The sequence below is a fragment of the Primulina tabacum genome, chromosome 9 (assembly GCF_025594145.1).
Source record: "Primulina tabacum isolate GXHZ01 chromosome 9, ASM2559414v2, whole genome shotgun sequence".
Lineage (NCBI taxonomy): Eukaryota > Viridiplantae > Streptophyta > Magnoliopsida > Lamiales > Gesneriaceae > Primulina > Primulina tabacum.
Window position 1 is genome coordinate 4,282,177 of NC_134558.1, and position 72,089 is coordinate 4,354,265.

Sequence of the window (72,089 nt, forward strand, 5' to 3'; positions counted from 1 at the left end):
CTCGGGTAGGTACCACTAGAAGATTTTGATTTATACAACTACTTGTACAAACCCACCCAACTTAGGACTTACCCACTGCCTAACTGAACTCCTAGACTAAACTGAAGGCAGCACCTTCCAGCCAACACTTGTTTAACGTCTGTGTGTCAAAGACTACATACACAAGTTTAATGTCTTTGTGCAAGACCGTATCTGAGTGGTGGTGTGTGTGTGTGTGATAACTGATCAATGAAAACTACCCGAAATTGTTCTCACACACTGAGGGAAATATGCCTCTAATCTAAGCTGATAACACAATGAAGTGTTCCCCCTGGGCTGGTTGCTCTTTGTAAGCTGATATGCAATATGCGTGCCCTTTTGTGTGTCTTCACACACTTGTTGTTTTTCTCATTCACTCTCTCTATTGCTGATATTCTTCGTCTGTATATATAGTATCACAATGACCGTACACCAAGACTCATCATGTCACACCCTTACTCTATACTTAGCATAATTACCATAATTAAAATAAGGTTTGAATGATATAACTATATTATGAAGCAAATCAAACAAGAGGCATCACTTTGATGGTTTATAAAAATTTTGGCATGATGTCCCTATATTTTGTATACACCAAAACTCAAGCAATACTATTCATACACATTTATAAACATATTCTCATATACCAACATACTTTGTATCATCATACATAACATGGAAATTGTTTCAAACCCTCATATAAAATTTACTACAATACATATGCGGAAGCTATACAATAAGAAGTCCCGGTTCTTGTCGAGGTAGGGCACGTCACAAGCATCCATTGGCGAACCGGCATCCTATGTCTCTTCACTACCTGATCCTGTAACACATGAGCTACGTGAGTTTATAAAACTCAATAAGTTGGCACTTATATGTATCAATATGCATCGAAGGAACATACATATCAAGTCGTGACAACAATGAATCTTAAAAACATGTCATACCGTAGCATATATTCAATGTTCATTTTTGTACTTGAGCCTCATTAGTTGACCTGTACTACTGTGCTTGCTTTATTATATAGCTACTACTGTGTTGGACGTCAGGGAGCAACCTTTGGCAACCCCACACCCCATAAACATATATTGGCCAATAGCTTTGGTGGACTTAAAACCACCCATGATGTCAACAAGCTCTATATCATGTAAAAATCAGTCCTTTTCCTTTCATGTCCATGTTCATGTTCATGACATAGCACCCATCTTCAATATTCATGAGTTCCTTACATATTTAATACATAACAATGGAATATGGTGCTATGTTTTCATCAATAAACATACTAACAATGTACATATAGCAATAGAAAATGAGAAGCATTTGAAATTCATAATATTACTCATGTATTACTTCAAGAACATGCCAACTTACTGTCCAAGCTTAAGAAAACTGGTTTGAGACGGTGTTTCTTGCTCCTATACTGTCAAATATACCAATAATTCAGTCACTATTGCATTAACTAGATTAAAATCATTCCTTTATTGTCACCTACATGTACCATAACTAAAAGAGAAGAAAACTTACACCCTTATGAAGTTCTTGTGATGGAGAACTAAAATCTAACTTCAAAACATTGAAAGGAATGAAGAAAGAAGCTTTGGAGGATGTTTTCTAGATTTTTCTCTCGAGATTTTGCTGTTAAGGAATGGAAAATACTGAAGAAATGGTTTAGAAACTCGATGCTTATCTTCTTATATATTAGGCGGCGCTCGGGCGGTAGTTTTCTACCGCTCGAGCGCGGAATGTTCTATCCAAAAGGTAAAATTTTCGTGCACTGGCGCTCGGGCGGTCATTTTCTACCGCTCGGGCGCCACATGTTCTGTAAAATTTGTGGAATGATAATGCACGGGCGCTCGGACGGTAAAATCTTACCGCTCGGGCGCCACCTGTTCTGCCTCTGCGCACTACTTCGTCAAAGATCTCTCCGGAAACTTATCTTCCGTTCATAATCTGAAAAAATGGTAAACTACAAAGTTGTAGCCCTATGTCTTGGCTTGAATCTCCAACTAGTTTCAGGTCATTTGGAGGTCAGAGTAAAAAGGTATGCCCATTCTCCTAACATGTGTCAGTGAGGGAATGACGGTATACACGACACACTTCGAGGCACTTTTGGCTTGTCTTCCACAATGATTTGGACAAAACCCAAAACGTGAAAGTTGTAGCATTATATCTTAGCTTTCTAATGGTTAAGGCCTCACACAATTTGGATCAATATTCAAATCATTATGCTAAAACCCGTACGAACTACCATATATTCATTCTCAATACACCATGAACAATATAAAAGTCATGTTCAATCTCAATATTGATACCTCAATCATCACGTGAAATCTAATGAGCTAAATAACTACATAATAAATGACGTAAACGCATTATTATCATTTGTACGAGTAACCGGGCATTACAATTCTCCCCTCCTTCAAAGAATTTCGTCCTCGAAATTTGACGTACCATATAGTTCAAGATAGCTCTGTTGGATCTCGTCTTCTCGCTCCCAAGTTGCTTCTTCAATCGCATGATTGTGCCATAATAATTTCACCAAGGGTATTTCCTTGCCTCGTAACACTTTTGATTTCCTATCGAGGATTTGGACCGGTCGTTCTTCATATGAGAGATTCGATGCAAGCTCCAATGGTTCATAATGAAGAACGTGAGAAGGATTGGCCAAATACTTTCATAGCAAGGAAACGTGAAAAACATTGTGCACATTTGACAAGTTCGGAGGTAAAGCAACTCGGTAGGCTCTGTCTCCTATTCTTTCCAAGATTTCAAATGGACCGATATATCTTGGACTCAATTTTCCCTTCTTACCAAAACGCAAAATGCCCTTCAATGGTGATATCTTTACAAATACATGGTCACCAACCTGAAATTCCAATCGACGACGTCGCACATCAGCATAGCTTTTCTGTCGACTCTGGGCATTGTGCATTCTTTCTCTGATCTTGGTTACCAATTCAGCTGTCTGTTGTACCAATTCAGGGCCTAATAATTTCCTTTCTCCTATTTCATCCCAATGTACTGGAGATCGACATTTTCTACCATATAATGCAGTATATGGTGCCATTCCAATGCTTGACTGATAGCTATTGTTATATGTAAACTCAGCCAACGGTAGTTTACTGTCCCAACTACCTGGGAACTCAATAGTACATGCCCTCAACATATCTTCTAAGATCTGATTCACTCTTTCTGATTGTCCATCAGTTTGAGGGTGGAATGCTGTGCTGAATGACAATCGAGTTCCCATAGCATGATGCAAGCTTTTCCAAAATGCAGATGTAAATTTGGGATCTCTATCTGATACAATGGACACTGGGATGCCATGAAGCCTCACTACCTCTTTGATGTATTCTTCAGCATATTGATTCATCATGTATGTGGTCTTCACCGGAAGAAAGTGAGCTGATTTTGTAAGTCGATCCACAATAACCCATATAGCATTGAAGCCTCTTTGAGTTCTTGGCAAACCAAGAATGAAATCCATCGTGATGTGTTCCCATTTCCATTCAGGAATGGGTAGTGGTTTCAGGAGTCCTGCTGGTCTTTGATGTTCAGTTTTGACCTATTGACAAGTTAGACATTGTGCAACAAATTGAGCAATGTCCTTTTTCATACCTGGCCACCAAAATAATGGTTTCAAATCCTTGTGGTCCGTATAAATTTCACATCGTTCGCCATACAAATAATGGCGCCATATTTTCAATGCAAATACCACTGCTGCGAGTTCTAAATCATGTGTTGGATAGTTCTTTTCATATTCTTTCCATTGCCTAGAGGCATAAGCAATCACCTTCCCGTGTTGCATCAAGACTGCTCCTAAACCTTGTTTCGAAGCATCACTGTACACTATAAAATCTCCTGATCCTTCTGGAATAGCAAGGACCGGTGCTGAAGTCAATTTTACCTTTAACTCTTGGAAACTGCGATCACATGCTTCGTCCCATACAAATTTCACATTCTTTCGAGTTAAAGCAGTCAAAGGCAATGCTATCTTAGAAAATCCCGCTATAAACCGACGGTAATAACCAGCTAGCCCAAGAAAACTACGTACCTCGGTAACAGTGGTAGGTCGTAGCCAGTTATTAACAGCTTCAATCTTACTTGGATCCACTGATATGCCTTCTTTTGAAATGATATGACCCAAGAATGATACTTGTTCAAGCCAAAATTCACATTTCTTCCATTTTCCATATAAATGTTTATCCTTCAAAGTCTGCAAAACTAATTGCAAATGTTCTCTATGCTCCTCTACAGTTCGTGAGTAGATGAGAATATCATCTATAAACACAATCGCGAATCTGTCTAGGAATGGCTTGAAAATTCTGTTCATTAGATCCATAAATGCAGCTGGTGCATTCGTTAGTCCAAATGGCATTACAAGAAATTCATAATGCCCGTACCTGGTTCTGAAGGCAGTCTTTGAAATATCATCTGACTTCACTTTTAATTGATGATAGCCTGATCGTAGATCAATTTTCGAAAAGATAGCAGCTCCTTGTAGTTGATCAAACAAATCATCAATTCTAGGGAGTGGATACTTATTTTTGATTGTCACTTTGTTCAACTCCCGATAATCAATGCATAGACGAAGAGTACCGTCTTTCTTTTTCACAAACAAAACAGGTGCACCCCACGGTGAAAAGCTCGGCCTAATAAACCCTTTATCAAGCAACTCCTGTAACTGTTCTTTCAGTTCTTTCATTTCTGTAGGAGCTAATCGATAAGGAGCTTTTGGGATCGGATGAGTTCCTGCACTTGCTACGGTGAATGGTTCAGCTCCTACTGGTGCAAACTTGATCATCTTTATGCCACAGTCAATAGTAACTCTGTACTTCGAGAGCCAATCCATTCCCAATATCACATCAAAATCGGTCATTTTCAAAACAATCAATTCAGCATAAATCTGATGGCTGTGGGCATATATTGGACATCCTCGCACAATCTGATCTGTCTGTAATTCTTGCCCGGAAGGTAAGGCTATGGCGAGTTGTGTCTCTGTTGTACTTGGTGTAATGCCCAGTCTCTTTACAAACGATTCCGAAATAAAAGAATGCGTGGCTCCTGAATCTAGTAAAACAATAGCAGTAATACCAGAAATCAAGAACATACCGGTGATCATCGATGTATCCGCATCCACTTCTTCTTTGGTCATGGAGAAAAGGCGTCCCTGTACTTTCTCAGAACTTCCTGGACAATTCTTGGCGAGATGTCCTGGCTTCTTGCAACGATAACATACATTAGAACCCTGCATACACTCCCCGCCATGGAGTTTGCCACATTTAGGACAAGGTGGCCTGTCCTATTCTTTACGTGGAGGGGGACCCTTGCTACGGGGTTCCTCTGGTCGAGCACCTTTGCTATCGGTCTTTTTGCCTTGTCCTGTTCCTTGGCTCTTTTGAAAGTATCGTTGCCTTCGTTGTTGCCTATCTATGTCAATGTCATGTTCATCTTGTTCTGCCATAAGTGCTCTTTCTACTATCTCCCCGTATGTAGCAACTTTCGACATCCTTACATCTCTTTTAATTTCAGAGCGAAGTCCCCGCATGAAATGTTCGCCCTTACTGGTGTCATCTTGTGCAATATATGGTACATATTGGACTCCGGCCTCAAATTGTTGAATATATTCAGTCATTGACATGGTTCCTTGCTTCAAATTCAGAAAATCACTGGCTTTCTTGGCTCGTACGTCTTTACTGAAATATTTGTTATAAAACACAGTTTTGAAAGTTCCCCATGTCAATGGTCCAACTGGTAATGCCACTTTTGCACTTTCCCACCATATTCTTGCATGTTTTGTTAAGAGAAAGATGGCACAAGTTACTTGGTCAGCATCATCCATATGAAGGTAGGAGAAGATGGACTCCAATGATTTAATCCACTCCTCTGCTACTGTCGGATCAGTGCTTCCCATGAACTCCGGAGGATTTAGACGTCGAAAACGATCATACACGTCGGTTTGAACAGGCCCATGTCGGTGTACTATTGCTTGTACTTGTGCCTGTTCTTGAGTAGTCCGTTGCATTTCCAGTAGCTGCTGTATTTGTTCACCATGGACCTTTGCTTGTTGTTGGAGTAATTGAGCGAAGTCATCTATCGGTCGTGGCGCACTGCCCTCACCTTCGACTGCTGGGGCCTTGCCCTTAGATGACTCTCCTTCATGTACTTTACGTTTCGGTGGCATCGTCGCTTATCTTAACCTACATGTAGGTCACGTAGAAACACATAACTTAGCATAAACTATGGAATACAAAGATACTTACTTGCCGAGTTCTCCATGTGGATGAAGTGCAGTGTCTTTCCTGTCGAAGAACCGTGGGCTCTGATACCATAAAAATGTCATACCCTTACTCTATACTTAGCATAATTACCATAATTAATATAAGGTTTGAATGATATAACTATATTATGAAGCAAATCAAACAAGAGGCATCACTTGGATGGTTTATAAAAATTTTGGCATGATGTCCCTATATTTTGTATACACCAAAATCAAGCAATACTATTCATACACATTTATAAACATATTCTCATATACCAACATACTTTGTATCATCATACATAACATGGAACTTGTTTCAAACCCTCATATAAAATTTACTACAATACATATGCGGAAGCTATACAATAAGAAGTCCCGGTTCTTGTCGAGGTAGGGCACGTCACAAGCATCCATTGGCGAACCGGCATCCTATGTCTCTTCACTACCTGATCCTGTAACACATGAGCTACGTGAGTTTATAAAACTCAATAACTTGGCACTTATATGTATCAATATGCATCGAAGGAACATACATATCAAGTCGTGACAACAATGAATCTTAAAAACATGTCATACCGTAGCATATATTCAATGTTCATTTTTGTACTTGAGCCTCATTAGTTGACCTGTACTACTGTGCTTGCTTTATTATATAGCTACTACTGTGTTGGACGTCAGGGAGCAACCTTTGGCAACCCCACGCCCCATGAACATATATTGGCCAATAGCTTTGGTGGACTTAAAACCACCCATGATGTCAACAAGCTCTATATCATGTAAAAATCAGTCCTTTTCCTTTCATGTCCATGTTCATGTTCATGACATAGCACCCATCTTCAATATTCATGAGTTCCTTACATATTTAATACATAACAATGGAATATGGTGCTATGTTTTCATCAATAAACATACTAACAATGTACATATAGCAATAGAAAATGAGAAGCATTTGAAATTCATAATATTACTCATGTATTACTTTAAGAACATGCCAACTTACTGTCCAAGCTTAAGAACACTGGTTTGAGACGGTGTTTCTTGCTCCTATACTGTCAAATATACCAATAATTCAGTCACTATTGCATTAACTAGATTAAAATCATTCCTTTATTGTCACCTACATGTACCATAACTAAAAGAGAAGAAAACTTACACCCTTATGAAGTTCTTGTGATGGAGAACTAAAATCTAACTTCAAAACATTGAAAGGAATGAAGAAAGAAGCTTTGTAGGATGTTTTCTAGATTTTTCTCTCGAGATTTTGCTGTTAAGGAATGGAAAATACTGAAGAAATGGTTTAGAAACTCGATGCTTATCTTCTTATATATTAGGCGGCGCTCGGGCGGTAGTTTTCTACCGCTCGAGCGCGGAATGTTCTGTCCAAAAGGTAAATTTTCGTGCACTGGCGCTCGGACGGTCATTTTCTACCGCTCGGACGCCACATGTTCTGTAAAATTTGTGGAATGATAATGCACGGGCGCTCGGGCGGTAAAATCTTACCGCTCGGGCGCCACCTGTTCTGCCTCTGCGCACTACTTCGTCAAAGATCTCTCCGGAAACTTATCTTCCGTTCATAATCTGAAAAAATGGTAAACTACGAAGTTGTAGCCCTATGTATTGGCTTGAATATCCAACTGGTTTCAGGTCATTTGGAGGTCAGAGTAAAAAGTTATGCCCATTCTCCTAACATGTGTCAGTGAGGGAATGACGGTATACACGACACACTTCGAGGCACTTTTGGCTTGTCTTCCACAATGATTTGGACAAAACCCAAAACGTGAAAGTTGTAGCATTATATCTTAGCTTTCTAATGGTTAAGGCCTCACACAATTTGGATCAATATTCAAATCATTATGCTAAAACCCGTACGAACTACCATGTTTACATCTCATTTCCCACAACTTCCATTACACTATCATCACCTACACATCTTTCTCTAACTATTTAGGCATATATTCATTCTCAATACACCATGAACAATATAAAAGTCATGTTCAATCTCAATATTGATACCTCAATCATCACGTGAAATCTAATGAGCTAAATAACTACATAATAAACGACGTAAACGCATTATTATCATTTGTACGAGTAACCGGGCATTACACATCATATGTGATCGTTGCAGCTTGAATGCGTTCTTTGACATATGTGTTTTTGAATTTTCTGACATGCCTTCAGGAATCTCTCGGCTTTAATCTTTGCTGCAACGTCTATTATTGTACCTTTAATCGTATAGATGCTTTTGTATCTTTGTGCGTAGCTGGAATCCACTTAGATAAAATTGTGTTGATTTGCAACTGATTGATTTCTAACTGAAATTCCTAACTGGTCATCTGAACTGATCTTTAGTTGGGCTGGTGAAATCAGCTGACTCGTCAGTTGAACTTGTCAGCTGAGTTCTTTATCAGTTGAACTCTTCATCAGCTGGCCGGGCTTCTGAAGATCTTCTACTAAATCGCTTATCAGCTGGACAATTAGTTGAACCGTCTTTTAAGATATCAGTTGAGCTGATTGGGTTTGGTCGATCAGTTGATGTATTCAGTTTGCATCTCGATAGCTTCAGTTTTGGCTCGTTTAACTTATCAGTTCGAAGCCTGATCATTTCCAGCTTCCTGTTCACTAAAGTAAACTGTTAGAAACAAAATAACAAGTTTTGTTAACATCAAAATCAATATTGCAAACATGAAATGTTCCAAAAATCTCCCCCTTTTTGATGATCACAAAACTTGAGCAGTTTTAATTAAAAGAAAAATTGATTCTACCCCTGTGAGAAAAAAAACTTTTAAAAGATTTTTTCAGTTCGAGGAGTAGCAGAAAGAAAAGCTCCGCCTCAACAACTGAATGAAATAATTTGAAAACAGTTTTTCAATTTGAAAAGTAGTTCTAAACAGAACTCCTCCTCAGAAAATGAATTAAAAAATCCCCTTAAAATAATAAAATATGTGATTAATGAAGTTTTAGTATCAATCAAGCACTTTAGTCAACTAATCTTAAAATAGCAGTTCAATTATGTGAAGATTAACTGGATGAACAAGATGTTTATTTAATCGAATATGCGTCTCTTGTATTGTACATTTACACCTATCAACAATTGTAAGGGTAAAAGCTACTCTCACACACAAACATTCTCAATCACTCAAATACAGTATTGCACAAAGACGTTAAACTCGTGTATGTAGTCTTTAACACATAGACGTTAAAAAAGTGTTGGCTGGAAGGTGCTGCCTTCAGTCGTAGCTAGGAGTTCAGTTTAGGCAGTAGTGTAAGTCCAAGCTGAGTTGGTTTGTACAAAGTATTTGTATAAATCAAAGTCTTCTAGTGGATCCTACCCGAGGCGGTAGAAGGAGTGACGTAGGAGTAGTTGAAGTCTCAGAACATCCATAAACATATCTTGTGTGTTTAACTGTTTAACTATTGTTTTCAAACTGATTTAACCAGTTAGAGCATACGTTAGTTCAATTCTCATCATAATTGAACTAATAAATGCAAAACCTAATCTAGTTTTTTGGTTATTCAGTTACACAGGATATACAAATATATCAGTGTTTCTTAACGAAGGATTATTTCGAGTGGTTTCCGCTTGGTTCTATACCAAACTCGATCTAATTCATTGATGTACACATTCTTAGAACACGAGCTATTGCAGCTCTTGAAAATATTTTGTTTGAAGCATCCGAAAGATGCTCAACAAACGATCCTTCAATTGGTATCAGAGCTAGTTATTCTAAGAAAGACATTTGAAAACTGATATTTTAAAATGTGTTTTAAAATATTATTTAAAATGGATTTCAAAATCCTCTTAAATATTTTATGCGTTTGTTATGAGGAGAGAGAAAGTTTCTGGCTCAGCAACTAACATTGTAGCCACTTCTCTCGATTCATTAACTTTGTTGTTTTAAGTAGCTTGCAGGGTTTAGAGTTCAGCTGACAGCAGTTCAACTAAATTGCTCAACGGACAAAATTTCAGTTGCAAGTCTACAAGTCCAACTGATCAACAGACGAAACCCAACTACCAGCTGAAACTGATGAGTTAAGTTGAACTTAATCATCAGAAGTGCCGCCGCCTCATTGCCATATCAGATCTATATAGATGATCAATGCGATTCAACACCAGTTGAGTCCAGTCTGAGTCAGCTCGACCAGTTAGCCAGCACAGATATCAAGTCCAAGGCAAATTAGCTGATCTTCTGGAAACTAAAAATCTTTGCAGCATTCAAAGCATTCAAGGCGACCAGTTGTTAGTATATTCAGTTATATTATGTGTAAACCAACTGATGTTTGATGTTGTTTAAAGTCTGCTAGTGGAGTAGCAATTTCCCTTAAATTTGTTGATGTGCACTAAAATATAATACAAAGGACGCTTATTTGATTAAATAAACATCTTGTTCATCCAGTTAGCCTTTACATAACTGAACTGTTATCTTAAAATTTGTTGCCTAAAGTGCTTGACTGATACTAAAACTTCATTAAATCGTGTAAATGATATGTTTTTAAGAGGGAGTTTTTGATTCAGTTCTTAAGGGGGAGCTATTCTTTAAAACTGATTTTAAATTTGCTATCCCTCGAACTGAAAAACTGTTCTCGAATTATTTCATTCAGTTGTTGAGGCGGAGCGTTTCTTTCTGTTATTCTTCGAACTGAAAAACTTTTCTTTAAAAGCTTTTCTTTATTTCTTTGATTCTCTCAAAAGGGAAAATTTCTTTTTAGCTTTAACTGTTTAAGTTTTGTGATCATCAAAAAGGAGGAGATTGTTGGAACATCTCATGTTCGCAATCTTTGCTTGATTTTTATGTTAAAAAAACTTGTTATTTTGTTTCTAATAATCTACCTCAATGCGCAGATAGCCGAAACTGAAATAATCAATGACGAGCCGAAACTGAAGCTGTCGAAGACGCCAACTGAAAGCATCAACTGATCAACCAAACTGAACCAGTTCAACTGATGTATCGTAAATGAGTTCAAATGAATGTTCAATTGATAGGTGGCTCAGCATGAGAACCTCAGAAGCCTGGCCAGTCAAAGGAGTGTTCAACTGATGAAGAGCCTAGCTGACCAGCTCAACTGAACAAGAGTGAAATCAGTTCAACTGACGAGTTAACTGATTTCACCATACCAATTGAAGACCAGTTCAACTGACCAGTTCAGAACATCAGTTAGGAGCAATCAATTACATATCAAGACAAGATGATTTAAGTGGAATCCAGCTGTGCGCAATGGTACAAAAGCAATTGTCCAATCAAAGGACAATAATGGACGTTGCATCAGAGCATTAAAGATAAAACGTTTCAGAAGGGCAGTCGAAAAATCGAGACACAAAGTCCAAGAAACAAATTCAAGATGCAACGGATACAATAAATGAGTCTCACTGTACGATCAGTTTTCTCGTCTATATAAAGAGAAGATCAGTGAAGATTCAAGGCAACAAGAAGAAGCTGAAGAAAAAGAACGAGATACAAAACAAAAAGTTTCTTCAAGAGAGAAAAGAAAAGACATGCACATTGCACATATGCTTTCAGAAGCATTCAGCCCAGATGGACACTTTAACGTGTTATCTGCTTATTTCAGAATCCACTTTCCCTCAGTGTGTGAGAACATCATTGTTCAGTTTTCACACACAAACACTCTCAGCCACTCAAATACAGTCTTGCAAAAAAACGTTAAACTTGTGTATGTAGTCTTTGACACATAGATGTTAAAGAAGTGTTGACTGGAAGGTGCTGCCTTCAGTCATAGCTAGGAGTTCAGTTTAGGCAGTAGTGTAAGTCCGAGCTGAATGTGTTTGTACAAAGTGTTTGTATAAATCAAAGTCTTCTAGTGGATCCTACCCGAGGCGGTAGAAGGAGTGACGTAGGAGTAGTTGAAGTCTCAGAACATCCATAAACATATCTTGTGTATTTAACTGTTTAACTATTGTTTTCAAACTGATTTAACCAGTTAGAGCATACGTTAGTTCAGTTCTCATCATAACTGAACTAATAAATGCAAAAACTAATCTTTTCAAACTGATTTAACCAGTTAGAGCATACGTTAGTTCAGTTCTCATCATAACTGAACTAATAAATGCAAAAACTAATCTAGTTTTTTGGTTATTCAGTTACACATGATATACAAATATATCAGTGTTTCTTACGAAGGATTATTTCGAGTGGTTTCCTCTTGGTTCTATACCAAACTCGATCTAATTCATTGATGTACACATTCTTAGAACACGAACTATTGCAGCTCTTGGAAAATATTTTGTTTGAAGCATCCGAAAGATGCTCAACAAACGATCCTTCAGTTAATTAACTAATGAATAATATACATAACATTTGAAAACTCAAAAATATAAATAGTCATGTAATATACAAACAATGTTTTCAAATAAAAAAATAAATAAAACAATTATTTGTACCTGAAAATAAATAATAAGTATGCTAAAATCTTTAAGTTGAATCAAAGATTTTTTTTGATATTTTATTGTTGTACCTTATGATATAATTTTTGTACTTAATAGATTCTATGGAGACACTAAAAGTCTATTGGTATTTTGAATACCTATAGACTTTTGTAGAGTTTTTAAAATTCAAGTTTGTATAGCACACGACTTTTTAAAATTTTACAAAAATTTAAATTGAATATCACTAAACTTTTATAAATATATGAAAATCTAATTTGAATAACTCACCCTATTAGCGTTCAGTAAAAGCTTATAACCAAGAGGCTTCATGAATATGATAAAATTAAATTCATAATTAAATATTTTTGCAATTGAAATCTGAATTCGTGGAATTGAAACTTGTTTGTGATTTGGCCTTTGCTGTAAAAGCCCGAGGACATCGTGCCATCTTCATCACCTGAAATCAACCATATATCAATTTCAATTCACCATTTTTTCTCATCCTTTTTTCCTTCGACCCCAAATACTGAACAAATTACTCCATCGGATTTCCAATTCCCTAAATCGACGCCCAATTACACTCCGTTCATGTAAATTACCGCCAGTTTTTTTTTTTTTTGGTTACAGATTAGTTTAATTTCCGTTCTGATTACACTTGACATGGACGCGGTGTCGATCCGAGTGCCATACAAGAACCTGGAGCAGGAGGTGGAGCTAGCAGGCTTCGACGGTGGGGAGCAGCGACGCCGTTCACAGATCCACGCCTCATCCTTGTCTGATGGTGGAGATTCGCCGCCGGATTCTGATCAGCGTCATCCCCCGCAGAAGCACTGCAGCTTACTGACGCTGATCCTCAGTTGTACGGTCGCCGCTGGGGTACAATTTGGCTGGGCTCTTCAGCTATCTCTCCTCACTCCTTATATTCAGGTATTCACTCAATCTGAATCTGAAGTATGTTTAATATATTGCTCAATCGCTAAGCATTTGGATCAATGGTTGTCATAGAGATGGCTGTAGCTAACGTTCAGTGGCAATATCATAGAACGGTTGCAAATGATTTTTGTCTTACAAATTTGAAGAACACTGGAAATGCGTCGAAACTTGTATAGACTACAATTAATCCCAAATTGCCTATTAGTCCAGCTTAAATGTCATACATTATTACAGAATACTAGCACCACTGCTTAAAATTAGCTTTTCACGGCTCTTAATAGAAGATCTGTGGATGGTAAATTTAAATGAAATATTTTATTTTGTCGTGAATTGCATAGTAAATAAGTAAACCGCGTGTAATTACAAAGAGCATGCATGACTAATATGGATTGATGGGTAGGAACTTATCGAGAAGCATGTGAAGGCAAGTGATCTTCAATAAGTGGATAAAAAATACATTAAAACCAAATTGTCGATATAGATATTGAATTTATCATATCATCTATAAACTTTAATTGAATGGATGGACTGTATATGGACTTAACGGTAGTTCATTTCCTAGACTATATATTATCAGAATTCTTGATGCCAACTTACCAATATTGCCACAGTTACTACCAGAAGATCCATATTACACCCACGCCACAACATCTTTGAAATGGACTGAATGTGTATGTAACAGTTCATTGCCACAATGGTAATATTGAACCCCTCAATACCCAGCAGTACTATCAATACCACCGGTAATGATGTCCATTACTTGTATTGGAAGATAGATCATTACAATTTCTACTTCGTGAGGGTCTGTAATCCTTTTTGTTTTTTGTGCTAATTATTTGATCTCTACTCCTGACATTTTATCTTTCTTAATTTTTGCTCTTATATTTTTGTGTTGCTTCTCTCCTTAACCAAATTTATTTTACTCCCATGCTACTACTCAATTCAACATTATTCCGTTTGTTCTGCCCTTTTTCTCCCTATGCGTTGCAGTCACACTCCAACCTATATGAGAAAAGAACTGTGGAAAAGAATCATGATCGACACAGTTATGATATACATGCTTGCACAAAGCTTTCTGTGATATGTTGGGAATTGTGATGTTGAAGGAATGCCAATTAATGCAATCCTTTGTTATATGCACGCATAAAACCTCATTAAATTTTAAACTTTTGATCCTTGTTCTTGTTTGTTTAACTTGTGTTTTCTTTTTGTGCAGACACTTGGTGTGGAACATGCCTTTTCTTCATTTATATGGTTATGTGGTCCCATAACTGGCCTTGTGGTATGTATTGACAAATTTTTGTTTCAAAATTTTGAACTTCTTGCTTTAGTTCTATATTTTGTTGTTTAAGATACTCAGTTCACTTCCAAGGTTTAGGAAATTTTTACTCTCACCAGGGTATCTTTTTCTTTACATTTTGAGTTTTGGTTTCATATCTTTGCTTATGTTTCTGTATATGTTACATGATGCTGAAAATGTTTTCTAGCTAGATTTTGAAGATTCTTTGTCATATATTTGTAAAAGAGGCTCACAGTATTTTGGGGTTGATTGTATTGATCTTATTTTGGATATTTTTGTGGTAGAATGCATGTACACATTTTTTGCTGTTACCTTCAGATTAAGTGGTTGAGCAAGGGTTATTTGGAGTAATTCAACATTTTTATGGTGTAATAACATTTAGGTCAGATGAAAGTAGGAGTTAAGGTTCTAAAACTAAGAAACTGAGGAACAATGAGTACAAACTTGATGATGATTGAATAAAATGTTAATTTATAGGCTTTAGCTGCATCTGTTGCCATCATTTGCTGGGATGGTGTATTTGTTCTGTTTCCAGGTACAACCTTGTGTTGGTGTATGGAGTGATAAATGCTCTTCGAAATATGGTAGAAGAAGACCTTTTATTTTGATAGGGGCTCTCATGATCTCAATCGCGGTAAGTATATAGCAGCTGCTGCTTCCCCTGTTCTGCTTTTGTGGTTGAGATCGATTTGTCATAGCAGCTAAGTTACTCTTGTAATATAGGTGATAATAATTGGATTTTCTGCAGACATTGGTTATCTTTTAGGTGATACAAAAGAGCATTGCAGGTTTTTTTCAACTTCTTAATTATTTCCTTTTTTATTTTCTCTCGAGTCTTGTCTAATTTGAAATGTGCTTAACCAACTCGTGCAAATGCAGCACATTTAAAGGTACTCGTACAAGAGCTGCTGTAGTCTTCATAATTGGGTTTTGGATGCTGGACCTTGCGAACAACACTGTGCAGGTGAGTTTTTAAAACATCATTTCATACTATACATGGTGCCAAGAGCTAAAGAATTTGTTAACATAGTGAACACTTATTTTTCTGATCATTTCAGGGTCCAGCTCGAGCTCTCTTGGCTGACTTATCAGGTATAATCATCCTGTTTACTCTGTCTCACCCCAAAAAAAAAGGCTGGTTTGTCATTGGGCATGAAGCTGTTGGCATTTATGAATTGAGAGCCTTTACAAGTTCAATCTTATACGTCGTGAAATCCAGCTCCTTTTATGATTAACCTCTAATGCTGCTGCAGGAAATGCCTCGTGTTTTGCATCTTTTTTGAATTAAAATAACCCTTCCCTAGCAATTCATCTCCTTGCTCCTGTGCACCTTCTTTTAAACATTTTTTTGAGTTTTCAAACGCCCAAACTCCAAAGAACCACTTTGAACATCCTTGCAAGAAGAACATAAATTTGCTTTATTCACTGAAAACTGGGAAATACACAACACCTCTTCAACTTTATTCCCTTTTCATTCTTCTCCATCCATTTTTCTGGATGGTAAATATGGCAATTGTATATATTAGCCCTCCTGTTTTTCTCCGTTTTTTTTTACCTTTTATCGAATTCTGATATGCTGCATCTTATTCTTTATTATCTCGTGCGTAATCATATGGTCCATGGGACAAGCATGTTTTTGTTATGGATAAATAAAAATAATCATCCATCATAGGTCCTCATCAAAGAAATTCAGCCAATGCTGTTTTTTGCTCTTGGATGGCTGTTGGAAATATTCTTGGATTTTCCTCTGGGGCTAGTGGAAGTTGGCACAGGTGATGTGTTTTAGAAGTACTCATGTTTCGTATCTTGTTTGTTGCTAATTTGATATTGTCTTTTCCCGTGGTGCATTGGTTCAGTCTGATTTAATGTTCAATGACGTAGCATTTCACGTTAATGATTCTCTTATAACTGTATGAACTGATTAATACATATTATGTGTTTCTTCGCAGGTGGTTTCCGTTTTTGACAAGTAGAGCTTGTTGTGAACCATGTGGGAATCTCAAAGCAGCTTTTTTAGTTGCAGTGGTGAGTTATTGTCATAGAAAGAGTCTATGCATGGTTGAGACTATACTCATAGAAACAGATTATTTTCTTGCTGTATATGAAATAGCTTTTTTAGTGAAGGGAACTAGTGGTGTGCAATCAGTCTATTCGGTGACCGACCGAACCGAATATACCAATAACCGATTTAACCGATTTTAATTTCCGAATAACCGAACCGACCAAATATCATAGAAACCGAATTAACCGAACCGATTTTTAAATCGGAAATAACCGATATTTTTTTTAAAAAAATGCAAATTATAACCAAAAAAAGAAAAGGAAAGCATGAGTGTATGACTATCTTGAACGATACAAACTCGAAGATATTACAATCAAACTTGAAGATATTACAACCAAACATAAACGATATAAACTTGAAGATATTACAATCACCAAAACGTAAGCATGAGTGCATGACTATCTTGAAGGAAATCAAGTCTCTCATCATAATATTATTGTGCAATAGTTGGAGAGCTTTTCTTCTTCAAGTTTGATTTAAGAAAAGGAAACTATTGCTCCATCATGGTTTGAATGGGTGCTGAACCATCAAAAATTCCTCCAAAACCATTACTTGGATTTTGTTTTTCTTAGCATTTCCCACATAATCTGCACGTCCTCGTATCCACAACTTTGAATGTCATTATGCAGTTTCAGAAGCTCGGCACCTCAAGAAACCAAAAGTCCAAAACACACGAAAAAGAACATAAGATAAGAGGCGATAAACAAAGTTTATCGTAGAAAAATGTGTTAGCATCAGCCATGGATGGACATAGAATAATGTCCGATAAGTAAGAATTCAGAAGATGAAACAAAGAGCATAAATTATGTTGTCAAACAAACAACATAAATGATATTCAAGAAAACAAAGCCAATCCCATGAACTTTAATAGATAATTATTTGACTTGCTATACACATAATTGTCTCATCTTAAGACAATACTGAATAAATCAAAGCAAACCTACGAAAAGAACACATACTTTAGTCTTATCAAAACTTAAAATACTAGGACATATTTATGCAAAATATGTAAATCACCCAGAAAAACAAAGTAAAATTTAAACTTGTTCTAGAATTCATGCTTGATTTACAATCTTCTCATCATAATAAAATACATGACAAAACGTATCATTTATCATTCTCACTTACGTATTTCATTTATGATTTATCCACGGGTATTGTGGAGGAAGATGAGTCCAACCCAAGTTTTGCTATCTCTGAAAAAGAAAATATGACATACAAGTAAAATAAATTAGAAGTTTATAGCAATAAAGAAATTATAACTATAACATTTTTATAAAAAAAACTTACGATCTTCTAGGTTTTCCATATTCTCCAAAGTCTCTTCAACATTAATTGGTATTGGGCATGAACGAAGCCAATCTTGTGCGCAAATAAGGCTTTCCACTATCTTAGGAGTCAGTGAACTCCTAAAACAATCAAGTACTCGACCACCAGTACTAAAAGCAGATTCTGAAGCAACAGTTGATATTTGAATAGCCAACATATCACGAGCAACTTCAGAAAGTATGGGAAATCTATGACAATTTTGCTTCCACCATCCCAAAATATCAAAATATTCAGAATACTCCTCAACCATCTCATTTAGATATCTATCCAATTCTGAAATATTACCATCACCAAAACTATGTGCCTTTTGTTTTTTGTACTTCTCAAGAATTGATTGTCTTTTTAAATCTGTTTGATTTGCACTTTTTTGCTAAACATCACTTACTTGTTGAAAAGATAACACTTTTGTTTTGCTTCCTTGAGACTCCATCTTCTCCTTGTAATTTTTATACAAAGAAAGCAAAGTTTCTTTTACTGTTTTTCCTGCTCTTGCACCCATTTCATCTCCATACAATTCTAACAACATGAATTCAACAAAATCCAATTTGTGTCTAGGATCGAGCACCACCGCAACATAGAGTAAATTATTCATTTTCTCGGGATCTCCACAGTACTTGTCAATTTTTTTTTTCATTTTAATTCCCATAGAATATACACCAAAATCGTCATTTTCTTTCCACTCTTTCAATATTGTGTGAATGAAACTAATCTCATGTGTAAAAGTATTGGATGTGACATACAATGAACCTGAAACTTTCAAAGTTAGTTCATAAAATATTTGCAATAAAGCAGCAAAAGTCCTAACATTTTCCCAATCGGCACTAGTAGGCCTCCTATCGAAAATTCTCATTTCTTTTTTAGGTTTACCATCTGCACCGAATACCACCTCTCCAGCATCATTCACAACATCAATCCATTTTGTGAGTTGAAGATCCAATTTATAACATGGATCTTGTTCATCAAATCTTTCGAAAGCCCTTTCAAACTTTTGAGCTACATTCAACATCAATAAAGTTGAGTTTCATCTTGTTGATACGTTAAGACATAAAGAATTCTTGCTTTCAATTTTTTCAATCTTCACACATTCTTTTTTTTTTGATAGGAAACTAACAATTTATTTAAACTCATAAAATTTTTGTTTACAAGGGAAGTGGATGAGTAATCCACCGAACTCGTACAACTAAAATAAACGTAGGATTCTCAATAGAAAATGAAACGCCAGTCCCTAACCAGATCAGATACAAGTAGATGATGAAACGATGGCACTGTAGTAGTCCATGTCGCCACTTTGAATCTAATCTTCTCCCATAAACCCTCCGTCGACTCTTCTTTGTCGCTGAAAATTCTGTTATTGCGCTCCGTCCATGTCGACCAAAAAATGCAGTGCACAATGATATACCAGAACAGCCGACCATCCCTGTTTTTGAGAATTCCGTTTTCCATGACCAACATCTCTCTCGAATATTTAGGGAAAACCCACTGGAATCCCATGTGTTGCATCACCCTGATCCAAATTTGTCTTGTAAAAGAACAATGTAGCAGAAGATGATCTTGATTCTCCTCATTTTTCTTGCACAAAATGCACCATTGTGGAAAAAGGACCTGATTTGGTTGCCTCTTCTGTAAATTGTCACAAGTTTGCAATTTTCCCAAAGCGACTATCCAAGAAAAAACCTTCACACATTCTTTAAACTTGTTTAATCTAGAAGGAGATTGTTTAACATATTTCACTGCATCTCTGACCCTTGTCACTGACTCACTCATATCTTTCAAGCCATCAACAACAATCAAATTGATTATATGAGCTACACACCTCATATGAATGCACTTTCCCTTTAAGATAGTAGAATCCCAATTTGACTTCTTTCTTTTCAAATTACTGATTGCGACATCATTTGAACTTGCATTGTGAACCGTAATCGTCAAAATTTTGTCAATTCCCCAATCCCTTAAGCACGTCTCAATTGCTAAACTAATGGACTCACCTTTATGACTTGTAACTGGACAAAAATTGATAATCTTTTTTTGTAAAGTCCAGTTTTTATTAATAAAGTGAGCTGTTAGACACATATAATTGATCTTTTGAATCGATGTCCTTGTATCTCTTGTCAAACAAACTCTTTGTGATGAATTTTTTAAGAAACTTTTTAACCTTTCTCTCTCAACTTCATATAATCAACAATATCACGTGCAACTGTCCATCTTGAAGGGATTCGAAACTTTGGACATGTTATAGCCATAAACTGTTTAAATCCATCCCCTTCTACAAATTTGAAAGGGAGTTCATCAACCACAAGCATTCTAGTCAAAGCTCTCCTACATATTTCTTGATCAAATTTCCAAGTAGTTAAACATGCCTCACTTGTCTTTTGCACTTTGTTGTAGACTTAATTGTGCTTGATTTGTCTCAATAACATGTGGGTTTTTTCTACACGAATTCATATGTGCCCTCAAACTCGCTGTTCCATTTTTATATGGATCACAATAAAATTCCTTCTCACAATACTTGCATTTAGCTTTAGTTTCATTTTCAGAGTTGGAAATTTTTGTGAAATGCTCCCATACCTCACTTCTTGGTTTCATTGCTTTTCGTTTGGTTGCCATACTTTAGAATTCACACATGTTTCTATTCCAGTTGAAGGTTGTGGAATGGAACAACTATCATCAATATCCATATTTGATATATCTTCTTGCCTTGACATCTACAATTAAATCATATAAATCAATTTTTTGCATAAAAAATAACGATTAATATATAGCTTTGTTTACTTAAAAATTTGAGTGAGCCATTCTTTATCAATGTTACTGTATGAATATAATATTCTTGCCGAAAATGAAAATTTTGATTAGCTCATAGGATGTTATTGGAAAACATGGCAGGATAACTTTCGAAGCCTTAAGATTTAATCCTAAATCTTAAGTTTTTAATTAATTTCCATCTCTTGATATAAATCAAAGTTTCGCTCTTCACAATTATTTTGCCCAGAAAAGCAAAATATTTTGTGGGTTAATCATAATTAGACTCTGTCATGGCGAAGCTTGATTCTTTCTTCAGCAAACGCTTTAATGCTGCCAAATGGTAATTCCTCATTTCTACTCATCTGAGCCATAATTTTGTGTTTTATTATTGGAAAACACCATGTGCAGTGTTTGTACTATAAATGAAAAACTTAAGATTTAATCCTAAAAAGACTATAAAAAAACCAACCCAACACAAGTACGCAACAATTACAGAAGAATCAATAAAACAAACATTGTCACCTCTGGCTCACCAGCTTGTTTTCGTTGTTGAACAGCCCGCTCAGCACTTGCCTCCCGCACTCATCTGTCAGCTTCTAAATACATCTTTGTGACATGTAGTAGAATAAGGGGTATTGTTCTGCGTGAAATTTCCTTCGCTTAAGATGCCTTCCAAAATGAAAAAAATTTCTTTCGCTTAAGATGCCTTCCAAAATGAAAAATTGAAGGCTATCTCAATTCTCACGCAATAAGCAAAATGGCAATGATGTAGATATTAGGTCAAATAAAACTTATAATGGGTTGACAAGTTTGGCCCATATATGAAAATTGAGTTTCTTTACAATGAATTTCTAATTACCCATGTACAAGTTAAATTAATATAAATGGTAAATCGGTTTTTTCGGTTTAACCGAATTTTTCAAATTAAAACCGAAACCTAACCGAATTTTAAAATTTCAAAACCGAACTTCCGAATTAACCGAACCGATTTTTCTAAATAATTCGGTTCGGTCGGTTAACTTGGTTTAACCGAAATTTTGCACACCCCTAAAGGGAACTGATATGAATCCTCAGTACGAAAGAAAGACAAACACGATTAATTGGAATCGCGACCTCAATTCAATAACGTTTAAAGGATCCGTGTTGTGTTGTTCCGACCTTTTGAATCAAGTATTGTGTGATTTTGACCCCTAAACTACGTGGTTTAGTAATAAACAATCACAAAGAAAACAACCGACACTCGAACGAACCTTCAAAGAACTCGCCTTTGACAATCCGCGTAAGAACGATCGACAAACTTCACAAAGCATAAACTTTGATAAGTTTGATTTTTGATACAAAGCAAGAAACTTTTTTGTTGTTTGAGAGAAAACTCAAGAACAAGGTAATTCAGTCTTCAATAATCTGAAAAAATGTCAAAAATTCGTCCAAATGCGCTTACAAAATCAAAAGATATCAAAAGATAAGTTCTCAAATTATCTAGGACTGAAAATAAGGTAAATCTCTATTTTTTCGCAAGCGGAACGCTGCGGCACTGATCCAGTAGCGCCTAGGCGCTGAAGCTATGTCTACAGCCTAGGCGCTGAAGCTATGTCTACAGCCTAGGCGCTGAAGCTATGTCTACAGCCTAGGCGCTACAGCTTCGGCTCTGGGAGCGCGTAGGCCTCCAGTCTAGGCGCTACAGCTTTGGCTCTGGGAGCGCCTAAGCGCTAGAAAGTGGCGCCTAGGCGCTAGGCCACTTCCTCGTAGCGCTGGTGCTTCTTCCTTGGCGCTGTGGCACTAGTCCATCCTCGTTACTCCAAACTTAATAACATTCATATGGCTTCCAAGGTCACTTGAATGCATCACGATTCCCTCGAGGCTTGGAACCTTGTTTGCAATCTCTTCTTGATTGCTCATGAGTCCATGCAATGCATCATTGAATCTCTTCATTCGCCCCCTCGTGATTGGTCTCTCCGGCAACTCTGAAGGGTCCCATGCTTTCCTTGGAGCTTGACCTACCATGATCGCATCATCCTCCCTTTCTTGAAAATGATTTGTCTTCAAATCTTTGCTACCTATACAAAAATGAAGCAAGTTAGTAATAACAAGGGTTATATGATCAACATGCTTACTTTTAAGCTCAAGTTTGTAGGTGCTATCGCCCCCGTGATCCATCAACGCTTTGAGCCCTAACTCCACGGTTGCCTTCACCATCAACTCATCAATTTCAACATACACCAAATAACAAATGACACCAAATGATAAAATATAATTAAATATCACATATATCAGATTCTCACCTTCTTAGACTTAGTTAACACAAAAATAAAATCAATACACGTGTACAACCATAGTCCACTAGGAATAAGAATTATCCCATGCAATATATAAGACTTTAGCCTAGAAGCTATTTTCCTATATGCAATGCATGTTTCATAACCCCACTCGACATATCGGTTCATATGCAACCAACACTGTATATTCATACAATATGTCAATTATCAAACCACTACAATAGTCCTCACTATCACGTAACTCATGCAATGAATATAGAATGAAAAGTTTATTCTCTTTAGGCATATATTCATCATGGATGAAGAAATTATCATATTCAATTATGCACCTTTCAAAACCATCACCAACCAAATATAAATCATGCAAATAAGACACACTAAATGTACTATCCATGTAATCATTTATTGCGTCACAAAAATTTAAGTCTAATGCATATAAATTTTTGTAGCCATCAATTCCCACCAATTTAGCAACTCGTGAGACATCAAATTCAACAATGTTTAAACTCAATGCATTAAACTTCTCATAATTCTCACACCCATAAAACTTAGAGACAAAAGTGAAGATACGATCACATCTCTTAAAATAATCCTTTTCAACATTTTCTCTAAATTCTTGAAAACAACACAACAATAAATTAAGGTAAGGAAGCAAATCATAACTCTTAGATGTTGCGTTGGCAACTAACCTTACCTCATAGCGATTGCACTTGTATTCATGCGGATCAACCCATCGGATTCTCCCTTCAACAAGATTCGTTTGCCAACTCGTCATGACAACTACAAAACCCTGCAAAGAAAGAATGACAATGCTCAGGATTGAACCGGCTATATCATCACAATATGGAACCAAGGTACTTGAAGGGGTTTGTGCAAAAAGAAACAAGTCTCGATCTCACTCTTTTGGGCCATCAAATTATTTTTCTTTTTTTTTCTTTAGCCTCCTTTTCTTTTACTTTTCTTTCCTTTCATCATTTTCTTCTCTTTTTCTTTCTATGGTCATCTCACTCTTTTGTTCATTCTTTCTTTCGACCATATCTTTTTTCTTTTTCAAGGCCATCTCATCTTTTTTCTTTTGATGGCCATCTCACTCTTTTGTTCTCTATTTCTTTCGGTCATTTTAAATTCTTTTTCACTCACTTCAAGGAAATTCAATTGATCCTTAAGAACAACATTTGGATTCAATTGAACAAATGAAATATTTTGTTCCTCGACAAATTTATATACAATAATTTCTTTTTGCTTACTCTCCTTCACCATAGTAGACAAATTAGACATTATTTCTCTACCTAATGATTCAGCTTCCACTGTACATCGTTTAACATCATTCGACCGATCAACTAGTGGAATACTATCACCAATAACTTTCTCAACCACTACCACTGATTCCACTACAACCTCAACTTCAAATTCAGGTTCAACTACAACCTAACTTCAATTTGAGATTCAAGCTCAACGGACGACTCTATTTCTGTCACCGTACGTGGACATTGGCTAGTATCATGCCCAACTTCTAAACACCAACAAAATATAATATCATAAATACTAGAATTTGAGTTGTTAAATGTACCTTGATATTCATATTTCGTAGTTTCATGTCTCGACTCCTTCATTGGCCTAGCAATGATTTTCTCTTCCAAGCTCGTTCTCCACGTGGATGCCAACGACTCCCCATGCACATCACGTTCACCTCTCCTGCCTACTCTTCTATTCTCCTCACATCGCTTATCATCATCACGATCTAAATGTAATACTCTATTCCCTCTAAATCTACTACCTCGTCTGTTCTCATACGCTTATTTATCATACGTCCCCTGTTCTTCGCACCCCCTATACCTCTCACGTACATGCTTGTACTCCTTCTCCCAAATTCTATCTAACCCTCTTTACATTGTTTGAAATTGACGATCATCAAACATTATACCTGCAAGAAAATGTTAGTATAAAACAATTAAAGATAAAGTTTCCTCACCACGAATCCTCACTAGTCACTCAAAAGAAAATTCACCCGACTCTTTTTTTTTTGTCCTCACTACAAATACTTCGCACTGTCACTACAAGAATTTAACGCTCGACCTCAAGTATTTCACTCGATTTTGAGAGTTCTCTCGTAGGGTACACTTTAGGCTCTGTAGCTTGCATGCATCAAACTCGCAAGTTCAAAATTCACGACACTTGAAGATCGACTTACACAGACTGCGTAAAACAAGAAATTTGAAAATATTTTTTTTTATTGTGAAAGACACTTGAATATGGTTCCCACAAGATAATTGAACAAAATTCCAAAACAAACAATGGCAAATTTTTGATTTTTTGGTATTTTTTTTTGGATTGCACAAGGATTCTTTGTGCACTTGAAAAAAAAAATACAACTCAAAAATTTCGAGAATCGCAAGATTCACGAAAGACGAAGACCGATGGAACAAATAGATCTGAAAACAGAAAGAAAGAAAAATCAGATATGATAATAACAATGATAACCTTACTTGAATTAAAAGAAACCCAAAGCTCTGATATCAAATGATGTGAATCCTCGTACGAAAGAAAGACAAACACGATTAATTGGAATCGCGTCCTCAATTCAATAACGTTTAAAGGATCCATGTTGTGTTGTCCCGACTTTTTGAATCAAGTATTGCGTGATTTTCACCCCTAAACTACGTGGTTTAGTAATAAACAATCACAAAGAAAACAACCGACACTCAAACGAATCTTCAAATAACTCGCCTTTGACAATCCGCGTAAGAACGATCGACAAACGTCACAAAGCATAAACTTTGATAAATTTGATTTTTGATACAAAGCAAGAAGCTTTTTTGTTGTTTATGAGAAAACTCGAAAACAAGATAATTCAATCTTCAACAATCTTAAAAAATGTCAAAAATTCGTCCAAATATGATTACACTAAAATTTGAGTGGTTAAATGTACCTTGATATTCATATTTGGTAGTTTCATGTCTCGACTCCTTCATTGGCCTAGCAATGATTTTCTCTTCCAAGCTCGTTCTCCACGTGGATGCCAACGACTCCCCATTCACATCACGTTCACCTCTCCTGCCTACCTTCTATTCTCCTCACATCGCTAATCGTCATCACGATCCAAATGCAGTACTCTATTCCCTCTAAATCTACTACCTCGTCTATTTTCATCAGCTTGTCTATCATACGTCCCCTCTTTTTGCACCCCCTATACCTCTCACGTACATGCTTAAACTCCTCTCACATTCTATCTAACCCTCTTTACATTGTTTGAAATTGACGATCGTCAAACATTATACCTGCAAGAAAATGTTAGTAGAAAACAATAAAAGATAAAGTTTCCTCACCACGAATCCTCACTAGTCACTCAAATGAAAATTCACCCCACTATTTTTTTTTGTACTCACTACAAATACCTCGCACGTCACTACAAGAATTAAACGCTCGCCCTCAAGTATTTTACTCGATTTGAGAGTTCTCTCGTAGGGTACACTTTAGGCTCTGTAGCTTGCATGCATCAAACTCGCAAGTTCAAAATTCACGACACTTGAAGATCGACTTACACAGACAGCGTAAAACAAGAAATTTGAAAATATTTTTTTTAATTGTGAAATACACTTAAATATGGCTCCCACAAGATAATAGAACAAAATTCCAAAACCAAACAATGGCAAATTTTCGAATTTTTGGTATTTTTTTTTGGATTGCACAAGGATTCTTTGTGCACTTGAAAAAAAAAATTCAGAACTCAAAAATTTCGAGAATCGCAAGATTCACGAAAGACGAAGAACGATGGATTAAATAGATCTGAAAACAGAAAGAAAGAATAATCAGATATGATAATAACAATGATAAACTTACTTGAATTAAAAGAAACCCAAAGTTCTGATACCAAATGATGTGAATTCCTCGTACAAAAGAAAGACAAACACGATTAATTGGAATCGCGTCCTCAATTCAATAACGTTTAAAGGATCCGTGTTGTGCTTTCCCGACCTTTTGAATCAAGTATTGCGTGATTTTCACCCCTAAACTACGTGGTTTAGTAATAAACAATCACAAAGAAAACAACCGACACTCAAACGAACCTTCAAATAACTCGCTTTTGACAATCCGCGTAAGAACGATCGACAAACGGCACAAAGCATAAACTTTGATAAATTTGATTTTTGATACAAAGCAAGAAGTTTTTTTGTTGTTTGACTCAAGAACCAGGTAATTCAATCTTCAATAATCTGAAAAAATGTCAAAAATTCGTCCAAATATGCTTACAAAATCAAAAGATATCAAAAGATAAGTTCCCAAATTATCTAGGACTGAAAATAAGGTAAATCTCTATTTTTCCGCAGCGCTCTGATCCAGTAGCGCTTACGTCTAGGCGCTACAGACAGGCGCCTAGGCGCTACAGCAGACGTAGCTTCAGCGCTAGGCGCTACAGCTTTCTAGCGCCTAGGCCACTCCCTCCTAGCGCTGTGGTGCTTCTTCCTTGACGCTGTGGCGCTAGTCCATACATATTGCTCCACACTTAATAACATTCATATGGCTTCCAAGGTCACTCCAATGCATCACGACTCCCTCGAGGCTTGGAACTTTGCTTGCAAGCTCTTCTTGATTGCTCAAGATTCCATGCAATGCATCCTTGAATCTCTTCATTCACCCCCTCATGATTGGTCCCTCCGGCATCTCTAAAGGGTCCAATGCCTTCATCTGAGCTTGACCTACCATGATCGCATCAGGAACTGCATTCAAATTCATTTCCATCTCTAATCACTTGCTTTATTTCTAAATGTTACCTGGAAAATCTGGTTGATAGTCCATAAAGTTTTCTGGTGACCTATCTTATCATAAAATCTTAATATAATTTTGTTTCCCATTAATCTTGTTGCCGATGAGAATCGTAGCAGAAGTAGGTCACTTTTGTATGTTTCGCCGAGGCCAATTTATGAGTAAACATGATTAAATTTGAGCAACAAACAAGATATTTTCTCCTTTATAAGCATGTAATATGATGCAAATTGTGGCAGTGTTTTGTTTTTGTTGTACTGAGGCATACTTTCCGCATTATTAGTATTTCATTTCCTTTAATGTGAAAAATACCTTTGCAAATTCGTTTGCTGTTATACTTTTAACTTCCAACTTTTAGATTGCATTTCTGATTTCTGAGTCATGCATAGGTCTTCCTTGCGGTTTGTACGCTTGTGACACTTTACTTTGCAAACGAAGTTCCATTGATGCCAAAACAATCTCACCGTCTATCAGATTCTGCTCCTCTCTTGGATGATCCTCTGCCAAATGGATCTGAATTTGCAAAGTCAAACATTGATACAGAAATGAAATATAATGTGGTGGAAATCAAGTCTGAGAGGAAGCAAGCAATAATTAATAACGATGGGATTGAACAAAAAAATCAGGAAAATGATGATGATAATTTCTTTGACAGCCCTGGAGCAGTACTGGTGAATATACTAACCAGCGTACGTCATTTACCTCCAGATATGAATTCAGTGCTGGTAGTCATGGCATTTACCTGGGTAAGGACTCTCTTGGATTTTTTTTCTAGCATTAGTTTCTGCATATTTATCAGAATTATGGCCATGTCTCGTTTTCAAATTTTCATGAATGTTTTGCTAAATTTAGTAATTTTTTCCTGTTACAATCAGTTGTCGTGGTTTCCCTTTTTTCTCTTCGACACCGATTGGATGGGGAGAGAAGTTTTTCATGGCGACCCAAAAGGAGATGTACCCGAAGTTCAAGCATATAATCAAGGTGTCAGAGAAGGTGCATTTGGTCTGCTATTGAACTCGGTAAGAATACAAAAAATTCCTGAAAATTTGCTCGTGATTGTGTTATCACTTGGATCCCTGTTCTCAGTTTCCTTTATTCTTTTCTTGTAGGTTGTTTTGGGCATTAGCTCTTTCTTCATTGAACCAATGTGCCAGTGGATGGGGGCAAAACTTGTTTGGGCTAGTAGCAATTTTATGGTGTTTCTCTGCATGGCAGGTACTGCCATCATCAGCTTGGTATCTATGAGACAGAATTCTGTAGGGATCCAACATGTCATTGGGGCAAGTGGAGCTTCCAAAATTGCATCTCTAATTGATTTTGCTCTTCTTGGTCTTCCTCTTGCTGTAAGTATTTATTTGCTCTATCACTTTTCTTGGTTCCCAATGTGATATGTTAAAAATTAATTTGTACAAGAAAGAATTGCAGTTCCACCGCCAATTTAATGACATTTAATGCTGAAGCCTTTAAATTTGTGTTGTAGATAACTTATAGCGTACCCTTCTCTGTCACCGCTGAATTGACTGCTGATTCAGGAGGTGGCCAAGGTACATACAGTTTCTTGCTCTGTTTTCGGTTCTCGTCTATTTGATAAGCTCTATCTTTGATGAAGATGTATATTTTTTTCAGGGTTGGCAATCGGGGTTCTAAATCTCGCTATCGTTATACCTCAGGTAGCTACTATTACACTTGTCTATGTTAATCCATGTTCCATGCCACCCTAATTATAAATCCTGAAAACGAGTATAGGTCGACAATTATCACATTTAATACTTCTGTTAATTCATTATCATATAATTTGGGGGTATGATGGACTCATAGAATTGTTTGTTTTTGTTAGATGATTATATCCCTTGGTGCGGGTCCATGGGATGCTTTATTTGGTGGTGGTAACCTTCCTGCATTTGTTTTGGCCTCAATAAGTGCTCTAGTAGCTGGTGTTATCGCACTTCGCAAGCTACCGACTCTTTCAAGCAGTTCTTATAAATCAACTGGATTCCATTTTGGTTGATCAATTTTGTGAATGCTTCTCCACTTTCCAAAAGTTATGTGATGAAATATTTGACGACTTAGACATGCAGATGTATCTAAGCATTCAGGTACTATTCCTACTTGCAGAGATGAGAGCAGTCACATTCTTTCATTATTTTTCCAGGGCATAGGACTTTACCACACGTAGTGTATAGTAATTACATGTAAACGTTACACACAATACGTAGTTTTGATACCTCAAATTCGAGCCAACATGGTACAGAAACAACTCTTAGATCTGATGTAGGCAACTTTTTATTGTATTAACGGCAATATTTTTTCATTGCAGCCTGTAGGTATGTAATAATGCTAGATTTTTAATACAGTGGTGAATGAGAAAAAAATATCGTGGATGCGCGAAAACTCTCGAAATGAAGTTTAGTTCTGCAGTTTGATATCAATGAAGTTTTAAACGTTTTTTGAATCATAAACATTGAACTTTGGGTGACTTTTTAATCCCTACCGTGTGTAGTAATTGGAATAAATTCATACGAAACTCTAATATAATGAAAAGATGAATGCAACAATCACACTTATATTGAACGATTATCTGTATTTATTTTTTCACTCGCTGTTTGAATAAAAGAATCGTTAAATCATTAGTGAAATCCTCGACACCAACATCCCTCCACTTAATTGTTGCTAGAACATGCTCAATTGGCCCTACGCTACTTATAATATAGTCAAAAGCACAAGAAAAACCAAAGATACTAAAAATTAATTGAATACAAAACTTAATGGTAGCTGATAATAGCGACCGATCCAAGAAATTTGGGATGTGGGCACGAGATTAGTGAAGGTAGGCGAATTGATATATATACATCTGAGGGGTAAATTATTAAAAAAACATATGTATGTAAATTTTGAATTTTCTTGAAAATTACACCGTTTCTTCGAGGGTTGTTGAAAAATCATTATCACAAGGAAGAAAGAGGGAAAAGGGTGACGTAAAGCATAAAAGGGCACATGGGCATCTGTTCTTCTTGAGCTGAAATGCTCCAGATAAGGCATGTGGAGGAGAATATTCAACTCTCTTTATTTCAATAAACCAAAAAAAAAAAACATAGCTCGTGTCTGGTTTTATTTTCTCCAAATATATTTGAATTGATAGATTTTTACATAGAAATTAACTCGCAAGTGTTGAAAATATTTTAAGATAAGTCACATACATAATCCATTGAACAGTACATCAACTTTCAGCTGATGATATATACTGTTAGTTGGTATCAAATGAAATACATAATTCACCTATCCCTCTCCCAAAATTAAAAAACTAAATACCAGATGAGTTCTCTTTACATTAACAAAAACTCTTATGATATCGTCTTACGGATTAATTTTGTGATAAAAATCTCCAATCCGACTCACCTTCATGAAAATCCATTATTTTTTATACCCAAATTCCAAATATTCGGAAACATTCAATCATCTAGTGTGGCCTCATCCTTATTCAAACCAATCGATTACCTGGGAAGAGATTCATTTTTATAGGTCTACACACACGATTCCCCCTCCCAAATCAAGTAGTTCATTTATTTATTTATTTCTCATAGTAATATTTTTTTTTAAAAAAAGCATCAATTCGAGTTGAGACAGAAAAATATTACCCCTTAAATGATCATCGAATACAAACGGCATCTTCCATAACACATGATCACAAAGTATATTATTTTTTTTTAAAAAAAAACATACCACAAAATATGTTTTGTTGTTTTTATGATAGATCATGACAATTCTACTCAATATCATACCCGAAAATTCATTTTTGTGGAGGCAACAAATTATTAATTATATGTATCTAAATTATGTATAAATCTTTTTAGATATATACATCTATATTCAAATTTGAGGTACACCAGACGATGGGAGAACATGCATGGATCCATAGCGTCAGCCTTGCAACTAGCTTCCAACTAATAAAGTCATTTGACACTCTTGTCTCGACCTCTATAAAATTAGTTAACAGGGCCCCACTTAACCATCATTACCCAACGGGTTTGTTTGGCCCTACTCACGTAAAAGGTAGTGGCTCGAAATCATCGAAGAATCGACATGTGTCAAATTTTGACAAGTGTCGACTTTTCATTACATGTAGTTGACAAGTGTCAATTTTTCAATAGTTTGGGACATTACTCACATAGGTAGGGTCGAACAAATCAAATTCAAGGTTTGGTAGATCCAATTCAATGTGTATATATGAATATTGAATGGTGCATATCTTCGGAAAAAAATATTTTGGATACTCAAAAGGCTAAAAGTTGCAAATAAATGCTCCTTCATGGAAAGGAACATTTTACATCTACCTAATAGCTAGCTTCCTCAACTAGGTTTTTCCCAAACTCCAATTGCATGAACACGCAAATATACATATGGGACGGGTGAAGTATATATATGTATGTATGTATATATATGTATATATGTATGTATATATATGTCTGGTTTCACATCCATTTGTTTAAAATTATGGTTATGATCATGCGTATATGTACATGTTTATGTTTACGAAAACACATGATTTATGTACCCGTGTTTATATGTTACACTGAGTATTTTTTTTTAAATTATTAGAACAGTCAATAGATATAATATGCACACGTATAATATATTGTATTTTTTTCAAAAAAGTAACATATTTGGAATTAATCCTAAAATACAGTATATCATACGATATGCATATTATATCTATGCATTGATGGCGCCGCTAGACCTGGAATTCCAGCTAAGCGGGGACTCCCTCCCAACCCCACCAGGCAGAGTTGGATCTGCAGAAGACTGATGACAATTAATTTGTGAATGAATGTCTTGTTGCTGATTAATGAACAACCAAAAAAGTGAAAATAATCTATACGATAAAAATTAAAAATCTCAAATTCACAAAATATATTAAAGTACACACTTTATAAAATTTTATCTACTCAATTATATATTTTCTTCACAAATTGAGAGGCTTATTTATATAATTTTTTGGAAATAATCCAAAAATAAATAAATCATTACATACATCATCACACTAATTTTTAATTTTTACAACTCTTATTTTCAACGTTCAATAATTTCAACTCTTATTTTCAACACCCCCCTTGTGATGATGATCGTGATACAATGATTGTCTTCATTACGTGTTTTTATACTGCCTCGTTAAAACTTTACTAAAAAAACCCACTCGGATAAAAAGCATAATAAGGAAAAAAGAGTGCAATCACGTAAATTCCCCCTCATATTAACACAAACGATTTTTCACAAACTTCGTAGATTGCGCATCCCAATATTGTATATATGCTTTCTGAATATTGTCGTAGGAAGTGCCTTTGTAAAGAGATCTGATGAGTTTTCACTTGATTGAATGTGGCAATATCAATATCTTTATTCTTCTCAAGCTTTTGGGTGAATGCGAAAAACTTAATTAGAATATGTTTAGTTCTGTCGCTTTTTATATATCATTCTTTCATTTGAGCAACATATGCAGCATTATCTTCATTAGTGTCACAGGCTTCTTGTCGAATGATAATCCGCATGAGATTTAGATATGTTCGGTCATTGATTTTATCCACACACATTCACGACTTGCTTCATGCAGTGCAATAATCTCGGCATGATTTGATGAAGTTGTTATTAGTATTCGTTTCTGTGAACGCCAAGAAACTGCAGTGCTTCCACGAGTAAATACATATTCGGTTTGGGAATGTGCCTTGTGTGGATCAGATAAGTACCCATCATCAGCATAATCAATTATACTTTCATTGGTACTTTTTGAATACAAAAGTCTAAAAATCTGTCGTTCCTCGTAGATAACGAAATATGTAATATCCAAGTCCGGTGAACAGTACGGTTTAAGATTTCATACGTTTATTGACTACTTGGTCAAGTTTAAGTATAGTTTAGATGTTAAGAGTTTCGATTTATGATTTATATTATCGTTGGTTATACTTGATATGTGGTTTTATTGTAGCGTCATTGCGATTTAATTCATGGTAATTCGTATGTTGAGCTGATTGGTATGAGGCCAATTGCAGTGGTTAGATAAGATATAGAGGTTCAACTTTCTTGTTGGGAGTGTTGCCAGATTTGAGGCGTAGCAGCGTTACGGTTCGATTTTAGTTGCAAAAGTATTTTGTTGGCTTCAGGTGGCAGTGCACCCGCGGTAAGTAAGGCACGGCACCCGCGGTGGATTGGCAGAGGCGGCACCGCACCCGCGGTCAGTTTTGTAGCGCACCTGCGGTCGACGTTTTCAGATTTTCGGATGTTGTACAGAATGCCTAGCGCACCCGCGGTGTATTTTGGAGCGCACCCGCGGTGCATGAACAGTAGAAGCGTGTTTTCGGTTTTAAGTGTTATAAATACAAGAGTTGGCTTCATTTTCCTCATTTCTTCTCCTACTTCTCGGTTCTTCTTCTCAAGGGGAGGTTAGGGTTTCATTTTCTTTCATTTCCTTCCTTTGATTCTAGCATCTTGTGGGATTATTGGAAAGAGAACAAGGTTATTTTGGGTTCAAGAAGTTAAGGTAAGCTTTTGGTTTAGTTATTCTTGGATTTTGGTGTTGGGGAGAAATCATGGGTTTGTTGATTGTGTTGGTTTTATGGATGTTATGGTTTGGTTGTTGGATTATTGAGTTGTTGATGGTGCAATACATGATTTATTGTTGTAGGAATTGAACCAAGAGAATTGAATCAAGTGCTCCAAGTGTAGTAAGTGGAATTCATTCTTTGTGCTCACATGATAATATATGTATTGTGTTTCAATGGTTTTACTATGTTATTCCCTTCCATTTGATTCATATTATGTATAGATATACCATGTTGTATATGAGAGGCTTTATATGTCTCAATTGTGTCAAAAGGGAATACAAAAGAAAAGAGTATTCAAAGTTTTTGGTTTAATGCCAAAGAGAGAGTTCAAATGATTTATTGGATTGATAAAGAGATAGTCAGAGATTGCATGCAATGAGTTGATCAACGACCATAGGCTTATATCCCAACAGAGTAATCGATTTATATCGATGAGATATAGGTACAGAGACAGAGATACTATTGAAATATCAATCCACCAGAGAAAAGAGAAATACCATCGTTATTGTTATTCATGCTATGATACTTATGTTTCAGAGTTGATGGTATTTAATGATTTCAAAGCCATGTTTTACAAAGTATGATATGTACAGATTGTTATGTAAGAGTTCCACTTGCTGAGTTTTATACTCATTCCAGTTATTCATGTGATGCAGATAAGAGGGACGGGCCAGGACGTTGATTGGAGCCGAGGTCATATGCATAGAAGATAGAAGGAAGCAGATATTTTGCTAGCATTTTGACATGATCAAATATAATATTTTGTATTTTGATAAAACACTTGATTGATCATGTATATGTTTTTGATTATAAATGTTGTATGTCAAGAGAATTTTAAATCCTCCTTCCCTCTAAATAAATTTTAGAAAAATTCCGTTGTTATTTACGAAATCGGTCAGAGGTGTTACATTTAGTGGTATCAGAGCAACGTTCTTCGGATTGCATCCATAATAAGAGAATAAGTTTCTTCATAATCAATTCCAGGTCTTTGAGAAAAACCTTGTACATCAAGTCGAGTTTTATATCTTATTATTTCATTTTTCTCATTTCACTTTCGAATAAAAACCCATTTGTACCCAACAGTTTGTCCAAAAACGTTACATTTATTTAGCGAATCCAATTCAACCTGGATGACGTCTTTCCATTTTATCCAGTCTTGTCTATTTTTACATTCACCTTCATTGTCATTTATGATGTCAAATCCTATATTGTAAGAAAATATCTCATCAATTTCTTTTATATCTTTTCGGTTCCATATTTTTCCAGTACTAATATAATTGATAGAGATTTCACGATTCTCATCAGTTTGTTGTTCTAATAGAACATTTTCATCATCATGTATTTTTGTCGGAATATAATTCTCTATTTTGTGATCATCGTGTTTCTCTATGCTTTTTCTTTTTCGAGGATTTTTATCCTTGGAACCGATTGACCTTCCACGCTTCAATTGTTTTATGACATCATGAGTATCTTCAATTTGTTTCTTTGGAATTTCAATTCGAGCAGGGGCATTTACAGCATATATATATGATTTAGTTACCCCTTTTGTGTCTGCAAATACATCTGATATTTGATTTGCTATTATTTGCAAGTGAACAATTTGTTGTACATCTTTTTTACATTGTTTAGTTCTTGGAGAAAAACGATGATATTGAAATACCAACTGAAGCAGTAACAACTGAAACTGAAAATAACATTCAGTTACCAACTGAACTAGTTGCTAAAATCGATCCAGCCAATGATGAATATAGATGGAAGAAATCACATCCACCAGAATTGATGATAGGTAATCAATCTGATCCAGTAAGAACTTGAAATCAAATGATTAATTTATTTATTCATTCAGCTTTCATTTACCAACTGGAACAAAAATAACCGATGAAGCTCTTGCTGATCATAACTGGATAAATGCTATGAAAGAAGAGCTAAATCAGTTTACCCATAACAATGTCCGGAATTTAGTTCCAAGACCAGTTTCTAAAATCATTATAGGTACAAAGTGGGTCTATAGAAACAAAATGAACGAAGATGATTCAGTTGTGCGCAATAAAGCGAGGCTTGTAGCTCAAGGATATAGGAAAGAAGAAGGAATTGATTACGACGAGACATATGCACCAGTTGCACAACTGGAAGAAATCAGAATATTCCTTTCTTATGCCTCATTCAAAGACTTCAAGGTCTACCAAATGGATGTGAAGAGTGTATTTCTGAATGGTCAATTGCAGGAAGAAGTGTATGTTGAACAACCACCAGGTTTTGTTATTCACTCTCTTCCAGATCATGTTTATCATTTGAACAAAGCTTTATATGGTCTTAAACAAGCTCCAAGAATTTGGTATGAGAGACTTTCAAAATTCCTAACTGATCACGATTTTACTGTTGGACCAGTTGATAAGACTTTGTTCAAATTTTCAAAAATGACATCTGGATCCAAGAACTAAACAATGTAAAAAAGATGTACAACAAAATTTTCACTTGCAAATAATAGCAAATCAAATATCAGATGTATTTGCAGACACAAAAGGGGTAACTAAATCATATATATATGCTGTAAATGCGCCTGCTCGAAATGAAATTCCAAAGAAACAAATTGAAGATACTCATGATGTCATAAAACGATTGAAGCGTGGAAGGCCAATCGATTCCAAGGATAAAAATCCTCGAAAAAGAAAAAGCATAGAGAAACACGATGATCACACAATAGAGAATTATATTCCGACAGAAATACATGATGATTAAATGTTCTATTAGAACCACAAACTGATGAGAATCATGAAATCTCTATCAATTATATTAATACTGGAAAAATATGGAACCGAAAAGATATAAAAGAAATTGATGAGATATTTTCTTACAATATGAGATTTGACATCATAAATGACAATGAAGGTGAATGTAAAAATAGACAAAATTGGATAAAATGGAAAGACGTCATCTAGGTTGAATTTGATTCGCTAAATAAATGTAACGTTTCTGGATTTATAGTCCTTACACCTGAAGGTGTAAAAACTTTTGGGTACAAATGGGTTTTTATTCGAAAGTGAAATGAGAAAAACGAAATAGTAAGATATAAAACTCGACTTGATGCACAAGGTTTTTCTCAAAGACATGGAATTGATTATGAAGAAACGTATTCTCCTGTTATGAGGGCAATTACGTTTCGGTATTTGATTAGTTTTGTTGTATCTGAAAAATTAAAAATGTGTCTTATGGATGTTGTCACAGCTTATTTATATGGATCACTCGATAGTAGTATATATATGAATATCCCCGAAGCATTTAAGATGCCTGAAGCACAAAGTTCAAAACCCAAAGAATGTTATTCTGTGAAATTGCAAAGATCATTAAATGGGTTAAATCAATCCGATCAAATGTAGTATAATCGGCTAAGTGAACACTAAATGAAAAATAGATATGTAAACAATTTAATATGCTCTTGTGTTTTTATTAAGAAAACAACATCCGAATGCGTAATTATTGTTGTATATGTGATTTAAACATCATTAGAGCAAATAAGGAAATTCAAGACATTGTGTCGTACTTGAAAGAATAATTTAAATGAAGGACCTTGGAAAAAAAAAGTATTGTCTGGGTTTGCAAATTGAACAAAAAGAATATGGAATATTTATTCACAAGTCAAATTATACTTAAACTTTTTAATATAGATAAATCAAATCTTTAAGTACTCTAATGGTTGTTAGATCATTAAACATAGAAAATGATCCATTCCGTCCATGTGAAGATGATGAAGTTATTCTTGGTCCAAAAGTACCATATCTAAGTGCTATTGGTGCCCTTATGTATCTTGCAAATTGTACAAGATCTGATATATCTTTTGATGTAAATTTATTGGCAAGATTTAGTTAATTTCCAACAAAGAGACACTGGAACAAAATTAAAACATATTTCGGTATCTACGAGGAACGACAAATTTGAGACTTTTGTATTCAAAAAGTACCAGTCAAAGTATAATTGATTATGCTGATGTTGGGTACTTATCTGATCCACACAAGGCACATTCCCAAACCGAATATGTATTTACACGTGGAGGCACTGCAATTTCTTGGCGTTCACAGAAACAAATACTCGTAACAACTTCATCAAATCATGCCGAGATTATTGCACTACATGAAGCAAGTCTGTGTGGATAAAATCAATGACCGAACATATCCAACTCTCATGCGGATTATAATTCGACAAGAAGCCTGCGACACTATATGAAGGTAATGCTGCATGTGTTTCTCAAATGAAAGAATGATACATAAAAAGCAGAACTAAACATATTCTCATTATTATTTTGAAGGTTTACACAGATTAATTGAAGGTGAGAAATATAATTGTATTTGGGGTAAAAGATATTTTTATTTTTTATTAATGAAAAATAAAAATGCATTAGGCGCCTAAAATCTGTAGGGGTAATTGGAGGGAAATAATTTTATACATGGCGCCTAAAATCTGTAGGCAATTATGAGAGAGATTTTTTTGTATTCACATAATGACATGATTAGTTATCTATAGCTACGAAATTGAGAATTCGTCACTAATAATTTAACTCTTTAATAATGGTTTTTTTACCCTCATAAAACTTCAAAAATTACGTTTTTAGTGACCCATTTTTCATACCCTCATTAAATTTTTGTCATTATAAATCAATTTTCTTGTAGTGCATTGTTCTAGCAACTTCTTTAAGAGTTCGTTTTCTTCTCTCAGCTATAACATTTTTCTGAGGTATTCTAGCTGCTGAGAGCTCACTCTTAATTCCATTACTTTTTAAAAATTGAGAAAGATTTTGATTGACAAATTCAGTCCCTCGTCAGACCTTATTCTGTCAATTCCAACTGATTTTTCATTTAATAATCTTTTGAAAGTCTTAATCAGTTGTGCAAAAGTTTGGCCTTTTAATTTAAGAAAGATAACCCAAGTAAATCTTGAAAAATAATCAACGATTACCAATGTTTATTTCATTCTCCCTTAACCCTTGAATGGTATTGGACCAAAAAGATCCATAAGCAGCATTTCTAAGCATCTGGAGGAAGATTTACTATCCTTGTTCTTAAATGAAGATCTTACTTGTTTACCAAACTGACATGCTGAACAAATTTTGTCTTTTTAAAAAATCTATTTTAGGCAGACCAGTTACAAGATCATGGTTACTCAGATGAGCAATAGACTTAAAGTTCAAGTGGTTCAACCTTTTATGTCACAACCAGTTTTTAGAAGATTTTGAAGCTACAAAACATACTGGTGCATTAGGTTGATTAGTCCAACTCACTTTATAAGTGTTACCACAACGATCACCCAGTTATGATTATTTCATCAGTTGATCTTTTAACTGTGCACGTGTGTTAATTGAGCTGAACTAAGAAATTATTGTCTCATAACTGACTGATGCTAATCAAGTTATCCTTCAAATTTTCAACCAGTAAGACATCTTTAATAATAAGGTTACCGTGGATAAGCTTACCCTTACCCACAGTTCTATCTTTAGAGTTGTCTCCAAACTGATGTTTGAACCATAATATTTGATAAGTTGGGATAGCAAATGTGCATCCCCTGTCATATGTCGCGAGCAACCGCTGTCCAAGTACCAAATTGATTCTTTTGTTGTACCTGTTGTGAGAACCCGAATTTCTAGCATTTCAGCAGCAATGCAAAATTTCCAGCAGAAGCTAATATTTTAGAAGTTGGTATTTTTCCAGCAGATTAGAATCCAGCAGCAGACAACATGTAAAATCCAGCAGCAGAAGAGCGAGATTCCATCAGACAGTTACTGATTCAGCTTATGACTTGTAACTGAAGCATTTAACATGGAATAAAGGCTGTTAATGTCAGATTATGGCCATTAATTGGGAGGCCAACAGTCAAAATTTTGCCTATAAATAACAACCTCTAACCTCTGAATTGGTGTTACACAAATCTTGAGATTATCACTCGAATTTTCGAGCTAAGAGAATGCTTATTTTCGAGCAGTAGAAACCAGTAGCAAGAACAAGCAGATTCCAGACTTCAACCGAAACTTTATAGCAAATTATAGTAAGTGGACTTATGTATAAATATCTTCAAATCGGTTTGATGATTCCTGTTTTGAAATAAAGTATATGTAATTTGATATCTGATTTTTGAAGCACTAAAACCTAGTGAACTAATGGTAGGAATATATATTATGAACATTTCTGAATTCTGATTTCTGATTCTGGCCTCACCCCTTAGAGGAGAGAACATATAGGGGACTGATATCAATTTAACCATGAAATTCACGAACGTGCTCAGTGCTTACTTACTTGCTAATTTCTGATTTCTCTTATGAATACTGATTCCTGTTATGAAAATAAGAGTTTCTGTATATTAGTTGTATTATTGTTTCTGTTGAAAATGATTTTGAAAACTGGGAGTTATTCCCGCCCCCTCTTACTGAGTGACGATCATATCACTCACCCACCAAACTCATCTCAGATAAGAACGAGGAAGCTTTGTTAAAGAAGAAAAGTATAATCAATTCTGGGCTGGTGAAGAAGATTGTTGTTCTCAGCCCTAGTTTATGTTTCCACTGTATCTGTTAAAATAATGTTATGTTTGGTTTTACGTTTCCGCTGTAAAACATTACTGATTCGAGTGTGTATCAGACAATGAATTAATTCATATTATGAATAAAAAGACTGGTTTCTGAATTTTGTACTTCTGAGTCTTGTTGTTTCGAATGTAAATTTGAAAGCAACGCCAGTGTCGACCAACCCCATCCTTGGGGCGCGACATTGAAGTGGTATCTGAGCAAACCAGGTTTCATAATCTAGGGAGGAGGAACTAGAAATAATAAGTTCTGATAGACTTCTAAAAATAAGTTCTAAAAGTTACTGTAATAGACTATAGAAAATAAACTACTGTAATAGACTAATGAAAATAAACTACTGTAATAGACTACTGAAATGATTAGGAAAAAAAAATCAGTAAGCCAAAATCAGTAGATCGGAACCAACAGATGACTGAAAAACAGTAACACCAAAACCAGTAGTCTGGAACCAGAACCAACAGATAGAAATCAGTAGATCGGAATGCAGCAGACTGATTTTAATAGTGCTAGAAAGCAGCAGACTTGATTGCAGTAGCATCAGAATTGCAGTAGGAAGTTAATTCCAGCAAGCGCATGCAGTAGGCCTTGGAAAATGGCATGGAAGTTGAGGTGTTTTTCACGCAAACTTCAAACGGCCAACTTTTGATCCAGGAGGAATTTTGACTATTAAAAGATACGGTTGGAAAGCTCTTGACTAGGAGAACCTAACATAAAATGAAATTTCGTTCTAACATCGCCGACGAACCTAAAATCCTTCGTTTAGATAGTGATATCATCATTTCCGTAAAATTTTCCAACTTTTTGAAACTTTGAAGAATTTTAATTTCCAAAAGGCTTTGTATTTTTGCACCAAATTTGGTACACTTCATGTTCTTGATGTGAAAGATTTTTAGTAAATTTTTCACGGAATTCTGAGACCGAAAAATTTTGAACTATTTTTTTCTATTGAATGTTATAGGCTGTACTTATTCTTTTCATTTCAGTATTTGTCTATAACTCGACTTGTACCCTTGAGATCATTTCTGAACCTTCACTCTCATGTTTTGGATGTAGGATATGGCTGATCAGGGTAACTACATTAAGAGCTTAGAGAAGAAGCTAGAGAAACTAAAGGAACATAACTACTGTCTAGAGCTGGACAAAGATGAATTAGAGCGTCGAGCAGAACACTTAAAAGATGATGTTCAACGTTATGCTCATTATCTGCATGAGGCATAAGAGAGGAATAGGAGAGCTCAAGAAGAGTTTGAAACCTCCCAAGAGACTGTTGCAGAGTTAATCGAGTTACGTGATACCTTGGTTGAGAAGATCCAAGTGCTTAAGGATCAAAATCACCAACTTGTGCATCAGCATAATCACTATTATGAACAGATCGATGCTCAGATTCATGAGTTGCAGAGCTCTGTTGAAGTTCTTAGTGACCAGAATGCAGTTCTGTATGGTCATATTGAACATCTAGAAACAGTAATAGCCAACCATGAAGATGAACCTGAAGAGGATCCCGAAGAAGAAGAAGAAGTCGAAGAGGATTCTATGGATTTGGGAATTGGAGAAGTGATAGATTAGACCATCAGTAGTAATTCTTTTGTAATAACACTTGTTCCATTTGCATTTCTGATTAGTATTTTCAAAGTTTAGTTGTAATTGCACTTTCGTGGAAATCAATAAAATTTATTTATATCCATTGGTTTCATATTTAATTCTTGAGCAATTACACAATCATTTTGATTCCTTTGTTTAGTCTCTATTCTGCCAACAACCTTAGAAATTTCATATTTGTAGGAAATGGACGGAAGACCTGTGAGAAACAATCGCAACCCTCGTTATGGAAACCGCAACAACAACCGCAACGATGAGGCTGTACAACAACCACCACCAGCAGTTGGCCTCAGTCAGGCGGATCTGATGGCTATAGCCACGATTGTGGCAACCACGCTACAAGGGTTTGTCAACCCTAATGCTACTCAGCCGCCACCACCACCACCACCTCCTGCTCAGAATGGGACTAAGAAACACTATGAGGCTCTCCGACGAGCAAGAGTCCCAAATTTCAACGGAAGCTCCGATCCTGAGGTCGGACAGAATTGGATGAAGGAGGTGGAGAACCATCTTCGACTACTTGAGGTTCCACAAGGGATCTAAGGTAGATGTAATTACACATTTTCTTGTGGATAAAGCAGCCAAATGGTGCTAATGAGTCTCACCAGCTATGGTAAGGGCAAGACCTATCACTTGGAAAAGGTTTCGAGAGGCATTTCTGAAGCAGTACTTCCCGACAGCAATTCGAGTGCAGAAGCTGTCAGAATTTGAAAGCTTGGTTCAAGAACCAAACATGACAGTGGTGGAGTATTCATCTAAGTTCCACTCATTGGGAACTTACTCCCCAACCATCATGAGAGACGAGGCCTTGAAGATGCATCGCTTCAAGAAGGGATTAAACAGCCGTATACAATCTGCCCTTGCCATTATCGAGCCCAATAGTTTTGATGAATTGATGGGAGCCGCCATCAGAGCTGAGAATGACATCAAGAGGCGTGAAGGTGAGAACAAACTCAAACGTCTTCAGTCAAGCCAGTACCAATCGGGCCAACAATTCAAGAAGCCTAGGTTTTCAAACAACCAATTTACCAGTGCTCCATCCAAAGGAACACTTCTTCTCAATCAAGCACAGAGGGAGTCAAGTGCCAAACTTGTGGATTCACTCACATTGGTTAATGTCGTAGGAATTCTGGAACTTGTTTCCGTTGTGGAAAGATGAACCATCGCATTGCTCAATGCTCTCTTCCAGATCCAAGGAATGGTCCAGCAGGAGAAACAACTCCAAACAAGCCTAAGAAAAACAAGACAAATGCTCGAGTTTATGCTATTACTCAAGAAGAGACTGACAACTCAAATGATGTCGTAGCAGGTACCATTATAATCAATGATATACCTGCGTATGTGTTATTTGATTGTGGTGCTACTCATTCATTCATGTCTAAGAGATTTGCCAAGAAGTTAGGAACTAAGCCTGATAACTTAGAAGAACCATATAGAGTAGCAACTCCTGCAAATCGAATTTTAGAAACTTGCACTCTATAACGGGATAGTGGTGTTCTCATAGATAATCAGAGTTTCAAGAAAAACCTAATCCAACTAAACATGATGGAATTCGATGTAATTCTTGGAATTGATTGGTTAGCCAAGAATCATGCTTTAGTAGACTGTCATGGAAAGACGGTAACCATCCGAGCTCCACGCCAAGAGAAGCTTTTATTTCATGGTAAGACAAAAGAACGAAAGACTCTTCTTTTTGCTTGCCAGACTTGGAAAGTCATGAAAAGTGGAGAAGAAGTTTACCTAACTATGCTAAGCGAGGTAAAGAAAGAAACCACACTTACACTAGAAGAGATTCCACTAGTACAAGAGTTCCCGGATGTCTTTCCTGAAGTACTCCCTGGCACAATTCCCGACCGCGAAGTGGAATTTGAGATTAATTTAGTACTCAATGCTACACCAATCTCAAAAGCACCGTACCGAATGGCTCCAGCAGAGTTGAAAGAACTCAAAGAACAACTTCAAGAGTTTTTGGATAAGAAGCAAATCCGACCAAGCGCATCTCCTTGGGGAGCTCCTGTTCTGTTTGTGAACAAAAAGGACGGAAGCATGAGATTGTATATTGATTACAGGGAACTGAATAAGATCACAATCAAGAATAAGTACCCGCTTCCAAGGATAGATGACCTGTTTGACCAACTCAAGGGAGCTACAGTCTTTTCCAAGCTCGACTTAAGGTCAGGCTACCACCAACTGAAGGTCAAGACAGGCGATATTCCGAAGACAGCCTTCAGAACAAGGTATGGACACTTTGAGTTCATGGTAATGCCGTTCGAGTTAACAAACGCTCCAGCAGTATTCATGGATCTCATGAACAGGGTGTTCAAACCATTTCTTGACAAGTTTGTTGTGGTATTCATCGACGATATCCTGGTATATTCGTCAAGTGAGGAAGACCACAAAGAACATCTTCGTCTCACCCTCCAGAAGCTGAGAGAAAAGGAACTGTACGCCAAGTTCAAGAAATGCGAATTCTGGCTAGAGAGCGTCACATTCTTGGGACACATAATATCAGCAGCAGGAGTATCTGTGGATCTTAAAAAGTAGAAGCAATCTCAGATTGGCCTAGACCAATGACTGTGACAGAAATTCGAAGCTTCTTAGGATTAGCAGGCTATTACCAAAAATTTGTTGAAAGATTCTCTTCAATAGCAATACCTCTCACCAAACTCACACAGAAGAACTCTAAATTTCAATGGAGTGAAGATTGTGAGAAAAGCTTCGAGAGTTTGAAGAAGAAGCTTACCTCCACGCCAGTGTTGGTACTACCTATGGGAGGCAAAGACTTCACCATCTACAGTGATGCATCTAAAGGAGGTTTAGGATGTGTACTCATGCAATAGGGAAGGGTGATTGCATATGCGTCGAGACAGTTGAAACCGTATGAACAGAATTACCCAACACATGACCTCAAGCTAGTAGTAGTGATATTTGCACTAAAGATTTGGAGACACTATTTATATGGTGCTAGATGTGAAATATTCACTGATCATCAAAGCCTCAAGTACTTGTTCACTCAGAAAGAGTTAAACATGAGGCAGAGACGGTGGATTGAACTCTTGAAAGATTACAATTTAACGATAAGCTACCACCCGAGTAAAGCCAACAAGGTAGCAGATGCTTTAAGTCGAAATAATATGAGTAAGGTGATCCTGGCATCACTTTCAACACAACCATGTCTTCAAGAGACAATCAAGATAAGTCAAGATAGAGATTCCGCTTTGGTGAAACTGAAAGAGCAAGCTAAATAAGGGAAATCACCATATTTCGAGACGGATAACAAAGGAATTTTGTGGATGAAACGACGATTGTGCGTACCAGACATCGATAACCTTCGACAAGAAGTAATGTCTGAAGCACATAAGTCGAAATTTTCAGTCCATCCTGGCAGTACCAAGATGTACAGAGATTTGAAGAAAAATTTCTGGTGGAGTGGAATGAAGAAGGACGTGGCAATGTTTGTTTCTAAGTGTCACGTGTGCCAACAAGTCAAAACAGAACACCAGAGACCTGGTGGACTTCTTCGACCATTAGAAATCCCGTAATGGAAATAGGAACATATTTCCATGGATTTTGTAGTTGGTTTACCCAAGTCGAGACAAGGTCATGATGGCATCTGAGTAATCGTAGATAGACTCACAAAATCTGCGCATTTCTTACCTGTCCGCATGAACTATAATTTGGACAAGCTAGCCACATTGTACATGAATGAGATCGTACGACTACATGAAATTCCAGCTAGCATACTATCAGACATAGATCCGAGGTTTACATCCCGTTTTTGGAAGAGCTTTCAACAAGCTATGGGGACCAAAATTCTCTTAGCACGGCCTATCATCCTCAGACCGATGGCCAAACAGAGAGGACAATTCAAACTCTAGAAGATATGCTGAGAGCATGTGCTCTAGATTTCAGTGGAAATCGGAGTGAGCATCTTCCCTTATTCGAGTTCGCGTACAATAATAGTTATCACAACAGTATTGGAATGGCACCATACGAAGCTCTGTATGGACGAAAATGTCGATCACCACTGTTGAAACGTTCCGTCCTTTTTATTGCTTTAAAAGTACTAGAAAAATTTTTTTTTACACTCAATTTTCGGCCATGTATCTTTCTCACATGAAAATATTTTTATAAAATATTTTACCCTTTAAAATTAAACATTAACCAACTAACATTTTAAAAACCAAGTGCAATAGTGATAAAATGAAATCGTCGCATATTTTACCAAACCTAAAAAGCAATAATTTTAAAAGAATAGCCCATACTAAACCTCTTAAAAATCTCTCAAATGCATAAATAAATAATCTTAAAAATCTTTAATCATAAAGCATGAGTCAAAAGTCATAATGCGGAAAAAAGTAGAAGCGCTGGTCCTCGGGTTGTGTGCGCCTTCAGTCCAGTCAAATCACTCATCAAGTCCTCCCTCAATACCACCTGCATCCATCACACCTAGTGAGTCTAAAGACTCAACACACCATAATCTTTATAACGAGTAATACGTAATACAGTCAACATATAACGGTGAAAAATACTTGTACTTAAAATATCGTTTTCATGAAGATGCATAAACATAAACATTTTCGTAAACATTTTCATGATGCATAAAACTTTAAACATAAATATTTTCATGACATGCAAACATGAATTTCCTTTTCCTCAACATGACATGACATAAAACCTTAAACATAATCATGAACATTTCCTTTTCCCTTTTTCCTTTGTTGAATTCAGATCGTTAATTGTGACTTTCCTGACATGACATGACATGAGGATGGATCCATCTACGTGAAACCTCAGTACTGGGCGGCGGGGGACACCAGCAACACTCTCACCGGTCAACTGGGCCTTGGCCTATCATGATCGAATAGAAATACGCTCGTCGGGGTTCTCTCGGGGGCCTTTTCCCATAAATGGGTTCCCTCTGAGGCCTTTTCCCCTCACGACATTCCCATTCTTACCGTTACCACATGACTGTTACCACATATTCGCAATGATGGAAACACGATCGTCGGGCTCCCACTGGACCATAACCTTCACGACGTCGCCAACATTAACGAATTAGTCACAATCACTTCACATCCTTCAACATTTTACATTCACATCACTTAGAAAAATCATGAGTAATATTTACATTTTTCATTTTTGAAACCAAGCATGCAACATGTATTTTAAATGTCTTCTTAAATCATAAAAATCATTTAGACATTCAAAAATCATATTTTAATCATGAACAATTCTTAAACATTTAAAAATAATCGTAATTTCATAAAAACAGCATTTAGGGCACTGCCATGACCTATACTAATTTCTAGGTGTGAAAAGACCGTTTTACCCCTGGGCTCGAAATTTTACGTTTTCGACTTTTTTCTTGATTTCATGACCCTAATATGTCCCAAATAATTATTCAAGCCTACATGAATTTTCCCATAATTTTATTTGGCTTAAAACTTAGACTTTTTCATTTATCTTTAAATAATTATTTTAACGGTGTTTTTAACCCGAAAAATCCCAAATTTTAATATAAAATTCCTAAATTCTAAATTTAGTCTTTTTATATTATTTTAGCCCTTATGGACCCTGACTCGACCCCCGTGAGCCATTTTCCAAATTTTCTTATTTTAAAAACCCTATTTGACACCTAAACTTCGACCCCGAGCCAACTTCCGATTTTCACGAGTTACCCTCAAACCTTGTTGGTCCAAAACTTGCCCAACATCTTAATTTAGCCTACTGGACTCTAACTTTGCCAAGAAAACACCCCAAACCATGAAAACAAAGGTCCCCAACACACCCCTTTGCTGGCCGAGAGCCCTACCATGTATGGATTCTATGGTTTGCACGCCTAGGGACCTAGCCGACGCCCCATCACCCAAACCAACCTATAGTGCACCTTCTTAGGACCCTAGGGAGACACACTATCCAGGCCCGCGACCCACGAGCCGAGCCCCCAAGCCCGTGGACGCCAGCCCACTCACGCGCACATGCTGCGCAGTTCACGGGTGGGAGTCCTAGCATGGCTAGGACTCCTTGCCCAGCCCATAAGTCGAGTCCTAGCATGGCTAGGACCCTAACCCTGACCCAAGACAGCCGTGGACGAGCCCTGGCCCCAGCCACGACCCTGCCTCTCCCTAAAACAAGCAGCGGATCAACTTTACCCCCCCCCCCCCCCCCAATGGTAGTAGGTTTCAGTGTTTCCTGTCATGCTTCTATGACTTTTGGTGCATCGTGTGTGTCTCTAAAACACATAAAACCTATGTTTAAACTTAACTTGACATCATGGCAGCCCTTAACATGCTGGAACAGTTTTCATGCAACATAAATCATGGAATCGAAAGCTATACATGCAATAATTTGAAATTCTGAAAAATAATTCAACTGTTTCATGCATACAATAATTAAAACGTTAATATGATATTATGGATGAGAAAAGGAGATGTATGGCGTGCCTTTGCGTAATATATGCACGAAATATCATTGACGACGAAGAACGGAGGGACACCTTGGCTTGTACTTCTCTTGAACCCTTCGAAAAACCTTAGATGTGCTTAGGTAGGTGCTGCCGTGAGGTGGTGGGGTTTGGGAGAGCGTTTTCAGAAAATAAAAACTAGGGTAGCCGATTGATTTGTTTCTAGAATAGGGTTTTGTGATTTAATTAACACATTATATACTAATTTGATCACTAACTAGACCTTAGGCCTAATAAGCCATTAAATTAGGCCCATTAGTCTATTTAGGATTTAAATAAAATAATAACAAAGTTTTTCTTTAATTAAATATGTGAATTTATTAGCCGGGTTGCCTAGAAGCTCGTATTTTAGTTGAAAAACCAACACCGATAAAATTTACGTCCCGGCGTATAAAATCACCTCAAAACCCTTTATTTTCAAAAATATGAAAAGCATCGACCATATTTTTAAATAATTAAAAATAATCATTTAATAAAAACATTTGACATTTTTCAGCCCTCGGTCCCCGTTCCTCGATCGTCACTTTGAATATTCCTAAAAATACAATTTTATGCATGATGACAATAAAAATCTCAAATAACAATTAAACAAGTATGTCACATAATTAATTAGCAATTAAAGTGAATTAATTACTCATTTTTCATATTTTCTAGATTTGCATGCAATTGGATTACGTCGTCTTAATTCTGGACCTTACAATTCCGTCCCCCTTAAATAAAATTTCGTCCTCGAAATTAGAACTCACCGAATAAATCTGGATAGCGACTCTTCAAGTCTCTCTCGGTTTCTCAAGTAGCTTCCTCTTCCGAGTGATTCAGCCACTTGACCTTGACCATTGGAATGACTTTGTTACGCAATCGTCTTTCTTGTCTTGCCAAAATCTGGACAGATCTTTCCTCATAAGTCATATTTGGAGTTAGTTGAAGAGGCTCATAATTAAACACATGTGACGGATTCGACATGTACTTCCGCAGCATCGAAATGTGGAACACATTGTGAACTCCTGCAAGCGCTGGTGGCAATGCCACTCTATAAGCTAGTGTCCCAATCCTCTCCAAAATCTCGAACGGACCTATAAATATTGGACTAAGCTTGCCCTTCTTGCCAAAGCGCATAACACCCTTCATGGGTGCTATTTTCACAGATACATGATCGCCCACTGCAAACTCTAACTCCCTTCGCCTTTTATCCGCATAACTCTTTTGTCGGCTTTGCGCAGTCTTCATTCTATCACGAATTTTGACTACCAGCTCAGCTGTCTCTTCAATCACATCTAGACCAATATCTCTTCTTTCCCCAACCTCGTCCCAATGAATAGGAGATCTACACTTCCTTCCATAGAGTGCCTCAAAAGGAGCCATTCCTATTGATGATTGATAGCTGTTATTGTAAGTGAACTCCACTAGAGGTAATTTTGGTTCCCAACTGCCTTGGAAATCAATAACACATGCTCGCAGTAGATCTTCCAAAATCTGTATAACTCTTTCTGACTGACCATCGGTTTGAGGGTGGAACGCTGTACTGAACAATAACTTGGTCCCCATCGCTGCATGCAGACTTTTCCAAAAAGACGACGTGAACCTCGGATCCCTGTCAGATATGATGGATACAGGAATCCCATGCAGCCGAACTATCTCCCGAATATACAAGTCGGCATACTGAACCATGGTGAATGTCGTCTTAATAGGTAGAAAATGCGCTGATTTCGTAAGACGATCCACTATCACCCAAATGGCATTGAATCCTTTAACTGTCTTTGGCAATCCCACAACAAAGTCCATAGTGATGTTCTCCCATTTCCACTCGGGAATAGGGGAGTGGTTTTAATTTTCCCGCTGGTCTTTGATGCTCCGCTTTGACTTGCTGACAAGTCAAACACTCGGATACATATCTCAGAGTGTCCCTCTTCATGCCTGGCCACCATTATAACAACTGCAGATCTCTATACATTTTTGTGCTGCCCGGATGAATGGAATATGGTGTGTCATGGGCTTCCTTCATAATAAGGTTTCTCAAGGAATCATCACTAGGAACCCATAGACGGTCTCTATAACGGACCAAGCCATCCACTACTGAATATTAATTCCAGCCCTTGGCTTCATCTCTAGCTATCCACTTTTGCAACTGCTCATCAGTAGACTGCCCATCACGAATTCTGTCTCTCAAAGTCGACTGTACTGATAATGTGGAAAGATTAGGGGCCTCGCCCCTAGCATACACTGTAAGCTCAAACCGCTGTATCTCAGACTGCAACGGTCTTTGGAGTGATAAATAAGTGATAACTGCTGCTTTTCTACTCAATGCGTCTGCCGCTACATTAGCTTTCCCCGGATGGTAGCTAATGTCACAATCATAGTCCTTTACCAATTCAAGCCATCTGCGCTGTCTCATATTCAACTCCTTTTGGGTGAAGAAGTATTTCAAACTTTTATGATCGGTGAATATCTTGCACTTCTCCCCATAAAGGTAGTGTCTCCAAATTTTTAGTGCAAAGACTACTGCTGCAAGCTCAAGATCATGAGTAGGGTGGTTCTTTTCATGAATTTTCAACTGTCTTGACGCATAGGCGATAACTCGGTCGTTTTGCATCAAAACTGCGCCCGAACCAAGTTTAGAAGCGTCGGTATATAGAACATACTCCCCTTGCCCCGATGGCATAGATAACACTGGTGCAGGATATCAAGGCTTGCTTCAACTTGTCAAAACTGTCTTGACACTCGGATCCCCAAATAAACTTAGCATTTTTCTTCGTCAAAGATGTCAAAGGCACTGCAATAGATGAGAACCCCTTGATGAATTTGCGATAATAGCCAGCTAGTCCCGAGAAACTGCGAATCTCGGTGACACTCTTCGGTACTGGCCACTCTTTTACTGCCTCAACTTTACTCGGATCAATTTCTACGCCATCACTAGAAATGATGTGGCCTAAGAACGCCACTCTGTCAAGCCAAAACTCGCACTTGCTGAACTTTGCATATAGCTTTCTGTCTTGTAATACCTGCAGTGCGATCCTCAAATGACGGCTATGCTCCTCTCTGTTCTTGGAATAGATCAATATGTCATCAATGAAGACAATAATAAACTAATCCAGATATGGCTGAAATACGCGATTCATGAGATCCATGAAGATCGCTGGCGCATTGGTCAACCCGAATGGCATGACTATAAACTCATAGTGCCCATATCTCGTGCGAAACGCTGTCTTGTGAACATCAGATTCTTTGACTTTCAATTGATGGTATCCAGATCGCAGGTCAATCTTAGAAAATATCGATGCTCCTTGCAACTGATCGAACAGATCCTCAATTCTTGGCAGTGGATACTTATTTTTGATGGTAACTCGATTAAGCTCTCGATAATCAATGCAAAGACGCATGCTGCCATCTTTCTTTTGCACAAACAAAACCGGAGTGCTCCATGGAGAGTAACTAGGGCGAATGAAACCCTTGTCTAGCAATTCTTGGATTTGATCTTTTAGTTCTTTCATTTCAGCAGGTGCTAGACGATAAGGTGTTTTAGATATAGGAACAGTGCCCGGCATAAGATCAATAGAGAATTCCACTTCACGATCGAGCGGAATGCCAGAAACGTCGTCGGGAAAGACGCTAGGAAAATCTCTCACAATATCAACATCTTCTATCTTCTGACTGATGGATTCATGTGTAGTAGTGACACATGCTAGATAAGCTTGACATCCACGCTTAATAAGCTTCCTCGCACATAGACAAGAGATGATGTGCGGCATTTGCTTGTTTCTCGCCGCCTCAAAGACAAAAGATTTACCACTAGGCGGTCTAATAGATACTGATCGCTGATGAAAATCAATCGAAGCTCCATTTGCTGATAACCAATCCATCCCAAGTATAATATCGAATTCGGGCATAGGAAGCACAATAAGATCTGCCCGAACAACATCTTTGAATAACCGAAGCTCCAGATTCTTAACAATCTTAGACGTGAGCATCTGATCGCCGGATGGAATAGAAACTTTGAAACCCAAACCCATATCTTGAGGAGTAATTTTCAGTCTTTTTATGAAGGTTTCAGATATGAAAGAGTGTGTAGCTCCTGAATCTAGCAATGCATAGGTAGCTACACCTAAAATAATGATCCTCCCTGCAATGAAAATTGTCTTATATATCTCTTCGAGTTGAAGCTTAAGGATTTACTATCATTAATTCCCAAAGTTATATGAATATTTCGTGTCGAACTTAAACATTTCTTGGGAAAAATTGCTCTTTAGTCCCTCAACTTTTGAAATTTACATTATTGACCCCAAAATTTCGAATTATTGCAATTAAGTCCTTATATTATTCAAAATTCCGATTTAGCCCTTCATGTTTCGAGAATTGCATTTTGATTCTTAAGATTTCAGAAATTTCACTTAGGTTCCTTATTTTCGAATTATTGCATTATAGTCCCTTTATTTTTTTTTCTAAATTGCACAATAGACCTCAAAGTTTCGAAAATTGCACAATAACCCCCAAAATTTCGAAATCTCCCTAAATTATGATTTTCTTTAATTTTGGCCCTAAAACTTTTTTATTTGGAATCATTCCATCCTTCACATAAAACAAGGCACAAAATTCAAATAATTTTCTATGGTTTCTAAAATCATCACTTAAATCCAACTAGGTAGAACATGCAACCTAATTTATTCTAGGTTGAAACTTGATCCCAAATCAATTCTAATAACCAATTTAACACTTCATGCATTAATAAGCAATATAAAAATGTTAAATGACTAGGTTACCCGTGATGAGTGTAGTGTCTGCCTCTTCCTCAGCTTCCTCGGCATTCATAACATAAGCTCGGGCCGTGGTAGCTGCTTTCTTCTTTGGACACTCGATAGCTTTGTGTCCATCCTCCTTGCAGTAAAAACATTTAAATGATCCCCATTCACATTTGTCAAGATGTGTACGGTTGCACTGTTTGCATGGTTGTCTCTCAGCAGGCTTTGGTGCTCCAGGATTTTGTGGCTTTGGTGGCGCTGGTTTCTTGACTTGACCTTGGGGCTTTTGAGGCCCTTGAGGTCTAGGAGGACCCGTATTTGGCTTCTTGTTGGGTTGATTGTTATTCTGATAGTGCTGCCTCTTGCGCTGAATCTCAAAGTCAATGTCCTTTAAGGACTGCTCAGCCTGATATGCATAAGTAACTGCCATAGCATAATTCTCCGGACGCATCATCATAACTTTATCCCGAATGGTAGGTCGTAGGCCATCCTTGAAATGCCTAAGTTTTTCTTCCGCTTCCCCGGCAATAAGGGGTACAAAGTGGCAACCCCTATCAAACTTCTTCACAAAATCAGCAACAGGTATGTCTCCCTGAAGGAGAGTCATAAATTCCCTCTTTATCCGGCTTCTGACGTCAGCAGTAAAGTATTTCTCATAGAATTTCGTCTTGAACTGTGCCCAAGTGAGTGTAGCAAGGTCAACACCATGCTCGGCTCCTTCCCACCATAAAGAAGCGTCGTCCCTAAGCAGATAAGTAGTGCACCTCACACGGTCGGCGTCTCCCATGTCCAAATAGCAAAAATATACCTCGAGTGATCGGATCCAACTCTCAGCAGCAAATGGATCGGTGGTGCCAGAAAATTCCTTCGGCCCTAGCCTCCGGAATTGCTCATAAATATCCTGCTGTGGCCTAGGTGGCTGCTGTAGCTGCTGTAACTGCAGCTGTAACTGCTGCTGTTGTAAGTGCTGCTGCTGTAATTGTTGTTCGAAGAGACGAGTCATACCCTCTAAAGCACGAGTAGCAGGATCCCCTGGAGGAGGAGGTGGTGGTGGTGGTGCATTTCTTTGACTATTCCCTCGGCGATTAACACTGTTCTCTTCCTGATTCTCGATAACGGGTACACGTCTAGGAGGCATTTTATCTGAATGTTTTCCAAATTCTAACGTAACCAACATGCAATTAAATCTAAGTTTTCTAATCATGTGACATTGTCCTAATTCATTTTATCAATTTAAGCATGCAAAGCATAAATACTCGAAAAGCTAATAAACATGCATCATAAACATAATATTCATATCATCATGCAGGTAACATCATACTAAATCATATAAAGCATGTAAACTTACAAATTGAGGCTTGACAACTGATCTTCCCGGCGTTGATGGTGGCACAACCCTTTTCAGGACCTTTGCTCTGATACCAACTGAAACGTCCCGTCCTTTTTATTGCTTTAAAAGTACTAGAAATTATTATTTTTTACACTCAATTTTCGGCCATGTACCTTTCTCACATGAAAATATTTGTATAAAATATTTTACCCTTTAAAATTAAACATTAACCAACTAGCATTTTAAAAACCAAGTGCAATAGTGATAAAATGAAATCGTCGCATATTTTACCAAACCTAAAAAGCAATAATTTTAAAAGAATAGCCCATACTAAACCTCTCAAAAATCTCTCAAATGCATAAATAAATAATCTTAAAAATCTTTAATCATAAAGCATGAGTCAAAAGTCATAATGCGAAAAAAGTAGAAGCGCTGGTCCTCAGGTTGTGTGCGCCTTCAGTCCAGTCAAATCACTCATCAAGTCCACCCTCAATACCACCTGCATCCATCACACCTAGTGAGTTTAAAGACTCAACACACCATAATCTTTATAACGAGTAATACGTAATACAGTCAACATATAACGGTGAAAAATACTTGTACTTAAAATATCGTTTTCATGAAGATGCATAAACATAAACATTTTCGTAAATATTTTCATGATGCATAAAACTTTATACATAAACATTTTCATGACATGCAAACATGAATTTCCTTTTCCTCAACATGACATGACATAAAACCTTAAACATAATCATGAACATTTCCTTTTCCCTTTTTCCTTTGTTGAATTCAGATCGTCAATTGTGACTTTCCTGACATGACATGACATGACGATGGTTCCATCTACGTGAAACCTCAGTACTGGGCGGCGGGGGACACCAGCAACACTCTCACCGGTCAACTGGGCCCTGGCCTATCATGATCGAATAGAAATATGCTCGTCGGGGTTCTCTCGGGGGCCTTTTCCCATAAATGGGTTCTCTTTGGGGCCTTTTCCCCTCACGACATTCTCATTCTTACCTTTACCACATGACCGTTACCACATATTCGCAATGATGGAAACACGATCGTCGGGCTCCCACTGGGACCATAACCCTCACGACGTCGCCAACATTAACGAATTAGTCACAATCACTCACATCCTTCAACATTTTACATTCACATTACTTAGAAAAATCATGAGTAATATTTACATTTTTCATTTTTGAAACCAAGCATGCAACATGTATTTTAAATGTCTTCTTAAATCATAAAAATCATTTAGACATTCAAAAATCATATTTTAATCATGAACAATTCATAAACATTTAAAAATAATCGTAATTTCATAAAAACAGCATTTAGGTCACTGCCATGACCTATACTAATTTCTAGGTGTGAAAAGACTGTTTTACCCCTGGGCTCGAAATTTTACGTTTTCGACTTTTTTCTTGATTTCATGACCCTAATATGTCCCAAATAATTATTTAAGCCTAAATGATTTTTCTCATTATTTTATTTGGCTTAAAACTTAGACTTTTTCATTTATCTTTAAATAATTGTTTTAACGGTGTTTTTAACCCAAAAAATCCCAAACTTTAATATAAAATTCCTAAATTCTAAATTTAGTCTTTTTATATTATTTTAGCCCTTATGGACCCCAACTCGACCCCCGTGAGCCGTTTTCCAAATTTTCTTATTTTAAAAACCCTATTTGACACCTAAACTTCGACCCCGAGCCAACTTCCGATTTTCACGAGTTACCCTCAAACCTTGTTGGTTCAAAACTTGCCCAACATCTTAATTTAGCCTACTGGACTCTAACTTTGCCAAGACAACACCCCAAACCATAAAAACGAAGGTCCCCAACACACCCCTTTGTTGGCCGAGAGCCCTACCATGTATGGATTCTATGGTTTGCACGCCTAGGGACCTAGCCGACTCCCCATCACCCAAACCAACCTATAGTGCACCTTCCTAGGACCCTAGGGAGACACACTAGCCCAGCCCGTGACCCAGGAGCCGAGCCCCCAAGCCCCTGGACGCCAGCCCACTCGTGCGCACATGCTGCGCAGTTCACGGGTGGGAGTCCTAGCATGGCTAGGACTCCTTCCCCAGCCCATAACTCGAGTCCCTAGCATGTCTAGGACCCTAACCCTGACCCAAGACAGCCTTGGACGAGCCCTGGCCCCAGCCACGACCCTGCATCTCCCTCAAACAAGCATCCGATCAACTTTACCCTCCCCCCCCCCCCCCCCCATGGCAGTAGGTTTCAGTGTTTCCTATCATGCTTCTATGACTTTTGGTGCATCGTGTGTGTCTCTAAAACACATAACACCTATGTTTAAACTTAACTTGACATCATGGCAGTCCCCTAACATGCTGGAACAGTTTTCATGCAACATAAATCATGGAATCGAAAGCTATACATGCAATAATTTGAAATTCTGAAAAATAATTCAACTGTTTCATGCATCCAATAATTAAAACGTTAATATGATATGATGTATGAGAAAAGGAGATGTATGGCATGCCTTTGCGTAATATACGCACGAAATATCGTTGACGACGAAGAACGGAGGGACACCTTGGCTTGGACTTCTCTTGAACCCTTCGAAAAACCTTAGATGTGCTTAGGTGGGTGCTGCCGTGAGGTGGTGGGGTTTGGGAGAGTGTTTTCAGAAAATAAAAACTAGGGTAGCCGATTGATTTGTTTCTAGAATAGTGTTTTCGTGATTTAATTAACACATTATATACTAATTTGATCACTAACTAGACCTTAGGCCTAATAAGCCATTAAATTAGGCTCATTAGTCTATTAGGATTTAAATAAAATAATAACAAAGTTTTTCTTTAATTAAATATGTGAATTTATTAGTCCGGGTTGCCTAGAAGCTCGTATTTTAGTTGAAAAACCAACACCGATAAAATTTACGTCCCGGCGTATAAAATCACCTCAAAACCCTTTATTTTCAAAAATATGAAAAGCATCGACCATATTTTTAAATAATTAAAAATAATCATTTAATAAAAACATTTGACATTTTTCAGCCCTCGGTCCCCGTTCCTCGATCGTCACTTTGAATATTCCTAAAAATACAATTTTATGCATGATGACAATAAAAATCTCAAATAACAATTAAACAAGTATGTCACATAATTAATTAGCAATTAAAGTCAATTAATTATTCATTTTTCATATTTCCTAGATTTGGATGCAATTGGATTACGTCGTCTTAATTCTGGACCTTACAACTGTATTGGGATGAAGTAGGGGAAAAAGCCATCGTTGGACCCGAACTAATCCAAGAAACAGTGGATAAAGTTGCTGTGATCAAGGAGAGATTAAAAAGTGCACAAGATCGACAGAAAAGTTGGGCTGACCTGAAAAGAAGACCCGTAGGAATTTGAAGTTGGAGAAAAAGCTTATGTGAAAGTGTCACCCATGAAGGGTGTAATCCGATTCAATAAGACTGAAAAACTGAATCCCAGATATGTTGGACCTTTTGACATTCTAGAGAAAGTGGGAACACTTGCTTATAGATTAGCACTTCCACCCGACATGTCAAGAATTCACAATGTATTCCACGTTTCGCAGCTGAAGAGATATATTTCCGATCCGAGTCATATTCTTGAAGCTGAACCCCTGTTGGTCGAAGGCAATTTAAATGAAGAACTAAAGTATGGAGAAATTTCGATTCGGATTGTGGATAATAAAGACCAAGTACTGAGGCGACGAATTATTCCATATGTCAAAGTGCAATGGTCCAATCACACCGAAAGAGAAGCTACTAGGGAGTTGGAAGAAAAGATGCGAGAACAATACACTTATCTCTTTGAGGATCATGTATAGCCAAGTTTCGAGGACGAAACTTTTCATAAGGAGGGAGGGATGTGAGAACCCGAATTTCTAGCATTTCAGCAGCAATGCAAAATTTCCAGCAAAAGTTAATATTTCAGAAGCTGATATTTTTCCAGCAGATTAGAATCCAGCAGCAGACAACAGGTAAAATCTAGCAGCAGAAGATCGAGATTCCAGCAGACAGTTACTGATTCAGCTTATGACTTGTAACTGAAGCATTTAATATGGAATAAAGGCTGTTAATGTCATATTATGGCCATTAATTGAGAGGCTAACAGTCAGAATTTTGCCTATAAATAACGTCCTCAAACTTCTGAATTGGTGTTACACAAATATTGAGATTATCACTCGAATTTTCGAGCTAAGAGAGTGCTTATTTTCGAGCAGTAGAAACCTAGTAGCAAGAACAAGCAGATTCCAGACTTCAACCGAAACTTTATAGCAAATTACAGTAAGTGGGCTTATGTATAAATATCTTCAAATCGGTTTGATGATTCCTGTTTTGAAACAAAGTATATGTAATTTGATCTCTGATTTTTGAAGCACTAAAACCTAGTGAACTAATGGTAGGAATATATATTATGAACATTTCTGAATTCTGATTTCTGATTCTGTCCTCACCCCTTAGAGGAGAGAACATATAGGGGACTGATATCAATTTAGCCATGAAATTCACGAACGTGCTCAGTGCTTACTTACTTGCTAATTTCTGATTTCTGTTATGAATACTGATTTCTGTTATGAAAATAAGAGTTTCTGTATATTAGTTGGTTGTATTACTGTTTCTGTTGAAAATGATTTTGAAAACTAGGAGTTATTCCCGTCCCCGCTTACTGAGTGACGATCATATCACTCACCCACCAAACCCATCTCAGATAAGAACGAGGAAGCTTTGTTAAAGAAGAAAAGTATAATCAATTCTGGGGCTGGTGAAGAAGATTGTTGTTCTCAGCTCTAGTTTATGTTTCCACTGTATCTGTTAAAATAATGTTATGTTTGGTTTTACGTTTCCGCTGTAAAACATTACTGATTCGAGTGTGTATCAGACAATGAATTAATTCATATTATGAATAAAAAGACTGGTTTCTGAATTTTGTACTTCTGAGACTTGTTGTTTCGAATGTAAATTTGAAAGCAACGCCAGGTGTTGACCAACCCCATCCCTGGGGCGTGACACCTCTCACCTGCAATCACACACAATATATAATTTTGGTATCCATGTCTGTTTGGGTCCTAAACTGATTATTCCTTTAGGAACCCAAACTTGGATAAGTCTAACCGAATTTCCAGTTTCTGTATTCCAAATTATTTTCCCTGACTTGTGTGTGTTAGGTATGTGGAGTGTGGATGAAACAATATGATTGTTAACCTTTTCCAACTGTTTGTTCACCCGATATCTCTTTCTAACTGGCTTACAGTTGTAGTAATTGTAATAGTTATCCTTGGAGTTATGATTTTTTAGCTGAACCTTTTAGGTGACCAGCTTTTCAAATCAGTTGAACTCTTTGGGCTATATCCAATTCCAAACCGCTTAGCTTTGTTCTGATGTTCAATCGGTTGGACGGTAGGTTTACTTGGTTCAAAGATTTCTTGACCACTGTTGATTTCACAAAGTTAATGTATTTTTCTTTGTGTTCATTCAACTTTGGCATTGTATCACTGGCAGAGGTTTCATCGATGCTATTGAATCCTAAACTATTTTTATCAGCAACTCATTTTTGCAAAATCTGCATTGTAGTCAGAGTGACTGATGACTTATTCCAAGCCTGAATCAAGTCAATTTTTTTTACATCTCATTTTTCAACTGATGAATGAAGAATTGGATCTCGATCATTTCAGCTTTTTGCTTTGCAATTTCCCTTTTCAGACTAAACAATTCAATTGACTCATCAGTTTCAGTTTTATTATCTTTAGGATCAGTTTGCTAAGCTTTGACTTTATCAAAAGAGCAAGCAAGTTTGTTATACTCATTCACCATGTCATGCAAAGTGTCAATGAGTTCTTCTCGTATAAAATCAGTAGAGCTGAAGTCAAATACTTGTTCACTTGTTGACTCCAGTCCTGCATCATCTACCATTAAGCACTTGGCTTCTTCTTCATCATCACTAGAGCTGCTCGAGCTCTCTAACTCTGAATCTTCACTGTCAGTCTCTGCTCATTTAGATTTGCTTTCCTCAGCAAACAGGTCTTCATGTTTCTTCTTGAATGATCTTTTATCATTCATGTCTCTTCTTTTGTATTCAACTTATTTCTTCCCTTTATCAGTTGAATGTCCTTCTTTGGCTTTGGACAGTCAGCAATGAAGTGACCTTGCTTTCCACAGTTGAAGCAAGATTTCGGTTCTTCCTTTGAGTTATTCATCTGATAATTTCGTTGGAATGAACATTGGTTTCTTCTCATGAATTTTTCGAATTTCTTCACAAATAATGACATTGCGTCATTACTCAGCCGATCAGCAGTTTTCTCAACTGAACCAGTTGGTTCCATTTTGTGAGCACTAAGAGCAGTTGTGATCTGTGGTGTAGGAGGCTCTCCTTCTCTTTTTTATTGTTCAAACTCATAGGCTTTGAGATTAGCAAACAGATCATGTAGTTCAACCTTATTCATGTCCTTTGATTCTCTCATAGCCATGGTCTTGACATCCCATGACCTCGGACCACCTTCAGTGCAATTTCTTTGTTTGAATACACTTTTCCAAGTGCATTTAGCTCATTTATAATGTTGCTGACTCTTTCATCATACTCGTTGATAGATTCTTTGGTCTTCATTTTAATATTATCAAATTTTTGAACAACAACTGAGAGTTTATTTTCTTTTATTTTATCATTACCTTCGCAGAGTTGAATCAACTTCTCCCATATCACTTTTGCAGTTCTGCACATCTTTATTTTGCTGAAAGTAATTTTATCCAATGTCTTGTACAGAATGTCTTTAGCCACATTGTCCAAATTGGCTTTTCTTTTGTCTTCTGCTGTCCATTCTTCTCTAGGCTTTTCAATGCGATGTGGTGCACCATCAGTTATGGCAACAACAGTATTTGCTTTCAATATTTTCATGGGTCCGTCAGTGATAACATACCACATATCATCATATTATGCAGTTAAGTGAGCCTGCATTCTAATCTTCCAATCGTCAAATTCTTCTCTGGAAAACATTGAGATTTTATTGAAAGAAGACATGGTAATCAGATTTGTAGATATGACATATTCAGAAACAATATTCAATTGCTCGTATACCACCTGTTAGGATCGATTGGGTGTGATAAAGTGTTCAGAAGGGAGAGTTGAATAAACACTTGACAATTTTCACAACTTTTCGATGGATGAATTAGTTTAGTGATAAACTGAATTCGCGAATCTTGTTGTCAATGTCAATCAGTTAACTTTAATAAAGTGCGAAAATAATTGAAAGACAGATAAAATAAAAACTGATAATAAGCAACATAAGATTTGTGGATGTTCGGAGATTTCAAACACTCCTACGTCACCTCTTCTATCTCGAGGATGAGATATTTACTAAAAGACTTTGATCTAAACAATGCTTTGTACAAACCCACTTCAGTTTGGACTTAACAATGCCAAAATTGAAACTCTTAGTATCAATACAATTTTTATCAGTACTTAACTAGTGTAATTTTTTAAGCACAATTGATCTTACAAAGATTGAATAAAACAATAATGAATATTGTGCTTGAAGCCCAAATTATAGTACTGAAAGCTATGGATCTGTATAATAAGTGTGAGATTTTGTAAAATTAAGCTTTGAAATAATGTTAGCAGAGTTTTTGCTAAACTTGTATAAATCAGTGTAGCTTGGATAACCTTCGTTACTATGTTTCAGCTGATCTTCTCGGCTATTTATAGGCTTTGATTCCAACGGTAACAATGAATGAATTTTGAATCTTTATATCCGTTGAATAGCCATATCAACATCCTTCTGACAATCGTATACTGTAGCTTTTCTGAAATGCGTCGTTCCCACTGCTTCTGTACAAACTGTCGGTTGTTGGTTATGTCCTTAACTGATGACGTGTAAAGCTGCTAAAATCAGTTGACTTCTTTAGCCGATATGATCATCTGATTAACTGATCAGTTTCAACTGTTTTTTGTGTAACTAATCAGTCTCAACTGATCGTTCAGTTGACAACACAGTTCAGTTGTCTAGAATTATATACGCATTACTCTTCAATTCAGGCAACTATCAGTTTACGAATCTTTAGATCAGTTACCTTCAGTTGTCTTGATCATTTGTTCAATCTTTTCACGCTTAATTTATCAAACTCCGAAATTTGGTTTCCAACAGTTCTTTTCCGTCACAAGAAGACAAGCGATAAGTTCAGAATATCTCGCAAATCCACGCACTCTATATTGTTGTTATAAAGTTATATTTGATGCGTGAAAAGTGGAAAATATTTTTTTAAGAATTTCCGATTCCGCAATCTCATGTCCACAAAATTTAAATTACGAGATTATTCGATACATCGCCGAGTTGTAATCATTTACTTTCTTAAAATCTTGGAATTTAACATATTCCATTCATCATGGGCGGGCGGAATATAACTTCATTTATATGTTCAAATCTTTCTTTTAATCTTTACTATAAAGCCATTAGATTTTTTTCAATGAGATATTCACATTTTAATCATTCATCAAGATGTCGACGCAAAATTAACATCTTTTGCTTTTTCTTGTGATGATGATATATCATTTGCTTTAATGGTCTCATTTAGACCCAATGATTCAAGATATATTTCTACATCGAGAGTTCATGGCATATAATTTTTTCTCATAATATCGAGCACAACAAATTCGAGCTTTGACAAATTTGACATGGTGGTACAATAAAAATAACAATACATTTTATTAGTTAAGTTTTAAATCTATTAATATGACAATACAAAGTAACAGATAAATTATAAGTACAAGCATTCTAAAAAATAAAAAACGCGAGGCGAATATTCTCCGATAAATACAAGACTAGTGAGTATAATAACTAAATAATTATACAAAATAACTTTGAAAGAACTATCTTCTTCTTCTTCGAAAATTTTGATGACGAAATTTTTTAGGGAGGAAGAGTAAGTTTGGAATGATTGAATGTGTTTGTAAAATCATAATTATATGGTAAAAACTAGTCGTTTATTACCATTTATGACCGTTAAAAATGTTTAAAAAATAAATGTATGTATATGTAAATTTTATGGTAATAATATTATGTATATAATGTTAATCATGTTTAAATAATTATGTATATCACATCACATTATTATAATGAGGTGTGAGAGACTCCTTTTATATAATATTGTGACATTATACAATATATATAATTAATATATATCACAATAAAAATATATAAATAATGAAATAATCACATCACATTATTATAATGATGTGTCACATATTTCTTTTATATAATAACATTATATTATTCAAATATATATACAATAAATAAACAGTAACACAATAAAAATATATAAGCAGTGTAATAATATAATCACATCACGTTATTATAATGAGGTGTCATAAACTCTTTTTATATAATAACATTATATTATATATTAAATATATATACAATAAAAATAAATAAACAGTAAAATAAATATTCTTATTTTTGAATATTGTTACATTTTTCTTGTTTTTTGGAGCTTGGAAAAATATGGGGAAGAACCTAAGAGTATCGTGCTGATAACGTGTTAAAAGTAAAAATCTCAAACTCACAAAATATATAAAATTACACATTTTATAAAATTTTGTCTACTCAATTGTGTGTTTCCTTCACAAATTGAGAGACATATTTATAGAATTTCTTTGAAAATAATCCAAAAATATATACATCATTACATACATCATCACACACTAATTTTCAATATTTACAACTCTTATTTTCAATATTCAATAATTTCAACTATTATTTTAAACACTATTCAAATCTTATGTCATATTAATAATTTATTGATGTTATTCAATTAAATCATCATTCTTGTATAATCAATTTAGTGCAATAATTGTATCTGCTTGAAAAATAACCGAGCTGTGATACTCGAGTTGTTGTGTTATTTAAATGATCTGAGTTATTCTGTTACCATCGACTATAACTTTTAGTAAAACAGTAAGTGATCGGTCCCTACAATTATAACTTTTTTGAGGATTATCTCCTCTAACATAGACAAAATGGGGACAGGATATGTATAAATTTTAATTTCAATGTTGATTACTTTTTAAATTCCTTATAAATATGTCGTGAATTTTACATTTAGACTACTGCTTTTGGCATAGGGAAATAAAGAAATTTCAAGGGCCATGTTCATAGGGTGACGTAGCCAGTGGCTAATATATAGCAGCGAACCCAGTTAATGAATAATTTGAAATATATATAAAATGAAACTTGATTTCACATGTAAAATTAATTTCTTTTAAATGAAAATATTAATTTATTCGGTCAATGAAAATAATCGATATTGCCTAATTGACCCCAAGGATGTACAATTGGACAAAAGAGGAAGGGACAGCATTGGATGGCCATGAAAAAGTTATTGGTTTTTTGTGCCCTTTATTTTTATTTTATTTTATTCCAAATTTTTTTGTGTGTTTTTTTCTCCTATTCTCTTAGCAAAATGGTTAGCTAGCTAAGAGCATCATGGGATGGGAAAGATGAGTGGGGTTGATGTTGGTGCATGCATGATATATGTTGGTAGGTTGGCTAGCAAACCCTACCCCCCCTTTCTTTGGACCCATCCTTTAAATTCTTGCACCCTTTTTCGATCTTAATCCATTCGCAACTGACATATATTCATTTGGGTATTTGCTCTATTTATTCATACATCGGATGCCTTGTTAATGTAGTTAATTACATATTTTGTAGGTTAATTTTACAAGTTTTTTGATGTAAATTAAACATATGTGGACGACCATCAACTAATCAAGATTACATTTTTAATCATGTTTTCATCGAAATGCTGATATGATACATCGGATACAAATGTTAAAAACCCCCAAGTTATTGCACTAAAGTTAGATTTTCAGCAGTTTAGAGGATGGATTTTTCGAAATTTTCCAAGATGTTGAATTGTGTAATTTGTTAATAGGTTAATAATTTTTTATTTGAAAAAAGAAAACATGTTCTATTCTCTTCCCCCGGTCTTCCATATTTTTAGGTCTGCACATGTAATCTATTTAGGATGAAGATTGATATTTTGTCGTAGTAAAGTTCGAATATAATAGCATTAAATTACAATTAAAATGTTTTAGAAATAAAAAAAAATGAAATATCACAATTTGATTGCTACATTCCACTGATAAGTATGTCTCTTGTGAGACGGTCTCACGAATCTTTATCTGTGAGACGGATCAACCATAACAATATTCACAATAAAAAATAATACTCTTAGCATAAAAAATAATACTTTTTCATGGATGACCCAAATAAGAGATCCGTCTCACAAAATACGACCTGTGAGACCGTCTCACACAAATTTTAGCCTCCACTGATTTGTGAAAGTAAATAATTATTGCCTAGGAGAACAAAAGTTATGAGTGAAAAATAATTAATTTTATTTTTCCCCCCTTAAATGACTCATTAATTATCCTATTAAAAGCCATGTAGTATGAGCCCATTTCTTCTTCTTTAGCCAGGAAATCAGACTACACAAACTTTTGTCTGCTTGCCCCTTTTATTCAAAAATTTCAATGACAACTGTCCATGTTGAAAAATAAAGGCACCCAACTTTTACAAGAAAATAATCAAAATTTCCCCTCGAATTTCCATTGGCTAAATATAAACAACTTTTAGCCAACAATGATCAAAATGAAATATCACTCATATTTCAAGGTTGATATTTCAAAAATTTGATCGTTAGATCCCTACAAAATTTATAATTTTTTTGCAGCAAATTTTAACCATTAATTCAAAAACTACAACTGGTAAGGTAATTTATTTAACATCAACAAACTTCTAAATGGCAGAGTTTTGCTCTAAATTCTTTAGTTAATATTCTTAAATGGGATCTAAAATTTACTACCTTATATTTCAATCTATCCATCTCATTGCAATAAAAGTAAAATGAATAATATAAAAATCCCACTTCTCACAAATGAAAAACATCGCACACACAACAAAACACACACAATTTACAGAAAAATTAAAGGGAAGCATTTCTTTTTTTTTTTTTTTTTTTGTTCTTTTGAATCTGATAAGGTATATAAGCTATCTCCATTAGTTCAATGAATGCATCTTCTCTTTTGATTTGAAAACAGCCCCTAGTTTCTATATGTTATATTTTGCTCACTTTTCAATCTCTTTTTCAAGAATCATGACTTGTGGATCGGTATACCTCTCACTTCAGCTGCAGGTGGAATAGTTTTATAGGTGATTATCTGCGCTGAAAATGGCATTTTTTCACTCCAATTTTATGCTGCAAACTCCTCATCATCATGAAGATGATCACGATCAGCCCTCCACTTCTCTTGCCGTACCGATTCTTCCTTCTTGCAGTCCCCAAGAGTTTCATGGTACTTTTTTTTTCTTACACCAATTTGTTCTTGCAGGGAATTTATAATTCTGCTGTGTGAATGCACTTGCATCAAATCACTTTATATATATATATATATATATATATATTATCTTTAAACCCTAAATCTTTGTGTACTCTATATATCTTGGTGTAGGCGGCGTGGCTTCACTACTAGGGAAGAGATCATCCTTGTCATTTGCCACCGGAATCGACATCTGCGAGGAGATAAACAATCACCGGGATCAGGATGAGCTATCCGACGACGGATCCCAGCTCGGGGAGAAGAAGAAGAGGCTGAACATGGAGCAAGTGAAGACACTTGAAAAGAACTTCGAACTGGGAAACAAGCTGGAGCCCGAAAGGAAGCTCCAGCTGGCCCGGGCCCTCGGGCTTCAGCCCAGACAAATCGCCATATGGTTTCAGAACAGGAGAGCGAGATGGAAGACGAAGCAACTTGAGAAAGATTATGAGATTTTGAAGAGACAATTTGATGCTGTCAAGTCAGAAAACGATGCACTCCAAGTGAAGAATCAGAAACTCCATGCTGAGGTAAAGATCTCATTTTCTTTTACATTTTGATTTTCCTAGTAAATATTTTTCTGTGAATTTAAAGAATATATGAATTTTCCAAGAAACACAGATAAAAAATCTCAGCAACAGTTTGAACATAAAAAAGTCATCTGCATTAGTGAAAACAATCAAAGATTTTGCAGATTCTGTCACTGAAGACGAGGGAGCCAACAGAATCCATCAATCTGAACAAAGAAACAGAAGGTTCCAGCAGCAACAGAAGCGAAAACAGCTCAGAAATCAAGCTGGACATATCGAGAAATCCAGCCATCGATAGCCCAATCTTGCCCACAAGCAGGCAATTCTTCCCATCTTCACTTAGGCCTAATGGAATCTCACATCTCTTCCAAAATTTGACGTCCTCGAGGCCCGAAAATCTGGGTCCGAAGATGGATCATCACCAGAATGTTAAGGAGGAAAGCCTTTGCAACATGTTCTGCGGGATGGATGATCAGACAGGCTTTTGGCCATGGCTAGAGCAACAACATTTCAATTAAGACACATCGGGATTTCGCGCGCTTAAATGGCCTGAAAACTTATTCAAATTTGATTATACATCAAGATGGGATGGCCAAATTATCATATATTATAAGTTTTGATGATTAAATTTCTTGTTTCCATACATTAGAACTGGTGTACAAAGTAGTAGAATGTGGAATACCTCCACTTGAGGAGGGGAGGAAGAAAGGATCCATCGAGTTTCTCGGAGAGAATAAAGAATCATGTGGATATAATATGTTTTTTCTTTCACGTAAGATCACCAAAAAATGTCTATCATATTCAAATTCAATTGTTAAATTTTGTTATCTAATGTCACGTCATGTCTCTAAACTATTCCCACCCTTCTCTTCTCCATTTAATCTCTTTAAGTTTTGTTCATAAACTAAAATATTATTTCTTAACATAAATAATTATTCGTGGGATCGATCATATATATCTTAGCAATCGATAAAAAGAACCATAAATTTTACAACATCGGTTATGCCGGTGCCGACCCTTCTGTTAGTATCAATGGCTAAAAAAATTAACCACACGACCAGATCTTTAACCATTGATGCCGGTGGAATAATACAACAAAATTTTGGACGAATTTTTTTGAGAATGTGTTTATAAGAAGAAATAAAAGGTAAGAATGAAGCACAAATTCCAATGAAATAGGGAAGAGGACAAATAGAATTCATGAAAGGGGAGAAGAAAACAAGGAGAGTAGGGAAACAGTCACTCTCTTGAAGTGGACATTTGCTGAAACTTGATTTAATCGTGACAAGTTGACAGTGATAGGAGACATATATGGAATCAAATCAAATTATATATTGTATGTAACCATAAACATTTTGGCTATGGAGATTTGGATTTTCTTGCACCCCATCTTTTCTCTGTTTTTTTTGGTTCTTTCAAACATCGAATTTGAGCCATTTCTTTTATTTGGATGGGATCTTGGTTGCTGGCAAAGAAAAAAACTATTCGATCTCGATTTCTTGTCCTAAACTAAGTGGTGTGATTTCATGTTAAAATGTCAATTAGATTAAAAAATATTCCTGAGACTCTGAATTCCATGCATCTCATGAACACTGAAGCATCATCATAATCAATTATTGACAACTTTTTACTGCATATTCTGATTTTGAGCATTGAATTTGTCAGAATAAGTATGGACAATTTCTCTACAGTATTTGTGTTTAAAAAAGGCCATCACTCCTCGCGTATTGGGGGCTCCATTAGAAAATTAGAAAAAAAAATCAGATTAATGATTAATATATATATATATGGTACGTAATAATGTAAAGTAAAAATTTGTATGAGACTGTCTCACGGGTCATATTTTATGAGACGAATCTTTTATTTAGTTATCCATGAAAAAATATTAATTTTTATGCTAAGAGTATTATTTTTTATTGTGAATATCGGTAAGGTTGACCCGTCTCACAGATAAATATTCGTGAGACTGTCTCACAAGAGACCTACTCAAAATGTAACATCCCATAATATGTGCGCGGGATGACTTGTATCTTTTAATTAGTTTGTTCTTGTTGCATAACTATTATACAATATTATGTGGTTAAATCAGGATTATCCATTAAATATTTAATAATATTAATTAGATAAAGTAGTGCAAGAAATATTGAAGATATTTGCATGTTATTAAATATTAGTGGGCAGCATTAAATTATTAATTAAATGGAAATAAGAAAAGTATTATCAATCTGGGATCATGCGCAAAAGGTATAGAAAAAGGCTGGCATACGTTGGCTAAATTTGAATTTAAAATATTAATTAATTAATCGATTCATTATTTTAAATTTTTGGCTTTTGATGAGAGCTTTGAGGTGCCGTGACAGGTTTTAATTGAAAAATAAACATTTCTAAACTTTAAAATCCTCATCTGGCCACGTGCATTTTGGAATCTATCACCTTAAATAAATAATAAGACTATCAAATTTGAATTATTGGAGCGAGATAAAAACAAATATTGACAAAAAAAATCTTATTTTTAGCAATAAAAAAATTCTTGCATCGATTTCTATTAAATTCAGAAATTATATTATTATTATTATTAAACATCGGAAATGAATTCATTTACATGAAACATAAAAATTTCATATAACTCATTACTATTTTTACAAAGTGTTTTTTTTCAATTTTTTGTTCAAAAAATTGTGAAAGAAAATTCATTTCCTTGCCAGAGTTTTGGTAGTATTCTAACGGATATAGACAAGAGCGGGCCTTAATATTTTGAGGATTAGGTTTGTCGCATGTTAACATATATATATATATATATTTATATATAAAAGATGGAACTCAAGACCAATTTAATTTTAGAAAAATCAAAATAATCTATAGTTTATTTTTTAGGGTTGATCGAGACATAGATGTAAACAATATAGGGATGTAAACGAACCAAACCGTTTGTGAGCTATTCGAAACTCGATTCGATAAAAGCTCGTTTGAGCTCGTTTAATGAGGCTCGTTAAGATAAACAAACCAAACTCAAGTTTACAGTATTCGGCTCGTTAGCTCGTGAACATGTTCGTTGGTAAGTTCATGAGTAATCTTTTAGATGAAAAAATAATAGTTTTGATATTTGATTTATTGATTTTGTATATAATTTATGAAATATATAGAAAAATCTATTAAATTTATTTATTATAATAAATTTACAAATTTTAATAAGAATAATATATTTTTCTTTAAATATATAATTTACTTTTTATTTAATTTAATGAAAATTTAAATGTATAATTCATATTTATTAAGCTTGTTTAGACTCGATAAAGGCTTGAATAAGCTCGTGAGCCATGCATATATTCGTTAAATAAAGCTCGAGCTCAGCTCGATTATAAACGAACCAAGCTCAAACAAATACATACCACAAACATTATTTGGGAAAAAAACCAAAATTTATTTAGTTTTTGTCCATTCGAAGGGTAACGTCTTATTCCGACGCACATTTACAATATTTACCGATTTCATCATAAAATTAGGAAATTGTTATTTTAAATTAGTAAACAATGTAATTGGATGTCTCCCCCTATACTGTTGTTCTTGCAACTTTAGTTCTCATGGGCTCATACATAAATAAACGATGGGCAGCCCTAATATATGCCATGTAACCCAATATTGTTGGGTTCTTTTTTTTTTTTTTTAAATCAGAATATTGTACTTTATCTTTCTTCTTATCAAAATATAGTGTTTTTAAAGTATTTATCAAAATATAGTTGAAAAAAAAATTTCACTCCCCCATGTTCACCTTAGGCGAGAAGTGAATATTTTTTTAAAATGATTTCCACTCCCCCACCAGTGGTGAAGGCGGG

At 36.0% G+C, this 72,089-nt stretch overlaps 2 protein-coding genes and 2 long non-coding RNA genes across 6 annotated transcripts; 2 read left to right on the top strand and 2 right to left on the bottom strand.

Annotated features, from left to right (window-relative positions):
- Nucleotides 1-13,022: 13,022 nt before the first annotated feature.
- LOC142556790 (sucrose transport protein SUC3-like) lies at nt 13,023-30,494 on the top strand. The gene is made up of 14 exons (XM_075668282.1): nt 13,023-13,589; nt 14,812-14,877; nt 15,431-15,529; nt 15,619-15,683; nt 15,775-15,859; nt 15,954-15,987; nt 16,568-16,667; nt 16,845-16,920; nt 28,455-28,811; nt 28,941-29,084; nt 29,175-29,408; nt 29,546-29,609; nt 29,692-29,735; nt 29,903-30,494. The coding sequence occupies exons 1-14, from the start codon at nt 13,323-13,325 to the stop codon at nt 30,071-30,073; spliced, it is 1,806 nt and encodes a 601-aa protein (XP_075524397.1). The 5' UTR covers nt 13,023-13,322; the 3' UTR covers nt 30,074-30,494.
- On the bottom strand, nt 17,504-19,275 carry LOC142556791 (uncharacterized). The gene is made up of 3 exons (XR_012822680.1): nt 18,248-19,275; nt 18,082-18,153; nt 17,504-17,603 (listed from the first exon to the last, which is right to left on the bottom strand). It is a non-coding gene; the product is annotated as an uncharacterized LOC142556791 (long non-coding RNA).
- LOC142556792 (uncharacterized) lies at nt 19,279-20,606 on the bottom strand. Its single transcript, XR_012822681.1, has 3 exons — nt 20,439-20,606; nt 19,961-20,146; nt 19,279-19,361 (listed from the first exon to the last, which is right to left on the bottom strand). It is a non-coding gene; the product is annotated as an uncharacterized LOC142556792 (long non-coding RNA).
- A 36,781-nt stretch (nt 30,495-67,275) lies between the features above and the next one.
- Nucleotides 67,276-69,027, top strand: LOC142556820 (homeobox-leucine zipper protein ATHB-13). 3 transcript variants are annotated; one of them, XM_075668314.1, is made up of 4 exons: nt 67,276-67,391; nt 67,540-67,705; nt 67,862-68,256; nt 68,412-69,027. In XM_075668314.1, exons 2-4 carry the CDS (start codon nt 67,582-67,584, stop codon nt 68,772-68,774), a joined length of 882 nt encoding a protein of 293 aa, XP_075524429.1. In that variant the 5' UTR covers nt 67,276-67,391; nt 67,540-67,581; the 3' UTR covers nt 68,775-69,027. The 3 variants fall into 3 exon arrangements, with proteins under 3 accessions (XP_075524429.1, XP_075524428.1, XP_075524430.1); XM_075668313.1 differs by lacking the exon at nt 67,276-67,391 and having other exon boundaries at nt 67,414-67,705; XM_075668315.1 differs by lacking the exon at nt 67,276-67,391 and having other exon boundaries at nt 67,420-67,705; nt 68,421-69,027.
- The last annotated feature ends 3,062 nt before the right edge of the window (nt 69,028-72,089 follow it).

Bases quoted from the DNA above. Each gene is read 5' to 3' on its own strand.
- LOC142556790 (XM_075668282.1), top strand. From the start codon at position 13,323: ATGGACGCGGTGTCGATCCGAGTGCCATACAAGAACCTGGAGCAGGAG. The intron at 28,812-28,940 runs GTAAGGACTCTC...TGTTACAATCAG, and splicing joins TAGTCATGGCATTTACCTGG to TTGTCGTGGTTTCCCTTTTT. The intron at 29,610-29,691 runs GTACATACAGTT...TATTTTTTTCAG, and splicing joins TGATTCAGGAGGTGGCCAAG to GGTTGGCAATCGGGGTTCTA.
- LOC142556820 (XM_075668314.1), top strand. From the start codon at position 67,582: ATGGCATTTTTTCACTCCAATTTTATGCTGCAAACTCCTCATCATCAT. The intron at 67,706-67,861 runs GTACTTTTTTTT...ATCTTGGTGTAG, and splicing joins CAGTCCCCAAGAGTTTCATG to GCGGCGTGGCTTCACTACTA. The intron at 68,257-68,411 runs GTAAAGATCTCA...AAACAATCAAAG, and splicing joins ATCAGAAACTCCATGCTGAG to ATTTTGCAGATTCTGTCACT.